This window comes from Dromiciops gliroides, chromosome 3, assembly GCF_019393635.1.
Source record: "Dromiciops gliroides isolate mDroGli1 chromosome 3, mDroGli1.pri, whole genome shotgun sequence".
In the NCBI taxonomy this organism is placed as follows: Eukaryota; Metazoa; Chordata; class Mammalia; order Microbiotheria; family Microbiotheriidae; genus Dromiciops; species Dromiciops gliroides.
This window is the reverse complement of record NC_057863.1, coordinates 316,122,904-316,194,992: the sequence shown is the minus strand read 5'-3', so window position 1 is coordinate 316,194,992 and position 72,089 is coordinate 316,122,904.

Here is a 72,089-nt window from a genome sequence, read left to right as displayed (position 1 = left end):
CTGAGGCTGGATTTGAATTCACAAAAATGAGTCTTCCTGACTCCAGGTCCAGCACTCTGTCCACTACACCACCTAGCTTCCCCCTTCCCCAAATCATTACTTTTAGTCACCTCTTAAATACAATGACAGTTAAAGCTCATCCATCGAATAGAAGGGCAATTCACTTAAAACAAATTTGCCTAACATCCATTTTTTTGTCATGACTCAGAGTCATTATGGTGAACTTCAGTAATGTTATTATTCTGTAATACAGTGAAATTCTCAGGGTTAACAAGGGATTTGGGCCCTTCCCTAAAAGGATCCAGACTCTAGGCATTTTGAATTCTACTTTCTATAATTGTTCTGTCTCCTCCCTCACTGTCAGCTGTCACTTCTTGCTGCTGTCAGTGTGCCTACCTCTCCAATCCCCTATTTCTCTCTCCTCCCCATTTTCTAATTTGTTGCCTCAAATCTGCTGTGAGCTTAGAAACCAGGTAATCAAACTTGAAGAGCTGTGTCTAAAATGAATCTACAAGGCTTTGGCCAAGGTCCTGAAAGGGTCCCTCTGAATAAAGTACATGACCTTTGTGACATCTATTTTGGCTCATGTTTTTGCTTACTTTGTAGCTCTTGGCTCTGTTAAAGAGGAACTGACTTTAGGTGAATTAGTTTTAGGCAGATTGTTCTGCTCCATCCAGACAGATGAGCTTTAGCATAGCTCTCTACAGCTGACATTGCCAAATAAGTGGTCTTCAGGTTAGTAAGATATTACCGCATAGGAAATAATAATTACTTAGTATTCATTTCGGTGCGTGTTTTTTTAACCCTAACACATCATGGATCTATATGCAAGTTTATTTTCAAAGACTAAGAAAGGAGTTTTCTTTTTTTAAACTGTATATAATTAAAGGAGAACACATGTCATGGAGGTCTAAGAGCTTAGGAACTGTGAGTTCTAATTCTGGTTCTATATTGATTTAGGGTACGTCACTTAACTTCTCTTGGCAACATTTTCTTTAGCTGTAAAAATGAGGACCCAAAGAGCTAACTGACCTTTCACAGTTATGAGAACCAATAAACAATGCCACTATAATGTTCCCTGAGTATAAAACATGGTACAGGTTTCTCACTAAAAGAAAAAATGATTACTGTTGTGCCAGGCTCGAACGGTGGAGTTGGAAGAAGAACTGGAAACTGAAAAAACAGCCCAGGCCAGGGTGGAAAAGCAGAGGAGTGACCTGGCTCATGAGTTGGAAGAGATGAATGAGCAGCTGGAAGAGGCCAGGGGCACCGGTCTGGCCCAGTTGGAGATCAATAAGAGAGAGGCTGAGTTTATGAGGCTTCGAAGAGACCTGGATGAGGCTACCTTTCACTTTGGTACCACAGCTGCTGCTATCAGAAAGAAACATGAGGAGAGCCTGGAGGAGCTGAAGGGGCAGGTGGACAATCTACAGTGGGTCAAGAAGAACTTGGAGCAAGAGAAGAGCGAGTTGAAGCTAGAAGTGGATGGTCTGTTGACTAGTGTGGAGCAGATAACCAAAGCAAAGGTAGGGGTTCTCAAGCTGCACTGAGGAGGGGGGAGGGGTGCTAAAGGAAAGAAAGGTGGAGCTTGGCCACCTGTGGCTGTATGTCATTGGTTGCTGAAGCTCAGAATCAACTGACTGTGTTTGTGAAGTCATCCAGTGTCTAAAATCACTTTTCCACTGCTTAGATGGGACTTGACTGTGTTTGTCTTAAATAGGTGTTGGAACTGGGTGGTCTATGAAGTCCCTTCTAGCTCTAAATCTATGAATTTAATATAGCTTTATAGTTTTGTTAGAATTTTATAGGACATTTCCATGACATACACATCCTTGATCACATTACTAAAGGACCCACCTAAGAGTCTTTGTAAAGAGACTCAGGATTAAGCGAGTAAGGAACATTGTGCTATTTACCTCTGCTAGTGATAGAAGACTGCCAGGAAGACAACTTGGTACAGTGGGCAGCTACTCCAGCGGAACTCAGACAATGGCAGATATATCTAGATATGACTTGTCCAGTAGCCTTGCTGTCCAAGGAGAAATCCTTTCTCCACCACACTTTTATGGGCATTTTTCATCAAAAACTTTTAAGACACACACACACACACACACACACACATATTTAGGTAAGCCAGAATGTAACAAGTTTTTATTTTGTCCCCCTGCCACCTCCACACTTTCAAGTGAAAAAAAGAAAAAAATCATACCTTTGTAACATATGCATAGTCAAGCAAAACAAATGTCCTTATTGTCCAAGTCATGTATATATATATATATATATATATATATATATATATATATATATAAAACATTTAAGGGCATATATTTTGAACTAAAAGGTCTCCTGGAGGCCATTTTAAGAATGAGAAACTAAGGCAAAAATCAGGAATAGACCTCAGGATCTCTGACTCCAAGTCTAGTCCTTTCTCCATGACACCATTCTGTTTTTCCATTTTTCTTCATTAATCACATTAGCAACACACAGCTTAATCTCTTTGCTGTACCTGTACCCACTTCATAGGGTTAGTGATCAGATTATGAGTAAGAACAATTTTTTCTTTAGGAACTTTGTATGGGGAGGCTAGATTTAGGTAAGCCAGAATGAAGGGACATTTCTTTCTTTTTTTTTTGCTAAACAATTTTTTCAATTAACAAGTTTTTATTTTGTTCCCCTGCCACCTCCACACTCCCAAGTGAAAAAAAGAAAAAAATTATACCTTTGTAACATATGCATAGTCAAGCAAAGCAAATGTCCTTATTGTCCAAGTCCCAAAATGAATGTTCCATTCTGCATCTTGATTCCAACATCTTTTTATTGAGTAGGTAGCATGCTTCCTTTTCTGTTCTTTGGCATTGTGGTTGGTCATTTGATTGGAGGTCTTAAATCTTCCAAAGGTTTTTGTCTTTATAATGTTGTTATTGTTAATAAATTGTTCTCCTGGTTTTTCTTACTTCCTTCTGCATTAGTTCACTTAAGTGTTCCTAGGATTCTCTGCAACTATTGCTTTCACCATTTCATATGGCACAATAACATTCTATCACATTCATATCAAGTCTGATTTGTAGTATTTGCCCATTTTTGAGGTGTCAATGTTCACACCGATAATTGAACAATTGATACTCCCATGCTGGTTCAAGCTGCCTCCGGAACATCCCTGATAACAATCTCTAATCATATATATTTTATTTACTTTTTCCATTTCTTATGTTGGTGGTTGGAGAAACTCATGAAGACATCCTAACTAGGGACTCTATAAATTGATGTCTCAGGCCCCACTAAAGTTTAAAAAAAGTTTACTTCTTATAGATTTGTCATTTTCTCCTAGGAATTTAATTCACAATTCAATTCAAGAAACCTTGAGTGAGACAGCTCGATGGCATAGTGGATAGTATTCCGGATTTGGAATCATCAGTTAAAAATCCTGTCTTAGGTATCTCTTAGCTTGACCCTGTCTAAGTCACTTAACTTGTATGTGTCAGATTCCTCATTTGATAAATGAGAGGGTTGGTCTATGGTCTTATGATCTTGTAAGTGACTATTATGTACAAATACAACAGACAAGATATTTGGGTTGCAAAGATACACATGAAATAGTTCCTGCCCTCCAAGAGCAAATTTGGATTCTATCTTTTACCTTCTGACATACTCCCAACTGATGACTCTTATTCTTGGATCACTTTGCCTCCATCTGTGATCAGTGCCAGCCCCCCTCAACCTCCAAAAAAATTCCTCTAATTTTTCTCCTCTCTGCTTTAAGAATTTCCTTCTATCGGGGGCAGCTAGGTGACACAGTGGATAAATCACCGGCCCTGGATTCAGGAGTACCTGAGTTCAAATCCGGCCTCAGACACTTGACACTTACTAGCTGTGTGACCCTGGGCAGGTCACTTAACCCCCATTGCCCCGCAAAAAAAAAAAAAAGAATTTCCTTCTATCTTGTTTCTATCTCATCCCCGCTCTTCTGGCTTTCCTCATAGGGAGTATCCCTCCTCCTTTGCACATTTAATATTTTCTCCCATGCTCTTGAGCTCATACTCCCTTATCTCTCTCTCTTTTTTTTTTAGTGAGGCATTTGGGGTTAAGTGACTTGCCCAGGGTCACATAGCTAGTAAGTGTTAAGTGTCTGAGACTGCATTTGAACTCAGGTCCTCCTGACTCCAGGACTAGTACTCTATCCACTGCACCACCTAGCTGCCCCCTCCCTTATCTCTTTGGTTTTTTTTTGTGTGTGTGTGTTTTTTTTTTGGTGAGGCAATTGGGGTTAAGTGACTTGCCTAGGGTCACACAGCTAGTAATTGTTAAGTGTCTGAGTTCAGATTTGAACTCAGGTCCTCCTGAATCCAGGGCCAGTGCTCTATCCACTGTGCCACCCAGCTGCCCCACTCCCTTATCTCTTTTTTTTTTTAAATTTTTTTTAGTGAGGCAATTGGGGTTAAGTGACTTGCCCAGGGTCACACAGCTAGTAAGTGTTAAGTGTCTGAGGCTGGATTTGAACTCAGGTACTCCTGACTCCAGGGCCAGTGCTCTATCCACTGTGCCACCTAGCTGCCCCCCCCTTATCTCTTAATCCTTATCCATGAGTTAACCCCTCATTTGTTGCTTTAATCCTTCCCTGTCTGCCTGTTCCTTCTCTCTGACTTTGGTCAATCTCAGGCCTCCTCTGCCTTAAAACAAAACTAAACAAAAACCCCAACTCTTTCAGTCTTGCTATCCCATCAGATGACCACCCTATTTTCTTTACTTCCTTTCATATCAAATTTCTGCTCCCTAAATGCCATTGTTCCCAAAGGTTCTATTCTATCTTCTTTTTGAGATATTGTCTCTTTCCTTGATTTTACTCAATCCCATGGTTTCAACTATCACCTCTATGTGTATGATTTCCAGATCTTGTTTCTAACTCCTACCTCTTTCTCAAGTCCTAAAACTAACATTCATATTCTTCAGTGATCTGTCCTCATCCCATCTTCTGCTACCATTTTTACATATGATATTTGTTCTGGTCAAACCGAACTGTGCTCACTGTTCTCCAAACCTACTTCTTCACTTGCCTCTGGCCCTCTACTTATGCCACTCTTTCTTCTGGCATGCATCCCTCCCACAGCTTATTGAAATCTGACATCTTTGAAGGCCCAACTCAAATGCCATTGCCTCCGTGAAACCTTCACCAACATCCCTCACATAATTAACTAGAAGTTATTTCTTCTCTTTCTGAACTCTTTTAGAACTTTGATTCATTTGGTAGTGGTTTTCACTGCAGGCTTTTCACATTTTAATAATAAGATGTGACAGGTGTGTGGTGTAGTGGAAAGAAGGCCAGATTTGTAAACCGAGGAATCTCAGTTCCGGTCCTTACTCCTTGGAGAAGTCATTTGACCTTTCTAGCCTTAGTCACCTCATCTATAAAATGAGGTTGCACTAGATGACCCATAAAGTCTCTCCCAGCTCTAAATCTCTGGTCCTGTGATCACATCATCTTGAAATATATTTATGTGCTTACCTTATGGTCCCTGCCCTTAGAGTTCATAGTCTAGTATGAGAGATTTATTTCATATCTCTATTTCCCTTTATAGTGCCTTGCACATAGTAGGAACTTAATACATATTTAATGAGTGAATGAAGGAATAATTGAATTGATTATGATCACCCTGTCTGACCTGCATGTTCTACAAAACTTTTCTGAATTGTTTATTTCAGCCCTGGCTGCTGAAGTGTAACCAAGCAAGCCAACACATACTGGCACAAGGAAACTGCAGAATTTTAAAAGCAATGTATGTGCTGGCAGAGGGGCTTGGGATAATTCTGAGGTTACAGGCATGAGAACAATTATCCTGATGATTATTATAAAATCACATTGGTTTCAGTGACATTGCAGTTCATTTCTGGGAGGCATTGTTTTCCTATATATCTAAAAAAACTTGGGGGAAATGGTTTAAAAAAGGAGTGCATGTACTCTAGTCAGTTAGCCTCCCTTTCATTAGCTATGAGTGTGTGTCACTGTCCTTTAGAGTGGGAGATAGATACTTTCGATGGCTATTGTTGTATATGTGTGCAGGTGGGATTGAAGATTCTGATTGATGCATGTCCAGCTAGCTTTTCCATTCTGTGCACATGTAAAGGCTGTCATTTGATAGCAGCTGCGATCCCTATTTGTTGTACCCAATCACTACCAATGCTTTGGTCTCTTGGACTCTACATTGGCACAAAGCCTTGGCTCAAAAACAACTACCCCATGGGTGATTGCTAGATATGAGGCTGGTATCCAAAGAAACAGTGTTGAGTAGTAGTGTAGAGATCTGGCATTTAGGTCAGAAAGACCTCTGTTCAAGTCCTGCACCTGACACATACTGGTAGTGTGCCCCTGGGCAAGTCATGATTCCTCAGTGTCCAAGAGTCCTCTCTATGATGAGGTTCTTAACCTTTTTTGTATGTCCCAGACCACTTTGTCAGTGTTCCAAAACCTTTTTCAGCACAATATCTCAGAAATATTTCTCAGAATAATGATTTTAAATACTTAAAACAAAATACATAGTATTGCAAATGAAGAGGGTGCAATGGATAGAGTTCTGGGCCTGTAATGAGGAAGACTCATCTTCTGAGTTCAAATCTGGCCTCAGACACTTCCTAGCTATGTGGCCCTGGGCAAGTCACTTAACCCTGTTGACCTCAATTATTCATCTGTAAAATAAGCTGGACTTGGAAATGGCAAACCACTCCAGTGTCTTTGCCAAGAAAACCCCAGATAAGGTCACAGAGAGTTGGGCATGACTTAATGACTGAACAACATTACAAAAGAAACCAAATTCTATCAAAGTATAATTATCAAAGTTCTTTTAAGAACAAATCAATGATCCCAGGTTAAGAACCCCTGCTCTAAGTTGGAGAAGAGCTGTAGGGATACGCTAGTGGAGTGAGCTCCCTATATCTATGAAATAATGTCAATTCTACTTAACTCCTCTCCCCCACCAACATTGTTGTTTTTTTTTTTTTTTTGCTTTATGCAAGCTATCCATATGCTACATCATTTGAGTCTGTGGTTAATCATTTCATGCCTAGATCCTTCTTTTGCCATCCCTGTTCATCATGGCCTCACTTAGAGGATCCTAGATCTATATTTGAGAGGTCATTCAGTCCAACCCCCCTCATTTGACAGAAGGAGAAAGGGGATTATAGGAGTAAAGTGACTGGCATAAAGTCAAACAGGTAGTGACAGGTTCAGGATTAGAACTCTGCATTCCTTCCAAGGCACCATGTTCAACTTTATTTCTTAAGCTTACTAACTGCCATTGGGGTGAATGGATGGCAACTAGGGGTCTTTCTTGACAGATGTACAGCCTGGCAGAATTAGGTCTCTTCAAAGGTGGTGTGACTGTCTAGATTCCAGTTCAGGCTAATAAACATCTGTTGGGTACCTTTTTGGGGCAAAGACTTTGACATAAGGCTCACTTGGATTAGTAGGCCTTCATTGTGGCATTGAGATGACTTTGGGCTTTGGAAGGCCATGACAGGAAAGCACATCCATACTCTACCAGGCTCAGTGGTATGGACAGTCTCATAGTTACCTACTAAAATGGCCACTTTATAGATCTATTTTATTCTAGGGCAAGGGTTCTTACCTGGAGTCTGTGAAACTGATTTTTTTGTTTTTTTGTTTGTTTGTTTTGTTTCGTTTTGTTTTGTTTTGCAGGGCAATGGGGTTTAAGTGACTTGCCCAGGGTCACACAGCTAGTAAGTGTCAAGTGTCTGAGGCTGGATTTGAACTCAGGTACTCCTGAATCCAGGGTCAGTGCTTTAACCACTGCGCCATCTAGCTGCTCCGTGAAACTGATTTTTAAAAATACTTTGATAACAATGACTTATTACCATTGGTTTCCTTTGTAATTCTGTACATATTTATGCATTTAAATACATCATTCTGAGAAGGGGCCCACAGGCTTCAGCATATCTCCAAAGGGGGCCCATGACATAAACAAAGGTTAAGGGCCTCTACTCTGGAGTCTGGTAGTATGTCAGTTATATACTTTGTTAGTCTTCTAAAGGTAATGCACCAGCTTTCTTGGCTCAAGTGTTTGCCTCTTGGTCAAGTCAGTATGTTAATTGAAAGGATGCTTCCTAGGTAAGAAAATCCAATGGCAGCTTTTAGATTTCTATTTGATTCAATTAAACAGATATTTTCTAAGAGCCTATTATGTGCAGACCACACTACAAGGTATTGGGGGAGATGGATCTTGGTGTAATGGGAAAGATTATACCATACCTATAGACTAATATAAGATGAAAGGTACAGAAAAGTTGCTTTGTTGAGCTTGGGGGGGTGGGTGGGGAGAATTGGGAGATAAAATGGTTACCCATTGGGAGAATAATGGAAGGCTACAAGGAGGAGTTGGTATTTGAGTTGCACTTTAAAGATTACATAGGAATGTAGCAGGCAAAGAGAGAGAGAGAGAGAGGAGAGAGAGAGAGAGAGAGAGAGAGAGAAGGTAGACATACTCTAGACCAGTCATATAGCATAAGTAGGTAAGTCAGAAAGTAGAAGGCATGCACCTTACATTTATAGAGCTCTCATCCGGTGATCCATATGAGGCAAGTTGGGCTTGCACTTATCCCTATTTACAGATTTAGAAACTGAAGTTCAGGGAGGGTTAAATGGCTTGTTCCAGGTGTTAGAGCCAAGAGGCAAAGCCAGGTCTTCAATGTCCAGAGCTTTTTCTTTCTAGCTAATAAATTTCATAAAAACAGAGTTATATAGCAACTATACTCTTCAGCATAGAATCTGCAACCCAGATAATTCACCCAAATACTTTTTATTACCTTTTTGCCTTGCTTAATAACAACCACCAAAATGCAAGTTCACTATGGTTGGATACCTAGACCATTTCAGCTCCTTTAATACTTACAGACTTTGGCAAAAGAGAGAGACCAGTCAGTAATGCTAAAATCCAAGAGACCTTTATTATGGCCACATTTTATAAATCAAACAGAGTTAGGTATACGATCTAAAATGAGAACCCATGGGTGGAGCAGGGACAGTCAAAGAAAAAGTCAAGGAGGAAGGGAACAAGCATTTATTAATTAAGTGCCTACTATGTACCAGGCACTTTGCTAAGCACTTTACAAATAACTCATTCAAAACTCACAACACCCCTTGGAGGTAGATGCTATCATTCCCCCAAATAATAAACATTTTAATTTGAAGTTTTGAGTTCCAAATTTTATCCCTCAATCTATCCCTTCCCTATCCCCTCCTGAGGTAGTAAGCAATCAGCTATAGGTTATACATGTGGCAATTATGTAAAACAGTACCATATTAGTCATTTTGCATAAGAAAACTTGAATAAAATAAAAAAACCCAAAAGAGTGAAAAATAGCATGCTTCAGTCTGTGTTCCTTCAATATCAGTTCTTTCTTTGGAGATGGATAATATGCTTCATCATTAGTCCCTGGAATTGTCTTGGATCATTGTATTGTTGAGAATAGTTAAGTCATTCACAGTTCTTCATCAAACAATATTGCTGTCTCTGTGCACAATGTTCTCTTGGTTCTGCCCACTTCACTATATATCAGTTCATACACAAGACTCTCCAGGCCTTTCTCAAATCATCCTCTTGTCATTTCTTATAGCACAATAATATTCCATCACCATCATATACCACAGCTTGTTTAGCAATTCCCCATTGGTGGACATTCCTTTGATTTCCAATTCTTAGCCACCACAAAAAGAGCTGCCATAAATATTTTTGTACAAATAGGTCTTGTTCTCTTTTTTGTAATGTCTTTGGGAGTGGGTGTTTTTATTATCCCCCGTTGCAATTGAGGAAATTGAAGCTAACAGAGGGTAAGTGACTTGTCCGGGGTCACATAGCTAGTAAGAGTCTGAGGCTAGATTTAAATTTAGGTTTTCCTGATTTCAGGCCCAGAGCTCTAACCACTGTACCACTTAGCCACCTCAGAAACTCATGTATGAGGATCTTCAGGGCACAGCAAAAGAAAGAAGGAGATCAGAGATGGTTCTGTAAGAGGCTACAATTTGGATTTGTCACATGCCAAGCTCACGTTATTCTTTCCTTTTGATGGGTAGGACACCTAGGGCCCTTCATCATTTCACTCAGCTTATTGTGGATATGGATCATAGGTTTTATATAAATCGGAGGGTTCTTGCTCAGGAAAATGATTGGTCATCCATTGCTGTTGTTATAGGCAGGGAAACACTTGGGATTGGTCAGTGAGGACCAGATGAGTATAGCTTGGAGCATGGACGTTTTTTAGGACAGAAGATTATAAGCATGGAAGATTTCAACCAAAAGAAAGCTAAGAGTGCCAAAGTGACAACATTTTTCAGGCAAAGACAGGCTAATGATCCTTATGAATCTGAGAGAGGCTCCCAAATTAGAAGTCTTTGTGAACAATATCAACAGGTGAAAACAATACCTCTTCTTCTCCAATGCAGCTGACATTTAGGAGCTACATCTAGTCAGGCAGACAATTGTACTGGATGAGGTTACTGGTCTGGGTCTTAGAGAATCAAGCCTAAAAAAATAAAAACAAAAACACAAACAAAAGAAGGAGTTAAGCCTGATGGGGAAGATTGTTCTATCAACCTGATCAAAGGGCTTTACATACTTGATCTCATTCATTTCTCACAACGTCCTATGACATAGATAATATTATACCCCTATTTTATAGACAGGGAAACTGAGGCTTAGTTAGGTTCAGTAACAAGCTGGTATCACATAGCTAGTAAGTTCTGAGGTCAGATTCAAATCCAAGTTTTCCTGCCTTCAAGACTAATGGTCTTATCCTCTGCTGGATAGTTTTGAGGACTCTTGGACAGCATTAGAGACTGGGATCAATTTCTGTCAATGCAAGAGCACTCTCTGAAGCAACCATAGCAATTGCTCCAAAAGCTGTCTGTTAAGCTGAAGGAATCAGGCTTACCTATTGAGCCCTTCCTAACTTAAAGGGCTTCACAGAATCTTCTCTTTTTTTTTTCCAGCAATGGGGGTTAAGTGACTTGCCCAGGGTCACACAGCTAGTAAGTTGTCAAGTGTCCTGAGGCCGGATTTGAACTCAGGTACTCCTGAATTCAGGGCCGGTGCTTTAACCACTGCACCATCTAGCTGCCAGTCTTCTTATTTTTAATACCTGGTTGTACTTCAGTACCTTCTTTTGGATGGATTTATAGTTGTTTTGGAGCAGGATCTCAGAACTAAGACTCCTGACCTCTTCCTCATCACAATTCCAAGGCCTGGGCAAGGGACTTGATAATACTTGCTTATATTTAGGAACAGTGTCTTTATGCTGTCAGTGCTCTTAAGTGTAGCAGAGAAAGCAGCAATGATACTCAGTCTATCCTTGCCTTGCTTCAGTCTATAGGCCAGCCAAGGCAAATCACTTGCTCTGCTCAACCCTAGACTGAAATCACTGATAGGAATGATTTTGAAATTCAAATCCAGGTTCTGCATACTTAGTATCTTGTGACTACCAACTCACTTTGCATAGCTGGGCCTCAGTTTCTTCATTCCTTTAAAATGAGGGAATTTAACTAGGTCTCATAAGTCCCTAAAATCTATGCTTCTGCCAATAAGCAGAACCTTAAAGGTTGGCACCTTCTGTGAACTCCACACACATACCAGTGTGGCAGGCAACTATCATTTATCCTGGCCTCTGACAGCTCCCAGAATAAGAGCTCATGCCTTAAAGTCTCTCCTAACCTTAATACCCCTTGAATTGCTTCACACAAGGCTGTCATAGGAAGTAAGGGGGAAAAAAGAAAAGCCTCTCAGATTTAGTTAGATCAGGAGGGCACTGCTGATACGTAACCATCCAAGTCTCCCTGAAGCTATAAAATGCCTCAGCACCAGAGAAGGATGGATTGCTCAGGGCGTGATAGGCATATTTTTACTAGTGGTTTCCATTCTCAAGTCCATGAAACAAGGACCTAGGTTAAGAGGGTATCTGACTAGGGATTCTTTCCCAATCTGTGAAGAAATGAATTCTTCCATTACCTTTTATTGCTTCAATCATGAGAGAAACAGTGTCAGAGCCAAGAAGACCTGAGTTCAAGTCCTTCTCTCACACCATGCATCCTGTGTGACTCTGGGCAAGACAATTAAAGACTCAGGGCTATAGTCAATGCTCTAAGACCATGACATGCTGACATGCATTGGTAGAGGGAGTTTTCTCCCTTGGGAGTTCCCTATACTGGTAAAATCACAAGTCCAGTCCCTATCCCTATTCTATGCTTCTATAAATCAATCCTACTAGTGAGTCATCTGTGTTCTTTCCTCCCAGAAAACCCTGAAATGCACTCCTATCTACCAGCTAATCTGAGGACTAACTCAAGACAAAGATAGATTGCTTTGTTCTAAATATAGATCACTCTTCTATAATCAATTTCCTGTCTGTCCTTCATAACGCCTTAGTCAAAGGCCGAGAAGCTCTGCAAACTGTTTGAAAAGCAACTTAATGAAACAAATGCTAGACTTGAAGAGATGGCCAGATTGGTAAATGATGTTACCATCCAGAAGTCAAAGCTTGAGAGTGAGAAAGGTAGGTCAATATATTTACTAGGTGAGGAAAGCAAGGATGTGGCGCACAAGAAAAGTCTCAAATGGACTCAGTTTGGTGAATTTTTTTCTTTAGATGATTTCACAAGGCAGCTGGTGGAGAAGGAGTCACTGATAAGCAAACTTTCTAGAGGAAAGAGTAACTTTACTCACAAATTGAAGAACTGAGAAGGCTGCTGGAACAAGAGACTGAAGTAATGACTTGCTTATTTCACACTAGGAGCTCATCTATGAGACCAAAACAGTAATAATCTTGACAACTTTTTTTTTTCTCAAATAGACCTGAGATGTTCTGAAAGGTTTTTCATTTCAAATGAATTGGGAAAGGTACTTTTTTTCAAATTACAGGAAAACAGAGGTCGGGCACTGCATGTGTCAGGACGATTTCAACACTCACAAATAAACTTTGATACTAAGCATTCTGCTTCAGGAATTCAAATTTTCTCCATATTCTATCAGATTAAGGACCGGTGAGGCATATTTATCCATTCTAGTTTTATCATTATAGAAGGAGGTAGAACAGGGAAAAGTTTTAGGCATTTATAAAAGTGAATCTCTGAAGAGTGAAGTATTTATATGTAACTGTCTTGATCTGAATGATGTGGAGAGATAGACTGATACCTGTGTGCAGCTGTATTTGATCAGCAATGTTTGTGGTTTGTAGTTAAAGATATAAGGGAAAATCATACATAATAATAGAAGACTTCCTCTGAAAGAACGATGAAAATTACTAATAAACAATACCAGTGGCAACAGGATCTCAATATCATGGAGGATTGAGAACTTGGAATCATGGAATTCTATGAATCATGAAGGACCTTAGAAATCATCCTATCCCGGGGGCAGCAGTGGGGTGGCGCAATGGATTAAGGCACTAGCCTTTGGATTCAGGACGGACCTTGAGTTTCAAACCCAGTCTCAAGACACATTACTAGCTGTGTGTACCCTGGGCAAGTCACTTAAACCCCATTGCCCCTGCAAAAACAAAAAAAAGAAATCATCCTATCCAACCTTTTTATTTTAGTGATGGAGAAACTGAGACCCAGAGAGGTCATGTCATTTGCCCAGAATTACAAAGGGAGGCAATATCAGAGTCAGGATAAGAGAAATCTAGTTTCTTGAGAACCCTCATCAACATTTCTCTCATGATATGATTATAGAATGAACTTCAGTGGAAGATTCAACTAATAACCCATTTAAGGAGATTTAGTTACTAAAAGACAAAAATAGCCCCGGTATAATGTGGTCCCACCAATAAGTCATGGGTTTCAAGAATAGAGTTATGGCAAATTTCTGTAAAGTATCCTTGGATATTTTTAGAAACTCCTTCAGTCAGCTTGCTGTAAAATGTTATCATTTTGCTTTCCAGATGAGGTTGTTATGGAAAATACACTGCTGGGTTGACTGGATTACCAAGCTAGAGAGCACCCAGAAAAAGGCAGATGGATGGTAGGGGTACTGGTGACCAGGTCATACAAAAAGAGAGGGCTGAAGAGAAGATTTAAGGGGATATGATAGCTTATGAGAAAGCACTGTACCAGTGGAAAATGACTGGATCTGGAATCCAAAGGCCTGGGTTTCAATCCTATTTCTGTTGCTTACTACCTGAATGACCTTAGGCAAGCAGCTTTATCCTACCCAGCCTCAGTTTCCTCATCTGGAAAAAGACAGGTTTGATTATATGGTCCAGAGGTTTTGTTCAGGCTCTAAATCAAAGTGATGGAAATGGAAAAGTAAGTAAGTCAACAAGCATTTGTTAAGTCCCTACCTGTGTACCAGACACAATGCCAGCACTAGAGATACAAAGGAATGACACAATTTCTATAGGCCTGAGTTCGTCAGATATAAAATGAGGGGGTTGGACTAAATGCCCTCTAAAGTCTCTTCAAGCTTTAAGTTGATTATCCCATGACCAAGTTTTGAAAAACTTTTACATGGAAGGAAGTTTTGATTTGTTCATTGCTGAAAGTCTTTTTTTTTTTAGCAATAGGGTCTTCAAATAAGGCTGGATGATCTTGGTTAAGGATGTTTTGAAAGGCATTCTTGGTCAATATAGCTTGGATGAGGGTGTCTGATTTCCTTCTAATGCTGGGATTCTCTAAAGGGAAGAGGAGACATTATTTATTTTTTTGGGGGGCAATGAGGGTTAAGTGACTTGCCCAGGGTCACACAGCTAGTACGTGTCAAATGCCTGAGGCCAGATTTGAATTCAGGTCCTCCTGAATCCAGGGGCCAGTGTCTTTATCTACTGTGCCACCTAGCTTCCCAAGAGTTGACATTATGAAGGAAAACTCTGTGGCCTTTATGGACTCATGCATATTATAAGATTTATTTCCTGTTGCCTAAAGGGTGATGGATATTTCACTTTTAAAGTTCTGTTCCCCTTCTTTTGGAATTATCTTGTCTACATGCCCAAGATATCCAAATAGCCTAGAGAGACGAGCTTGAACAAATTAATCTCCCTATATAATTATGAAATTGAAATGAAATCAGCATTAAAAAACACTTTAATCTTTCTTTTCTTGGTCCCCTGTTCTATAGTCTCAACTTTCTTCTATTCAGAATAGTTTGTATTGGGAATAGAATATATTGTTGGACTTTTTTTTTTATGTGGGTGGGTTGGCTCACTCCCAAGGTGTAATTAACAAAAGTACCTTTGTTGCTTATAGTCCAAGAAAGTCCTTGCACATGCCCTGCAGTCAGCAAAACATGATTATGACCTCCTGAAGGGGCAATTATAGGGGAAGAACAAGAGGCCAAGGTTAAGCTGCAGTTGGCTTTGACCAAGGGGCAGGCGGAAGTGGCACACTGGAGAATTCCCTGTGAGACAAATTCTCTCCAGAAGAATGAAGACTTTGAGGAAGCAAGTAAGTGGTACAACCCTCCAACTCTTCTCAGATGAACTTAGTAGCCCAGCTAATTCTGTTGATGAGTGATGTGTGTGTTTGTGTGTGTGTGTGTGTGTGTGTGTGTGTGTGTATACATAGCCATCATGTCTCTGCACTTTAGCCTCATATATGTGGTTTATAAGAGGTCAATGAAAAGTGGGTCATAGACTTCTGATAAAACCTTTGTAACCTACTACTTTTGTTTCATGGTACTGAAAAGATTTGATTGTTATCAAAAATCTAGAGATCATAGATTTCAAGCTGGGGGAAACTTTGTTGTTGTTGTTGTTGTTGTGGAGTAATGTCTCTTTCTGATCCCATGAGCCATAGCGCATCAGGCCCTTGTCCATGGGGTTTTCTTGGCAAAGATCCTAGAGTCATTTGCCATTTCCTTCTCCAGTGGATTAAAGCAAACAGAGGTTAAGTGACTTGCCCAGTGTTAAACAGCTAGTAAGTGTCTGAGGCTGGCTTTGAAAACTCAGTCTTCCTGATTCCAGGGCCCAGAGTTCTATCCACTGAACTACCGAGGTCATCTAATCCAATGTTCTCATTTTACAGATGAAGAAAATGAGGACCAGAGAAGTTAGGTGATTGCCTAACATCACATATGTAGTTAATGATAGACACAGGCTTTGTTCTTCAGTTTCCATGAGGTCATAGATTTAGAGTTGAAAGGGACAATAAACATCACAGAGCCCCACCACCCTGTTTTTACAGGAAGCTGAGGCATAGAGGTTGTAAATATGTCCAAGGTCACACAGGCAGTAAATGACAAAGGCAGAGTTTAACCCAGATCTACTGATATCAAGGCCAGTGATCTTTCCACCATATGGCCTACTTAAATAAACAAGCAGACAACAACAACAACCCTAAAGCATATTCAGGGTCCCCTGAGCTAAATGCTACCGTTAGAAAATGAATTTTACTGACAACTTGATGCAAAGATTTTACTGTTTTCCATAGAAACTCCAGAAATGTAGGGTCCCAGCTGGCTCAGAGGTATCACTAGTAAAGCATCAACAGAGCCACTGAAGCATTTTGTTCTGAGATCCCCCAGAGAACTGGGTATATTTCAGAAAAGACGTCAGACGGTTGCCATGAGGGCCTATGATCACGACAGAGCTTTGCTCAAAAGAACAAGTCCTTCGCTTGCTATCTTGGCCCAAATCCAGAGCGGACAACTAAACTCCTCTTCTGGCTTCAACCGATGACATTCTCTCTTTTCAATCCCTCCCATAAAGCAGTCCCCAAGCAGCAGCTGTATTCTGTCCCAGAGGTGAACAAAGTGATCTGTCTCTGTATCCACATTCCCTTTAAAAGGGCTTTGGGATGACAGACACTAAAAATACCTGCATTAGATGTTATTGAAAACTGTGGGCAATAGAGAAGTGGGACTTTGAAATGAAATGCCTCCTCAACTCTAAATATAGCATTTGCTTCTGAAGTGAGATTCATCCTCCTCTAATGATGGAAGATGGATGGGAAAGGCAGCTATCTCTCATTTTACTTTGATGAGTTTTTTATTTTATTTTTTAAGGAGAGCAGAGGAGCAAATGAGAGGGAGTCTGGTTTGATGATCACATCGTTCTGTTGGAGCTGGTCTTGGAGTGAATAGACTTTAATTAGGTCAGAGATATCAATCCATCCATTATTTGTCATTAGATGGCTTGTGGGGAATTTATTTTCTCTCTTCTTAAATAGTAGCAGAAATAAATAAATCAAGCTCTGTCTAGATGATGCTTTTCATCTCAGAATCTTAAGGGGAAGCTCACTGTTTCACAAACACGTCAGGAGGTAGATGACACACATTTCAGCATACCACCCTTAAATTTGGGAAACTGAGGATCTATCTGTTTAGCCAGTTTCTTGAAGTTCACATGAGTGTTTTTTCTAAGCAGAAAGTAGGCTACTTATTCCCATTCTAGTTTCTCCTTTTGACTTCTTTCCATATTATAATTTCCTTGAGGGTTTGAACTATTTATATATGGCTTTTATGCTTCCCTACAACCACAGCACCCCCTCAAATACTATGCACAGAATCAGTACTTAAATATTTAGCACTGATTCAATGAGAAAGAATTTTTAATCATTTACTCTATGTCAGACACTGTGCTAAGTTCTGGATGACAAAGGCAAGAAACAACCTTTATCGTGAAAGAGGTCCCATTCTAATGGGAGAGATGACATGTGAATAATTAGGTACATACAAGATGTATACCAAATAGGTGGCAGAAAATATTAGTACTAGTATTGGCACTAGGAAGGATTTTGGGAGACTGAAGAAAGTTGCATTGGAGCTCAGCCTTGAAGTCATTGGAATGTAAGTTCCTTGAGGGCAGTGACTGTTTTTTGCCCTTATCTCCAGCACTTAGCACAGAGCCAGTCACATAGTAGGTGATCAATAAATGCTTAATGACTGACTGATTGAAGGGAGCCATGAAGACCAAGAAATAGAAGTGAGGAGGAAAATCATTCCAGGTATCAGTGATAGCCTATGCAAAGGCACGGATGGGAGATGGAGTGCTGTGTGCGAGGAGTAGAAAGTAGGTTATTGAATTTAGATCACAGAGTATGTAGAGAAGGTCAAAGTGTAAGGACACTGGAAAGGTCAGGTTATGAAGAGGTTAAATGCCAGAGAAATAGAGGGCCACTGGAATTTATTTCATTGGGTAGATAACAGGGTCATACTTCAGCTTTTGGAAAATCACTGCAGCTGAATGAGGATAGAATGGATTTGGAAGAGACTTAGAGGAAACTAATTATAAAGTTTTTGTAGTAATTCAGGAGAAGAGGTGATGAGGACTTAAACTAGGGTAATGGCTGTGTAACTGGAGAGAAGGAGATGTTATACAGGAGACATGGAGGAAAGAGTAACAAGATTTGGTAATAGATTGTATGTCTAGGTGAATGAGAGCAAGGGTGTTGAGAATGACAAACTCAATTGGTGAGCTTGTATGACTTAAGAAGGGTACTTAGACATTTTAGACATGCTGAGTTTGAGATATCCAAAAAAGGCTATTAGTGATGCAGGAGTGGAGCTCAGGAGAGAAAACTGGGGCTGTGTGTATATATACAAACATATACCCATGTATATATGTGTATGTATACACACATATATGTCTATAAATCTAGCCCGTTACATATTCATACTATATATATGTACACACACACACACACACACACAGATATATATATATTATATATATGTAAAATCTACATAACATAATATCTGAACCCGCAGGAGCTAATGATATTACAATGAGATATTATGAAACAAAAAAAAGAGAAGAGGACCCAGGACAGGAATTTTCTCCCTATGTATATCAGTATTCTTATCAAATGAAGATATTAGACTATATAACTATGGAGATCCCTTCCAGAATGAAATCTGTGAGCCTATCTTTCAACTATAGTATTGGACTTCAAATTGTTTACAGTCTGTTATAAATAGGGCACTCAATTTAGACCAGAAGATATGGCTCAAATCCAAATTTATTAGCTATGTAACTCTAGGACAAATCATTTAATATGCTGAATCTCAGTTTCCTCATATGTAAAAATGGGAATAACATGCCTTTGTAACTCTTACAAGGTTGTATGAAAAGCCCTTTGTAAACCTAAAAGTGGCTGAACAGATTTTAAAGGAGCTATGAGCTCATAACAATGAGAAATAGTTCATATTTATTTAACATTCTAAGGTTTACAAAATGCTTACATAGTTTCATTTGATCTTTATAACACTCTAAGGTCCAATGCTATCATTATCCTCATTTTACAAATGAGGAAGCTAAGGCTCTAAGAGGCTATGTGACTTCCCCAGGGTCACATAGCTAATGAGGGTCTGAGGCTGAATTGAATTCAGCTTTTCTTGATTCCAAGACTCAACACTATTAACTATGTCCCCTGTTACCTCATTACAGCTCATTACAGTAGTAATGGTCTCTTCATGGGTAGAGACCATCATTCATCCGTGTCTTCTTCATCTGAGCAGAAGTTTGTACAGGGGTCCATTTTATTTGCCTATAGAGGGGAAATATCCTCTTATCAAAATATCTTTATAGAGGTCAAATATCTCTCTATAGAGGATAAATAACTATCACTCACATAGTGCTTTAAGGTTGAAAAATGCTATTTATACTTTATCTCATTTGATCCATACAACAACATTGTGACATAGCTGTTATATTCTCATCTGCCCAGCGTCTTAGAGGTCTTCCCTGGGGTCTTTGAGTATTTTATGGGTAGCCATTGTAATCCTCAGAATGTCCCTCTGTCATCCCTCACTCTGATGGCATAACTGACCCATTCCTTTTTTCAGTCAAAAGTATGTCATGGATGATGTTTTCTGTACACGAGAAAGTGGCATGTCCCCCTATGTAATATGCTCAGCCTATTTATATCTACCATGCATCTTGCTATTGTTTTGGACCATTTGTGATTTTGAGTCTTTTGGGGTCATCTTGTTTCATGATTTGCAGCCATACAGCGTCATCAGAGAATATTCATGTTAAAAAGAGTGTACTTTGGCAGCAGGAGCAGTTTGAGATCATTGAAAAGCCATGCAATTTCCCAAATGCGATGCAGCCCAATCTCTTCATCCCTATTCAATTCTGAGGCCCAGTTCATTGCCAATATTCAGTGTCTGCCTAAAATATATGAACTGATCGAATAACTCAATGTACTGTCCATCCAAATGCATTTCATAATCTGAAAAATATTCATTCTTCATCTACTTGATTTTTCCCTGCTTGTCAGTCTGTGTCAGCCTGTTTCTCCTGCAAGTCTCTTGAGTGGTTATAGAACTCACTAGGGTATCACTGTAGTGTTCAATTCAATTAAATTCAGTGGGCATTATTAAGTGCCTACTATGCGCCATTAACTGTGTTAGAGCTGGAGATACAAAGACAAAAACAAAAATTGTCCTTCAGGAGGTTTTGATACTGGTGAGGAAAAGAAAATGTACAGAGAAAATTAAATAGAGATTTCTAGGTGAAGGGCAGAGATCTAATATGAAGGGAGGTTTGTTAACAATAGAATGGGATTCCAGAAGGTACACTGGAAGGGTCAGGATAGAATGTGATTAGCATGAGAGGGATTAATAAGGCCACGGAAAGGAGATTCAACATAGGTAGCCTGCAAACTCAGAATTCTAGGACTTCTGAGTGGAGTTCCAGGCTAGTAGATTGTCACAGGTGTTCACAGTAGCAAAAGGTAATGGTTGATTTGATTTAGAATCTCTGAACAAAGGCGAAGAGCAGGAGGAGTGGGCAGGGAAGGTCTATATGCATATAGTGTGAGGAGTTGCAGATATAAGTTCATGGTTTCTATGTGATAGTCAAGATAGGTAGGAGTTGGTGGAATCCTGGTGGCCTCATTGGATCTAGAGGGGATATTCCAAGACATGTTACAATCTATACAATACTGTATTATCTGCAGCCAGGAACATTTGGAGAATGTCATCATCTATAGGAAATTCTTCTCTCCTCTGGACTCTGAGCAGGACCTTTTCTTTTTTTTCTTTTTTTTAGTGAGGCAATTGGGGTTAAGTGACTTGCCCAGGGTCACACAGCTAGTAAGTATTAAGTGTCTGAGGCCAGATTTGAACTCAGGTACTCCTGACTCCAGGGCCGGTGCTCTATCCACTGCACCACCTAGCTGCCCCTCTGGACTCTGAGCAGGACACTTTTCTTAATAATGTTAACTCCTTTGATGAGGATGTTATAAAACATTGCCTTAATTAATATTGCTAGCCTAAGGAATCTAGAAACTAGACTCTCTTAATAGTTGAATTTATCAAGTAATTTTATGTGACTAACATGCATAGGAAACATTTTATTGGAGAATTACTTTTCAGGCTGCATTTATTCTTATGAGTAATAAACAAAAAAGCATTTGACTCATTGGCTTGTACATGTAGGCATTTAGTGAAAACTCTGCACATTTCAATCAATTTTGTGGCTGCAAAATTGTGGTATGCTATAGACTATTATCTATGAAATTCTACTTTCCTTTCATAGCATAACAATCATATTATACCATAACAATAAAGGGTTATTGTTGTTCAGTTGTTTTCCATCACTTTTTGTGACCACATTCAGGATTTTCTTGGCAAAGATACTGGAGTGGTTTGCCATTGCCTTCTCTAACTCATTGTAGAGATGAGGAAACTGAGGCAAATAGGGTCACACAACTAGTTAAATGTCTGAGGCCAGATTTGAACTCACAAAGATGAGTGTTCTTTACTCCAGGCCTGGTGCTCTATCCACTGCACTATTTAGCTCCCCTGTGGGGGCATCATCAAGGATTACCTGAATATATGTTAAGGATATTTTCATCATGATTTTACAACAATGATATACTGACCTGTGGGTCAGTAATTGACTGTTCTTCTTAATCATCTGTCTGTCTGTCTCCTCTTTCTCTGTCTCTCTCTAGTATTAATACTGCCTGTGGATTTTTCTAATGTTTTATAACCCTTCTCTCTTTAAGGACTTGAAAAATCAATCTTTAAGTGGCTTTAAAATTCTGTCACTTTCAACATGGATTTCCTTTGTATTTGTTCAGGTATTTGCCACTGGAGAATTGCTTAAAGGAACGTAGGGCTGTTTAGCTTGGAGAAGATATGACAACTGTCTTTAAGTATTTAGAAGGCTCTAACTTGGAAGGAACTAGAATTAGATTTATTCTGCTTGACCCCAGAAAGAATTACTAGGAGCAGTGTATAGAAGTTGTAAAGCTGCCAATTGATATAAGGAAAAACTTCCTAATAATGAGAGGTATCTAAAAGTTGCATGGCCACTTTGGGAGGTGGTTGGTTCCCTTCCCACTTCAATGATGTGCTTTAAATAAGGTTAGATGTCCTCTTGCCAAATATGGTCCAATCATTCTTTTCCAACTTAATTTTCATGAATGTCAGTTCCATTCTCCTCATATGGTGCAACAAGTACTGAATTGTTCAAGTCCATATATGGTGGTTCTATTCTAATCAGTGATATTGGGTCTATCAATCAACTAGCATTTATTAAACATCTATTATCTTCCAGGTATTACTCTAGGAGATATAAAGACAAAAGTGAAATAGTCTTTGATTTAAGGAGCTGAGAGTGTAGGCAGGGGAGACAACATGCACATATAGAGATATGTACAGAATATCTACAATGTTGATCAAAGGTAATTTGGAAGAGATAGCACTAGCAGCTGGTCAAGTTGGTGGTAGGGAAATCAGGAAAGGCTTCAGATAGAAGACTTTATTGGAAACTGAGCTTTGAAGGAAACCAAAGATTTTTAGGTGAGGAGAGAGTGATTGTAGGTATGGGCGAGGCCAACACAAAGGCATAGACAGGAGAAAGGCTCATGTAACAATAAGGAGGACAGTTTATCCAGACCATAGTGGGGGTGGAGGAAATAAAATATAATAAGGATGGAAAGACAGGTCACGGCTAGGTTGTGAAAGACTTTAGTCAATGCAGACATCTTGGTGGGTCTATCGATTTCATTTCTATTTGTTGTCCTTTTTCTAATTTGTTAATAAATGCTCTTTAGCCATATTTCCTTGAATCTCAAGCTAAGTTGTCTACATACCCTTTCCTTCTTCTCAGTTCCCTTTGCTGTTTTTTGAGACATTATTTCCTGCAATCATAGGGTAATATATTATTATCATATCACATAGTATCACAGCAAATAACATACTTATAGAATAGTACATTGTATAATATGCATTAACAAGAAATATTATCTATTTTATATAATTTTATCATGTAATACATAATATATTATATAAGCTATTATATAGTGTATAAATATATTATAATCATATATATTATTGTCATATATCCAGTGGATAGAGAACTTGTCCTTGGAGTCAGGAAAATTTGAGTTCAATTCTAGTCTCAGAGACTTACTAGCTATAAGTTGCTTATCCTCTTTTTACCTTGGTTTCCTCAACTGTTAAGTGGGCATAATAATAGTACCTATCTTCCAGGGTTGTGAAGATCAAATGAAATCATATTTGTAAAGGCACTTAGTGCAGTTCCTGGAACATAGTAGGTGCTATATAAATGTTTATTCCCCCATAACCTTTTTCATATATTTAGATCTGGAAGGGAGTTTAGATGTCATCAGATCTAACCCTCTAATTTTAAAGATGAGGCTAAGAGGTTGAATGACTTCCCCAGGATCATAAGAATTAGTGTCTGAAGTGAGGTCTTTAGGAGAAGATAGGATTTAAGTTGAGTCTTAAAAGAAGAAAAGGAAAATGGGAGGCAGAAATTAGGGGGCAAATAATTCCAGTAGTGGGGGGGGGACAACTAGTACAAAGGAGGACAGGAGATTGTGTATCATATTGAGGAATTATAAGCCAGCCAATGAGTAGAGAGGAGTAAAATATAAAAAAGACTGGAAAAGTAAGAAGACGCCAGTTTATGAAAAGTTTAAATATCAAACAGAGGACTTTTCATTTGATCCTGAAGGCAATAGAGAGCACTAAAGTTCATTGAGCAGTGGAGTTACACGGTTAGATCTAAGCTTTAGACAAGAATCTTGGCAGCTTAGTGGAGGATGGATTGGAGTTGGAAGCAACAAGGCAGAGGACAATAGTCCAGACCAGAGGTGAAAAGAGATGTAACTAGGGTTGTTGGCTGTGTGTGAGGAGGAAAGAAGGGATGTATTCAAGAGATATTTCAGAGAAAGAAGCAACAAGATTTGGCAATAGATTAAATATGGACGATGAGTAAGAATAAGAAGTTGAGGATGACACTGAGGTATGAGCTTAGGTGACTGAGAATGTGGTATTCTCACCAGTAATATGGAAATTTGGAATAGGATGGATTTGGAGAGAAAGATAAGTTCTCTCTTGGGCATGTTCTTTGAATGCCTACTCTACATCTAGTTTAGAAGTCCTAAAAGCATGCCCTGTCCCCTAAGTCCTGGGGGAAGCTAGGTAGCATAGTGGACAGAGTACTGGTCCTGGACTCCATCTTCCTGATTTCAGCTTGTGTTACCCTGGACAAGTTACTTAACCCTGTTTGCCTCAGTTTCCTCATCTATAAGATGAACTGGAGAAGGAAATGGCAAACCACTTCAGTGTCTTTGCCAAAAAAAACCCCAAATGGGTTCATGAATAGTCAGATCCAACTGAAAATGACTATACAACAACAACATACATACCTAAAATATACACACATATATCTGTGTGTATATTACACATATTATTCTGGTAATAATATGAAATATAAATGAAATATATGTATATACATCTATATACATATGTATATTTATACAGATTTAATTTATAAGTACAGATAAATTTATATGTATAATATACATATAAATATATTTTATTTATAGACACACGTGTATATGCACACACAACATACATGTGTACACGTACATACATACATGGTCCCCAAAACTAACAAAACATTCCAGATTGTGTCTGGATGACATCAGAGTAGTGTAGGACTATAACCTTCCATACTAACTCTCTCTCTTCTCCTCTTTCTCCCTCTCTCTCTCTCTGTCTATTTATCAATCTATATATGTCTATTACATATATTAATATATATGTGTGTGTTATATAAAATCAAACATCTGGTCCCTCTTGTTAAGTATTTTACTATATTGGTTCAAAGATAAAGTTAAACGGGTTCTCTTAATATGGATTCTTTTATCCTCCCTTTCTTCTCCTCAGGAAGAGCTAGCTTTTCGCCTTCAGGAGGCTGGAGAGGCCATCCAGGAAGCTAATGCCAAAAGCACCTCCTTGGAGAAGACAAAGCACCGACTTCAGTTGGAGCTGGAAGATGTTGCATCCGACCTGGAGAGGGTCCACTGTACAGCGGCCCTCATGGATAAGAAGCACAGGAACTTTAACAAAGTCCCTTACTGACTGGAAGCAGAAATACAACAACTCTCAAGCAAAGCTTGAAGTCTCTCAGATGGAGGCACAAAACATTAGCAAAGAGCTTTTCAAGCTCAAGCAAGCTTATGACGAGATTACAGTGAACCAGGAGGCTCTGAAAAGAGAGAATGCAAATCTCCATGGTATGTTGGGCAGACCACAGACCTGGAGAAAACAAGAGAAAAAAAGAGAAAGAAAAGAAAAAAAGGGGGGGCATATTTTAGGAGACCACATGGACAAGCTAGGGAGGCATCTGGAGGAGGGCAACCTGCATGGTGAGGGGGTCCTTAAGCTCATGCTATAGGAAAATCAGAAGGAACTAGAGAAGAAGGGACTTAACAGGGCACATTGACACTTACCTGTAGTCGCTGATGCTGGGGAGTCTGAGGCTGGTGGATGGCTTAGGTTCAGGAGTTCTGAGTCCTAGTAAGCCTAAAGCCAATCAGGTTTCCACACTAACTTTGGCACCAATATAGTGACTCCCCCAGGAGTGGAGGGTGGACCTTTAGGCTCCATAAGGAAGGGTGAGACATCCCAGGTCAGAAAAAAATGAAGCTGGTTAAAGCTTTGAATTGATCAGTATTAGAGTTGGTCCTATGAATGGCCACTGTACTTCCAGCCTGGGAAGTATAGGGAGACCCAATATTCCCCACCAATACAACAACAACAACAACAACAGTAAAAAAGACTAAGCAGAATTATGATAGCTGTCTTCAAACATTTAAAAAGTTATCACTTTTAAAATGGGGATTAGATTTTTTCTGTTTTAACTGAGGGCAAAACTCAGAGCAATGAGTAAAAGCTGTAAAGAGGCAAACTTATATTTGAAGTGAGACAAGAAATTATTTTATTTTTTTTTGTGGGGTATGAGGGTTAAATGACTTGCCCAGGGTCACACAGCTAGTAAGTGTCAAGTGTCTGAGACCGAATTTGAACTCAGGTCCTCCTGAATCTAGGGCTGCTAGAAGAACGGTTTGGGCATTGGAGGAGACTTATGAGATCATCCTATTGTATCCACTGTGCCACCTAGCTTCCCCCTATAAAGACTTTTTTTGTTAGGGCAATGAGGGTTAAGTAACTTGCCCAGGGTCACACAGTGTCTGAGGTTGGATTTGAATTCCTGTCCTCCTGAATCCAGGGCTGGTGCTTTATCCACTGTGCCACCTAGCTGCTCCCAGCCTATAAGCTTTTTTGGTTTTGGGTTTTTTTTTTTGGTGAGGTAATTGGGGTTAAGTGACTTGCCCAGGGTCACACAGCTAGTAAGTATTAAGTGTCTGAGGCCAGATTTGAACTCAGGTACCCCTGAATCCAGGGCCGGTGCTTTATCCACTGCACCACCTAGCTGCCCCCCTTATAACCTTTTTAAAAGAAGTATTTTAAGATTTTTTTTAATGAAAATATGAGAAGGGAATAGACAAGCCTTTTCATATGACTTTAATAGCAGAAGTAGCCACACAATTGTAGAGACTGTAGGGTCCTGCTCTATCTATAGTTTGTTGATGACAAAAAAAAATGTACCTTTTGACTTTGTAGAACAAAATTTAGTCTTCAAGGTTCTCTTCAAAGCGTTTTCTGCCAAGGTGTTAAGATCATTGACACAGGTGAAGGCAGAGGATTGTTAAATGATTACCTCTTATCAATATCAGGAGAGACATAAAACAGGGTTGATGTATATATATATATATATATATATATATATATATATATATATATATATATATATATATAAGCTCAACAATGGTATTCACAAGAGAAATGGTAGATGCCTTGTGGGAGGTCCAAATTGAAGAGGAATTCTCTAACCATGGCAAGGTTCCTCACATATTCCTGATAGTAGATGATGCTGCACTGATTTCAATGAGCTGTTGAATACTACAAGACTCCTTTAATGAGATCCATGGTCATTTGAGAGCAACCTAGCCACTCACACTGAAAAATAGAGTGGAATAAAAAAATCCTAATACCTAAATATGCAAATGTATGGACAACCCATTGAGTTAGCACACCAGCATATACACTTTGGACAGGCACTGCAGATGACCTCGGCCCTTGTGTGATTGGACCCTTGAAGCCATGAGCTAGTTAAGTTGTGAGGGTAAGGGATGGATAGACAGGCCAGGTGTTGCACTGGGATCTATGTAATATTTAAAAGAACTGGAGAAAGGCCTCTAGTATGCTGGATCAATTCTCTGTGGAGGACTAAATAATGATAAGAGTTAGCTTTTATGTAGTGCTTTAAAGTTTTTCAAAGCCCTTTACATATACTCTCTCATTTGATCCTTACAAAAACCCTTTGAGGTAGGTTATTATGTCCATTTTGCAGATCAGGAAACAGACTGGGGCGGGGCAGGTGCTAAGTCAGTTGCCCAGAGTCACATAGTTAATAAATGCCTAAGGAAAGATCTGAACTCAGTTCTTTCTGACTCCCAAGTCCAACTCTCTGCTGCCCAGCTACCCAACAGAAAAATGTGCACAAGATACAGGATGACAAAGAAGGCTTGGATGAGTTCTGCTCTCTTCTAGTTAAGAGAGTTCATGCTAATGAGATCATAGCTTCCTCACAGGGTAGGGTACAGTTGGTTTAGGAGCAGAAGCTGTGAATTGTCCAGGTCAAAGTCTGTCCCCAATCTGTCAATCATGGTCAACCCTGTTCTAGAGAAAACACATATCAGAGTATGTGACCCCAGTAAAGGCTGCTAATTACAGGACATTTAAATTGCACTTATAAAGTCTTTTGCAACCCCTTTAAGATTATAGACTCTTCTTTGCCAATAGCCCTTATGAGGAAATTCGGCATTTCATCATTCCTATTTTACAAAAGGATGAAACTTGGGCACAAACAATCTAAGTGATGTACACAGAGTCACCAAGCACAGGTCACTAGGGCACAGCTGGCATTAGACCTTGGAGCTCCACAGCCTGTGGCTAATTATCTACTTCCAAAGTCACATTATCTTTCTGATGCCCCCTGGCTCACAATATATCTTTTATGTACTTGAGATTTCACAATGAGACAAGATGACAGTAATGCTATCAGGCAGCTGAATTTCAGACAGTGCTGGCTGCATCACCATCCTGAAGGCTGATTCTTTCTCTTTACATTCAGGAAGAACACTAGCAACACAAGCTCACACACTTAAAATTTAGAGGGACTGTTGCCTACTCTAGTCCTGTCTTGAGCATCTCTAGCTTATCCAGGTTTATGCCTGGATGCAGGCAAAGAACAAATCTGCCTCTATCCAACCTCCTCATGCTCTTGCAGTAGCTGACAATCTGCATTCGGTTGCTGTTGAATCTCCTTAATGGGAGAGCAAAGCAGCTGATGAGAGCATCTTAGAAGATTCATATTCTCTGGCCTTAGTCCAGCCTCCCTGGGTAAGCAGCACTAAGAGAGATAGGGGAGAGGAGGGAGGATGAAAAGGGAAGGCAAATTAGTGTTACAGAGTGTCGCTATACATTAGTTCTGTGTCTGTCTTAATGAAACGGAAGCTGGTGCCCATCACTAAAATGGTTTTTTCTTTTTTCTATTTCTTTAGAAGAAATTTCTGATCTGACAGACCAGATTAGAGAAGGAAACAAGAACCTGTGTGAGATGGAAAAGGTCAAGAGACTGGCTGAACGGGAAAAATCAGAGGCCCAGGTGGCCCTGGAAAAAGCCGAGGTATTATCCCTGGAAAGAGCTGAAGGTTTGCATTTCCCTAGTATCCACAACCAAGCAGGTCTCCTGCTGGCACCAAGAGCAATGGTGCTGAGTAAGACAGCTACAGTTACGTGTTTTGACATCTTTCAGTTCAAGATCTAATGTAATGTCCCCTCAAATGCAGTCATTAGTTATTTATATGCATTTCTCAATTATTATCATCAATTTTATCTAGCATTTTGGAAACTGTAAAATGCTATATAAACACTGGTGATCTTTATTCTTAATTATTAATATTAATTTAAAATAGCTCATGTATTGTATTTTGTAGTTTCCAAGGGCTGTTTTATACATTATGACATTTGACTTTCTTGTCAATCCTCTAAGGTAGACAGGACTCATTGGGAAAGACCCTGATGATTGGAAAAGATTGAAGGCAAAATGAGAAGGGGATGGCAGAAGATGAGATGGATAGATAGTGTCATGGAAGCAATGAATGTGCACTTAGATTTTGGGAGATAGTGGTAGATAGAAGGCCTGGCATGCTATGGTCCATGGAGTCACAGAGTCAGGTACAACTGAACAAACAACAACAAAGCAAGAAAGGAGAATGTAAAACCCTTTGTAAGATGGAAAATGTCAGTAATTACTATGAAAATAAAATATTAGTTAATAACTGACATATAATTGACAAGGAATTTTATGTAATATATGTTTACTTTATAGTATACAAAGGGCTTTATTATCTCATTTGTACTTTATAACAACCCTCTGAGGCAGGTAACAAAGGCAGCATGTTACTCATTTTGAAAAGGAGATTTGAACCCAGGTCTTCTAGAGCCAGTACAGCACTTCACCCACCATACTATGATTTTAGGCTTCAGTTTCAGGCCTTCTGAATACTAAGGATATTTTCTTCCACTGATCCATATCACCTTCTTCATTATTTCTTGACTTAGGTTTCATGAAAAAGAAAATCTCTTCCTTCCCTCCCCACTCTCTTTTACCCCTTGGATATTAGCCAGGAATTAAAATGCTCTTCTTGGTATGCATAAGAAAGATGGAGTAACTATTTATTAGATATACTCATTGAATTGTTAATAAGTTTCTTTTCCATTAAATTGTTCATTCTATCTTGCCCTTAGAAAAAAGTACGTAGACAATTTAAAATATGTGTACCTGAGAAGTAAATGCATTTTAAATGGTGCCATACACACCATCTGAAAGTATGACAAAAGAAAACAATACATCGAAGAGCATATCCTAAACTGAGGATAATTGTTCCAGAATTTCTCATCCTTAAAGTTGTTTAAGATTCATGCCTGAGAAAGAAATTTCACATATTATGTCAATGGATAGAGAATTCATTCAAGAAACATCTATTTAGTGTTGTCCACGTGCAATGTAATTACTGTGGTAAGCACTGGCAGAGATACAGAAATGAAGAAATTATGGTTCCTTCCTTAAAAGAGGTTGAAATCCAGTAGACTGCTTTACAAATGAGCAGAACTGTTAGTTAATCAGCTTTGTTTTGCTTTCATCCACAAACATTTCTTCAGGTCCTTTAGATTAAAGGTAGAATACATCTGATAATAGGAAGGACTGTCCTAGATAAAATGTTAGGCTGAAGGAAATAAGAAGACAATGAAGAGGTAGTCCCTTCTTTCAAGGTTATAATCTAATTAAAAGAGTTTGAATCTAGAGGAGGGGGAACCATGAAGGTAATGCTATTTATTCCAAGGTAACACATTTGCATTGGGAAAGAAGCTTCCTGGAGAAAATACTTTGATCCAAAGGAATACATGGAAAATGGTGGAAATTTTGGACACAATGATTGGCTTCAAGGGGAGATATTTTGGATCAGATTATCAGATCTCCCTATATAAACTGTTCTGTTTATTAGCCTAATAAGCTATCCAGCCCTTGCCTCTTGCTAAAGTTGTATTCCTTGAATCATTTGTTACCACTAGATGGCATTATTCTCTGCCCACATGTGTTGGATATCGACATCAGGACTTCAGCCATATTCATGAAAACTTAATCAACGTGGGCTCCATCAATTTGTACAACTGGCTTATTTCTTTTTCTGGGCAAACCTTTATGAGAACCTTATCAGAAGCATTCTGAAAAACCTAAACGAAATTGTTATCCTAGGTCACCTTCTCCAGCTCTTTTATTAAAGTTTTTTTTTCAGTGAATTCTACAGGGTTAGAGGTTATACAGTTTCCCCTGCAGGAGTTACATGGGCTCAGTCTGAGGAAATAGTCATCTAATGTTGGGTGGGTTTTTTTTAGCTTGTTTCCCTTTGATTGAGGGGAGAGATTAGAAATCAGGGCGGTAGGAGGTGAGCATGACTAAAATTCCCAATATCTTCCCTATGTCTATTTTTAAACTATCCACCAGTGCTTACCACATAGCAAAATCAACATTACTATTTTCAGAAGTGTTAAGAAGAACGGTTTGGGCATTGGAGGAGACTTATGAGATCATCCTATTGTATCTAATGAAAAAACCGAGGCATATGGAAGTTCAGGGTCTTGGCCAAGGTCATACCACTGGTTAGTAGTGGAGCAGAGAAGAGAATTTAAAACCTCCTGACTCCCTAATTTAGAACTCTTTCTACTACATTATACCATCTCCCTCCCCCAGTCAAGCAATACATTAATGACTTCATCATCTTGCTTCTGATATTTCTCAGAATCTACTGAATAGCTTCATGAACTTCTCAATGATTTTATGTTTGGGTTTACCTTTCATGTATCTATCACCTAGTCCTAGGAATTTCCTAATGTTGGATTTCTCAAAGGAATATAAGCTTTTAGTCTCTACTACAGTTTCCCCCTATATCCCATTTTTAAAGACCTTAGAAAGTTTAATTGTTCAATAGCAGCTAAAACAACATACTGAGGATGGATGACAAAGCTTATAGTGTCAACTAGAGTAATAGATTCCCTCTGATCTTGCTTTGATCTTTGAAAAAGGTTAGTTAAAATCCCATATTTTTTTCCCTAGGAACTCCAAGAGTCCTTTGTCCTCAAACTAGTATACTCTGAGTAAAATGTAAGCTTTATGAGAGCTGGGCCTGTCCCTTTTCTGTACTTGTATTCTTAGCACCTATCACAGTTTTGGGGATACAGTAGGTGTTTAATAAATGCTGGTTAATTGACTGAACAATGATGTGGCTCCTTTCACCAAAGTAAAAAAATGTCTAAGTTTGGATGTCTAAAATTTCAGTTTAGTGTATTTGATTTCAGGGAGTCCTGGAACGTGAAGAGAACAAAATCCTTTATTTTCAATTTGAGGTCTTGGAGGCTAAAGTAGAACTTGAAAGGAAACTTGTAGAGAAAGAAGAAGAAATTGAAAACTTGAGGTATTTAAGACTGATTAATGAGTAGCTTTAACCAACACTAGCTTTAACCAAACTGAATTCATTATGTCTTTATAGTCACACTGCTCTTCTTACTCTAATTTAGCAGATCATTGAACGTTCTAACCCAGCATCTCTGACTGGCTAAAGAATCATTTCAATATCCTTCCTTTCATGGAATGACTATGTGTGTGTGTGTGTGTGTGTGTGTGTGTGTGTGTGTGTGTATGTGTGTATGAGATAAACTGAGGAAGAGTGGGGAGGAGGAGGAAGAGGAGGGGAGAGGAGGGAGAGAAGGAAAGAGAGAGGGAGAGGGAAAGAGCGAGAGCGAGAATGAGAGTGAGTTGGCTCTGAGTCACTGGTACTACCTTGAATATATTTTGTATGTAGTCTTCCATATAGTCTTCTTCTTCATTGGTGGTGGTGGTGGTGGGAGGACACACTTCTCTCTGGGCTGTCCTCTTTTCACCCTGAGATTGTAGAGGAGTAATCATATCTATAATTTCCTTGATAATTATTCAACAAGTCACACTACATTCCCTTACCTATTGTAGATATTTAATAATCAATGATTCTTAAAGGGGGTGCTACAGCACCATGAGTGTGCCATGAGTTCAATTAGATATTAATTAGATTGGATGATATCGATATTAATTAGATTTAATAGATTGGATGAGATACTGGTCCAGATTTTAAAAATTATAAACAATTAGGCTTACTATAAAATTTACTTATCTAACATATATAATATGGAACATAGAGAATTCATGGAATAGACAGAAAGTATAGCACATGTTACAGGTGTGTTATTATTATCATCATCATATTATGTAGTATAGGTATAATACATTATACAAGTTTAATGCTTGCTACATTGATCTTGAACTTATAAAGAACTCAAGAAAATGGCTTAAAATTTGAAGAGAATTTGCATTCCTTCTCTGGGCTCTGGGGCATTTCCTCTGGCTGGTCCACCATCCCTGAATTTTTTCCTTCCTCATTTTTTGTTTTTGTTTTTGTTTTTTGTGGGGCAATGAGGGTTAAGTGACTTGCCCAGGGTCACACAACTAGTAAGTGTCAAGTGTCTGAGGCCGGATTTGAACTCAGGTCCTCCTGAATCCAGCGCCGGTGCTTCATCCACTGCACCACCTAGCCGCCCCCCTCCTCATTTTTGAGTCCTGGATTCCTTAGTTTCTTTCAAGTCCCAGAGAAAACCTGCCTTTCCAATCCCTCTTAATTCTGTTGTCTTCCCTCCAATCATTTCCTATTTATTCTGCATATAGCTTGTTTGTACAGAGTTGTTTGCATATTGTCTCTCTCATTAGATTATAAGCTCAGTAAGAACAGGTACTGTCATTTGCTTCTTTTTGTATCCCCAGTGCTTGGCACATACAAGATGCTTAATACATGCTTATTAACTAATAGACTAATGCATATGTTTCCCAATTCTTCCATGGTGATACTCACTTAACCATTTCAATTGTTATGATATTCATGGGATTCAAACATTTGCCCTCTTTATTATTTATTTGCTTTTTAAAAAATCACTGCAATAAATTCTAGCTGACTGACACTAACTTTAAAGTAAGAAAGAAGAATCTTGGGGGACAGTTAGGTGGTGCAGTGGATAAAGCACCAACCCCGGATTCAGGAGAACCTGAGCTCAAATCTGGCCTCACACACTTGACACTTACAAGCTGTGTGACCCTGGGCAAGTCACTTAACCCTCATTGCCCTGCCCCCCCCCCCCAAAAAAAGAGGAATCCTTTTCCCCCTTCCAGGATTCAGTTGTGTTACTGTTGTTACAGTTGTGATGTTGTTCCCCAGGGACCCATTGCCTATGTTACAGCATCTGCTTGCATTGGTGTGAAGGCAGATATTTAAGTGGCTTCTTGAATCTGTGTTCAAGTAGCATCAACTAAATAGTCAGGACAATGAATTTAAAAAACTGAATCAAGGGAAGAATCCACACCCTCTCATGCCAACCCATCACATGCTGAAGATGTCCAATATGCCATTTCTCAGTTCCTCAGTTAAATGAAGAAGCTAAAAGGAGCCCTTGACCTATCTGTGAAAGATGTAACAAAGAGCAGTGAATCTGTTTGCAAAGCCCTTCAGACTGTATGGATGAAAGGTACTATGAGAAACACAAGGAATTTGTGATTATCTTTTCTATCTGATTTGTAGGAATGAATCAAAGGGTATCTATTAAATGTTTATGATGTGCAGAGCACTAGGCTAAGGGCCAGAGATGTAAACAGAAAAGCAAGTTAGGCCCTATTCTTAAGGAACTTAAGATCAAGTCAAGCCATTCTTTTTTTTTTTTGGATGGGGCAATAAGGGTTAAGTGACTTGCCCAGGGTCACACAGCTAGTAAGTGTCAAGTGTCTGAGGCTGGATTTGAACTCAGGTCCTCCTGAATCCAGGGCTGGTGCTTTATCCACTGTACCACCTAGCTGCCCCCAGGTAAAGTCATTCTTAAGGTCAAGTCATTGAACCTCTGTTGGCCTCAGTTTCCTCATCTGAAAAATGGGGATAATAATAGCACCAGGGCTGTGGTGAGGATCCATTGAAGTGGTAATTATAAAGCACATAGCAGAATGTACTTAAATTAATCATAATTATGGTAATTAATAATTATAAAGCACAGCACATAATAAGTAGTATACAAATGTTAGCTATTGTTGCTATTGTTGTTGTTGTTGTTACATGTAGGTAGTTTCAGTCCCAAGGCAGACGAAAAGGGCCCTTTGGTCCTTATGATGTAGTGGCAAAGCATATGGTAATGTATCTTCTTTAATGGTATTTCCACTAATAAAAACTAGATTGGTTTCTGCTATTGAATCATTTGACGATCCCAAGGACTTTGGCAGTAATAACTTTCTTTTCTGTGTCTTCAGTAGTTTGGGCTGCAGCACCTGCAGACACAGTCACCAGGTTGCATTTTCACAAGCATCACCTCTGAGGACCGTGGTTGTGAGAGCAGGGTGGGAAGTAGGGGCTGGTGGTCAAAGGGGCACTGCTGTCCCCTAGACTTTTGACCTTGCATGCCAGTCTGTAGCAGCTGATCTCCAGTAGTAGTTGTTGTTGTTGTTGGTAGACACAGCAAGCCCCTTTTTCACAATGCAGGGTAGATGTTCTGGGTGGGTGGGGGGGCACATTCCTCTTCCTCAGGCTCTCGGGTCTGAAAGGAGATGGTGGTTGAGAAGGTTTGACCCTCCTGGCACATGCCAGCTCCTGTTTTTCCCTCATGGTATTTTGTATCTCCAGCTAGACTGTCTTGACTACTCCATTGCTGGTAGTTGGTCAGCAGCTGGCTTTGGTGGTAAGAATGTTGAACCTCTTCTCCATACGGGTTACTCCCTTGGATGCTGGCTTTCAGGGGATGAGCTGGAAGTAGTGCAGGCCATATAAGAATAGGGATGCTGATATTCCAGGCTTACCTGGGCTCATGGTATACATATAGAAATAAGGAATACATATGTATGCCCTGCTCATATGCAGGGTCACACAGCTAGTAAGTGTCTGAGGCCGGATTTGAACTCAGGTACTCCTGAATCCAGGGCCGGCGCTTTATCCACTGCGCCACCTAGCTGCCCCCACAAATGGACTTTTTTGATGAGAGGCAGAAACACTAGGACTCAAGTTGCCCTACTTTGAGGAGGAGGAAAATAAATGCCTCCTTGCACAGTTAAATAAAATGATTTCAGGTAGTGTCAAATGACTACCTATAAATAAACTCAGCCAAGGAAAAATGAATCCTCAGAGAGTCTGTATCTCATCAGGCACATGTGAGTGGTATGGAACAATTTGCCAGTTATTATAATCTTAGTGCAAAGGAAGCAGTAGATCTAAACAGCCATCTAACACTTCGGAGAAGAAAGTACCAAAGGCTAGGCATGAGGAATGAAGAACTGAACAAAGGGGAAGCAGAATAGTGGTGGCTGATTTGTTCAAGGGTTTTAGTCCGTGATTCATAGCAACTATAATCATAGCTACATTCAGAGGCAGGCATTGGAATATCTCCATAGCCCGTCCTTACTCTGTGTGGTTGTGGGCAGTGGCCAGATGGCCCTGTGTCTGGAAGGCCAGAATGACAAAGGTTATGCTATTGTGTATGAGTATGTGATAGCTCTGAAGTCATGGTAGGTCATGAATAGAAGGGACCTGGCAGAATTGGGCCAAATTCCAGGAGCAGATATTAAAGGTATCCCCAAAACAGGAGGAGCTAAGAAGCATTAAAGTCAAAGAAACCAATACCCAAGGGCAAAATAAGATAGGATGTCTAAAACTGGTTAGTCGTAAATAGATCCATAGAAATTCAGTTCAATCCACATTTTTTTTTTCATGTGTAGAGCATTGTTCTGGTGGGAGAGATGCAAAAATAAGTCTCTGTCCTCATGGGGCTTATTGTCATTTGGACATCTATCCTTTTCCTCTACTATCATACAAAATTATGTATAAGTGCATGAGAGAATAAAGAAAGACTATGAAAGTTCTGGGAAAGGGGTAAGATCATTGACTAGAGGAGTCAGGATAGAGCGCTGACATTTGTGCCAGGCCTTAGAACAATAGTATCAATTCAAACAGAAACAGGGGCCACCAATCTGTCCATAAGGGTTCCTGTAAGATGAATATTGACTTAGTTTTAAAATGTAATGGTATGGGGCAGCTAGGTGGCACAGTGGATAGAGCACTAGCCCTGGAGTCAGGAGGACCTGAGTTCAAATCTGGCCTCAGACACTTAACACTTACTAGCTATGTGACCCTGGGCAAGTCACTTAACCCAATTGACTCACCAAAAACACTCCACAAAAACCAACCAAACAAAAGTAATGTTACTCATGCTGTCTTGTATTTTTACTTATTTTGTTAAATATTTCCCAATTATGCTTTAACATCTCTGATTTAGACAGCACTTGGGAGTGTTGCAGGTAGCCTGTGGTCTGTGGGACATGTGTTTGACACCTCTGATTTAGGGGATTGGTTGGCTATAAAGATATACAGGGCATAGGGAACAGCATGAGCAAAGGTAGAGAAGAGGGAAAGGGTGGATATGTGTATAGAAGATGATAAATAATCCAGTTAAGCTGAAGTGTGGCTTATATGGAGTAAAAGAGTTTGAGTTAAGGCTGAAAAGTAGGTTGCCACATATAAAGGACCTCAAATACCAAGCCAAGAGTTTGAGCTTCTCTCAGTAGGCCACAATGAGCTCTTTCTTAGAGGTTCTTTTAGAAGTGAGATGTGACTAATTCTATACCCAAGGATGCCTAGATTCTTAAGGTTGAAAGTGCCTTTCTTCACCCAGATCTTTTTCTTTATGTACATCTCAACATAGTTTAATTTCTTCTAATTCAGTTATTTCTACAAATATGTCTATAAACTTTTGAACTTTCAAAATCTTATTTATTTATTCCATTTCTATAGAAAATGGTGGTGGTTAAAAAAAAAGAGAATATGACAGTAATTTTTTTCATGTCCCAAATTGGTTGTTTAAAAATAAAATCAAATCAGAAAAAAAGGGATTTCAGATGTCATCTATCCAACCTGAAATCAAATAGTAAATCCCTCAACATCATCTCTGACAAGTGGTCATTCAGCCTTTGCTTGAAACCATCCAGTGATAAGGAACCCACTACTACTACTACTACTACTTCTTCTTTCTTCTTCTTCTTCTTCTTCTTCTTCTTCTTCTTCTTCTTCTTCTCTTCTTCTTCTTCTTCTTCTTCTTCTTCTTCTTCTTCTTCTTCTTCTCTTTTGCAGGGCAATGAAGGTTAAGTGACTTGCCCAGGGTCACACAGCTAATTAAGTGACCAGTGTCTGAGGCCAGATTTGAACTCAGGTACTCCTGAATCCAGGGCTGGTGCTTTATCCACTGTGCTACCTAGCTGCCCCCAAACCCAGTACTTCTTAAGGCAACCCATTCCACTTTGGAACTATTCTGATGACTATGGGTATGATTTCCTTACATCCAACTAAATCTGTTTCTCCACAACTTCCACCATTTACTCCTAATTTCAGGCCAAATAAGACAAGCCTAATATTTCTTCCAGAAAATAGATTTTCAAATATTTGAATATAGCTATTATGCCCTTGATTGACCTGCTCCAAAACTTTTCTTATCCAGGGGCAGCTAGGTGGCACAGTGGATAAAGCACCCACTCTAGATTCAGGAGGACCTGAGTTCAAATCCAGCCTCAAACACTTGATACTTACTAGCTGTGTGTGACCCTGGGCAAGTCACTTCACCCTCATTGCCCCACAAAACAACAACAACAACAATAACAACAACAACAACAACAACAAACCTTATCTTGTCCATACGAAATATCCCCAGTTCTTAGAATTGTAAGATCTTGGGGCAAGAAGCAACCTTTGGGGTTATTGAGCCCATCATTTTACAGGTGGAGAAATTGATATTTGGAGCAGTAAAATGACTGTCTCGTGGGATTCAAGCTCAATGTGTGACTATTCAAAATGTTACATTCTTTCCATTTGGACACAGTTCTTTCAACTAATCCTCAGCACCTCTAGCCTTTCAGTGTCCTGAAAACATGTGTCCTAGCTTGCCAGGCAGGGTTTATCCCGAAACAGAACCCATAATACAATCTTCTGTATGTGTTCAGCACTTCCCTTGACACACTCTAAAGTTGTGTGAGCTTTCTTACCTGCTAGCTCATACATTTGTCTCATGCTGAGCTTACAGCCTACCAAGACCCGAGATTCTTTTTGCACAGAGTGAAATAAATTCATATAATTTAGGTTTTGAAAAAAGAGATGTAACTAGACATTTATCTTACTAAATTTTGCCTTATTAGCCAACTTGGTCAAACTTGGATCTTGAGTCTTTCATCTAACATGTTAATTCTCCTTGTAACAGCTATAAATCTGATCATAATGATAGCTAATGTCTGTATGCAAGCTAATGCTAAAGCAAAGTGCTTTACCTATATTGTCTCATATGATCATCACAACCCTGATATTATCTCCATTTTAAGGATGAGGAAACTGAGGCTGAGAGGTTAAATGACTTTATATGCATGTCACCTATTTCTTCTTCCAAGTTATTGGAGAAAGTGCTACAAAACCTCAAGGACATAGCTCTGGGTTACTCCTCTTAGAGCACCTCCTTCAGCTTGACATCTACCAATTATTAGTATTTGACTTTTTGGGTTTAATCCAATAAAAGCAACATTATTAAATACATACTAGGTAGTACTCTTACTACTACCTAATACTATATCTACTGCTAGCTGCTAGATTCTAGGATACAATAATTAAAAGAAATACAGTTCTTACTCCAAAGAAGCTTAGGTTCTACAGGGGTGACTCAACATATAAATATAACTATTTACACGATAATTTAAGGGATAATTTTCTCTGGCCATTCAACGGAGTCCACTTAACTATTACTCTAGAACACTTGTTTTAGTAAGGTCTAAGAGAATATCATGGGGGGCAGCTAGGTGGCGCAGTGGATAGAGCACCGGCCCTGGAGTCAAGAGTACCTGAGTTCAAATCTGGCCTCAGACACTTAACACTTACTAGCTGTGTGACCCTGGGCAAGTCACTTAACCTCAATTGCCTCACTAAAGAGAGAGAGAGAGAGAGAGAGAGAGAGAGAGAGAGAGAGAGAGAGAATATCATGGGAGACAAACATATTTTAGTAAGGCATGTGACAATGTCTGTGGCATTTCCCAGATCTACTAGTGCAATAGTCCAGTCCATAAAGGGGGATGTGTTGTGTGACATGACCTGTTCTTCATGAAGCCATGCTGTTTCTGAGCTACTGTTGCTTTTTCACATAAGTAGTCATGAACTGTGCCTTCAACATTATATTCTCTCATTTTCTCAGAAACCAGTCAAGTTCTATAGCTTATAGTTTGCAAACTTTACCCTCTTTCCTCTTTTGAAAAAATTGGAATGACCCTTGCCCATCTCCAATTTTATATCACTTTTCCTGTTCATTACAATTTTTCAGAAATGAAAGGTAGTGGTTAAATAATCACACGTGTCCTTTCTTTCTGTTCCCTGGGGTATAGTTTGTCCAAGCCTAGTGATTTGAGAACCATGATCCTGAGGGAATTTTCTATACCCATTTTAGCTGCCTCTATACTTATCTCATCTGGAGACCTAATGGTGATGGTAGTTTTGGCTAGCTGGTTGGGTAGTAAGTATATAGTTAGAGACACTTCTCTGACATCCTAAGCCAAGGGATTCCAACCTTTTCTTAATGGGGAACTACACATGATTTCCTGAAGTTTTACAATCACCGTCATTGATGTAGTTACTTCTTCTTTTTTGTTTTTTTTAGGCAATGGGGGTTAAGTGACTTGCCCACGGTCACACAGCTATTAAGTGTCAAGTGTCTGAGGCCGGATTTGAACTCAGGTACTCCTGAATCCAGGGCCGGTGCTTTAACCACTGCGCCATCTAGCTGCCCCCCCGATGTAGTTACTTCTAATAGTGGGGAATTTAGTTGCTGGCTGAATTCTCCTTTCTCCTTGGAATCTCTGCTAGTCATAGAGAAGGGGACTACAGTCTTCATAGTCTACTTGGAGATCAATCAATGAAATCCTAGACATCCACCAGAAGACAGAGAAATACTTTATTTGTTAGGAAACCCCAGCTACTAAGACCTGAATGTAGTTGACTTAACTTGTTAATTAGGTGAATGCTGGGCCTTCTGCAAACACCAGTCACAAACTCCAAATCCCAACTAAACCAAACAAAACCAAACTAAATCAAAGGAAAATAGAAATTGCATTTCTGATTGAGATCTACACTCCTTGTATGGTACATTAATAACAGAGGCCCAAAAGGATAGTATTTAGTATGGCTGGTTGGTTAAAAAGATAGTTCTTAGCCGTGTGTAACGATTGGAATGACGCCACCTGATGGAGACTTACTGTAGAAGAGTTCTGCCCATGAAGTGAAGGTCTTTGAGGGCAAGACCAGGAGTCTTTTCTTTGGCATCAGGAAGTGACGCCAGCTAGTGGGAGGAGGAAGGAAGAGACTGGCGCTCGCTCTCGCTGTCTTTCCTTTGGACTCTGGTGGAGAGTGGAGCCAGAAATGTGCTCTCGCTTTAATAGATAGGAATCTAGGGCCTTTTTCTCTCTCTTAACCAAATTCTTATTCTCTTTAATAAATGCTTAAAAGTCTAACTCTTGCTAAAGCTTATAATTTATTGGTGACCACTCATTAGATATTTTAGACAGACTAGCTAGAATTTTAGCCCTTAACACGTGTGACCCTGGGCAAGTCACTTAACTGACTCTCATTGCCTCTCAAAAAAAGATGAGTTCTGACAGCTTTAAATCCATGTTTGATCTATTAAATAATCATGTTCATTTTGATATGATGGATACTTCAATTTTTTTCATTTGATGCTGGATTTGACCACATCTTCATTTATTTGCCCCACTCTAGTTCTGAGGACACTTTAGGTAAAGGAATTTTCTAGATTTCTACAAGTTACTAGAACTTTTACAGTTCTTACTATGCGTATCATGTGGTGAAGCATAGATGAGGTAAAAAAATTAAGTCTCTTTGTTCTATGATGATTTTAGATATGCTCTTAAAAACAAACACCATAATAATAGCTAGTATTTATATAAGACTTTAAGGTTTGCAAAGTGCTTGGTACACCTCATCAGAGCCCTCTTCTCCCTGCCCCCTCTGAATGGAGGGTGGAGCAGAAATTTCCCAGCCAAACTCTCTCTGACTTAAGGAGGATCTACAGGCTAGCTAGGCATCTCTTCTTTTTCTTTCTTTCTTCCTTCCTTCCTTCCTTCCTTCCTTCCTTCCTTCCTTCCTTCCTTCCTTCCTTCCTTCCTTCCTTCCTTCCTTCCTCCTTCCTTCTTCTTTCCTTTCTTTTCTTTCTTTCTTTCTCTTTCTTTCTTTCTTTCTTCTTTCTTTCTTTCTTTCTTTCTTTCTTTCTTTCTTCTTTCTTGCTGGGCAATTGGTTTAAGTGACTTGCCCAGGTTCACACAGCTAGTAAGTGTTAAGTGTCTGAGACCGGATTTGAACTCAGGTCCTCCTGAATCCAGGGTTGGTGTTCTATCCACTGAGCCACCTAGCTGCCCTGGCATCTCTTCTTTTCATCATGTCCTTGAGCTGGGTACCTCACCCAGCCCCTTCCACTTTTCAGCTTTCTTCATTTTTTGTCTTACCCCAGTGGATTATAAGCTCCGTGAGGGGAGGCACTGTCTTTCTTTTTTTTTTTCTGTCTCTTTATTCTAGCACATTTTAAGTGCCTCATAAATGTTTATTTGACTGACTTATTTGACAAATATGATTTCATTTTATCTTCACAACAACCCTGAGAGATAGATGCTAACAAACACCAAGATGCTTATTATAGCCCAAAGAACCCAATGATGACTCCATGATTGATAACCATCCCATCACTTCTTTTCTTTGTAACCCTTCTCCAGGAAGTGCTTTTTCTACTTCTCTAAAGTTAAAAACATGACAGAAACATTGTGAGCCCACATGAAGATGCCCAGTTCTGATGGGGAATCCTTCTCTGTTGTTTCATACTTTTTTGGGCAGAGAATGGCTTAATTCATCCTATTGCTAAGCAACAAGAGTTGAGCTCATCTTTAACATCTTTAACTGCCACTTTGGTTCCTACCAGACTTTATTAGTTAATTAATTCACAAAGGTTTCTTAAAATGAAATCAGACAAATTACAGAGAATAAGACCAACATTCTTCAGATCTAGAGACGTGACATTGCAAGGAGGAATTAGCTTTAAATTAATGTTTGATCAGTTAAATAATTGTGTTCATTTTGATAAAATGGAGATTTCCTTTTATTTTTTTGATTTGATGCTATATTTGACTACATGTTCATTTATCTTTTCCCCCTGCTCTGCTTGTAGGTATACTTCACTTAGAGGGACTTTTCAGCACTGTCCTTGGCCATGAAATGTGTCATTTGCCTATGGAATGAAAACTTCCTCAAGGCCATCTCTTAAGATTTTTTGAATCTGTATGTATGGTGTTGATTGGCATGGGTATATACACACTGATGAAGACTGGGCTCTGAACACTTGTCTGCTGGTAGATTTTTGTGAAACTTAAAAAAATTCAATCTCACCACTTTCAACTTAGAAGTTGAGTGTGATTGCAAAACTACAGCATGACTAGTTGTCTTAACAATGGAAAGTTTCAGCAGAATATATTCCCATATAGAAGATTCTGACTCAAGGCTCTTAAATGAATGACTCTTAAAAGAAGTAGCTTTGAGAGAAATGTTCTGGTGCTGTAAAAACACCACTTAGTTTCTCCAACGTAAGAGCTTTAGAATTCATGTTAAGTTCACCCACCTGTATCTGTCTGTATCACAGTCCTCCCACCCCTATTCCTTATCCCTGCCTGACACTTAGAAGAAAAGGAATTGGAGGTGGGGGAGAATTGCGGAAAGAAATATTGAAATATTTGAAAGAAAAGAAGTGCCAATGAAAGAGAAATATTCACCCAGTGCCATGGATCAAGAAAGTAGTAATGCATCTATACAAACAGTGGTGTTACCACTTTCTGCTTCTAACCTCTGCTTATCACAATAGCTGGCATGTCTGTGTGAGGTTTGTAAAGTGCTTTTTAGTCTCTGCAACAACCCGTGGGGTAGATTCTATCATTTCCCCTTCATTTTACAGATGAGGAAACTGAGACTCAGAGAGGTTTAGTGTTTTGTCTAAGGACACACAGCTAAGAAATGTCTGATGGGAGATTTGAACTCAGCTAGTCCTGAATACAAACATTCTCTTCACAATGCCTCATTGCCTGTAATCAGAGACAGTGGGGCCCCCATCTCATTTGCCATCTATCTAATCACTACTTGGATGCATCAGGGGATAAGCTATAACCACTCACTCTCCATCCCTCAGTTCCTACTGTGTTTATGATAGAGGCCTTTGGTCTTAATGAGCTTCCTTTATTAAACACAATTAAGCAGTCCTAATTCAAATTCATGGTGACCTTTTTTCTGACCCAGCACCTGATACTTTTTTTTTCTGTTTATGCTGCTGGAAAATAAAGGCTCCTTTTGCCCTTCTTAAGCTCTGTCCCCTTCAGAGACCTTGCTAATGAGCAGTGCACAGTGGAGAGCCTGCACCGCCCCAGCTTCACTGCTGGGCAGCTAACAGGATGCTTTCATCCTTTGCAAATGAAATTACTGCACAGACTGTGGGATTGCAAAGAAACCCTGCGGCCTCCCAGATATGATGCTTTTATGGATTGGCGATTTCATTCACGTAGATAACTCCCTCAACCCATTCACAAGAGCTCCCTCCATGCCTTCTCCTCCTGTACAATTTCTGTCAATGGTTTCCCATAGATGCTCCATGAAGGCTCTACTCAACATACTACAAGGCTTCCTCATGATCTTTTCATATCTTGGGATTCCCATTGTGTTGCTCAAGATACCTATCTAGTTGTTGACACTTGTACATGACCTGTCCATCTACTTTTCTTTTCTTTCTTTTCTTTTCTTTTCTTTTCTTTTCTTTTCTTTTCTTTTCTTTTCTTTTCTTTTCTTTTCTTTTCTTTCTTTTTTTTCTTTTCTTTTCTTTTCTTTCTTCTTTTCTTTTTTTTTTTCAGGGCAATGAGGGTTAAATGAATTGTGCAGGGTCATACAGCAAGTAAGTGTCAAGTGTCTGAGGCTGGATTTGAACTCAGGTCCTCCTAAATCCAAGGCCAGTGCTTTATCCACTGTGCCACCTAGTTGCCCCTGGTTCACTTACTTTTTAGACCACACATTGGAGTTTCCTAAAATTATCTCCCATTTTGGATTTCTTAACTATTCCTTTGTTGTGTTCTTTCTTTGCCTACTTTAATATTGTTAGTCAGTCAACAAGCATTTATCAAGCTCTTACTATTACCAAGCACTGGAGATACAATGCTAGGGATACACAAAGAAAGGCAAGAACACAGTCCCTTACCCTAAGAAGCTCCTATACCATCAAGTATGTTCCCCAAGAAAAGATAACAAAATTTGGACTATTTCTTCTCCATTCTCTTTCTCTCTGCAATTTGAATGGACTCTGGGGATTTTATTCTATTGTCTAATTGATGGAGCCTCCTGAGAATATTCCAAGACAAACATGCAGTCCAGAGCTCTTCTTGGATGACATTTCAAGATGGAGAACATATTGGTAATGACTGGATAGATGTTACATATCACCTTTTTGCAGAGAAGGGCAATAGATGTAGGAATTAACCTTTTGTCTATGAGTTGTCTTGAGCTTATAATGTCATACCCCATGTACAAAACTGTTTTTTCCCTACAAAAAAAGTTACTCCATTGTCTTCAGCTCAAAACTTCACAAAACCAATGGATGCCAAACATACTTCAAAGAGATGCTGGAGTATCTCTTCATTGTAGACCATGGGCAGATTTCTAGACAGTGAAGCAGCTTTGAATCTCATGAATGTATGAAAGGATGTCTCTTATGCAAAGCTGACCCCAGGGTATAAGAAATTGGATTGATTGTTTGCCCTGGGCCTCGTGTCAGGAAGCTAAAACTAAGAAGTACAGCAGGAGCTGTATGCAATTCAGTTCGATTCAACAAATATTAAGCACCTACCTTGGGCTGAGAAAATTGCCTTTTATGCTTTAACCATTCTAGTGTGTTATCATGGGAAATTAACTTTTTATTTAAGACTTGATTGTCAGCTCCTTAAGAGCAGAGGCCATGACTTATTTATCTTTAAATATCCTGTGTTCGGGGCTGGGAGAGATTCATAGAATGTCAGAACTGGGATGGACCTTAGAGTCCAACACCTTCATTTACAGAGGACAGCACTGATGTCCACAGAAGTTAAGTGACTTGGCCAAAGTATCATATCCAGTCAAGGGACAGGGTTGGGTTTCCAATCTAAGTCTTCTTATTCAGGGTCTGGTGCTTTTCCCATTACAATAAAGTCCCTTAAATGCTGGTTGAATAAACCAGGGAGGCGCATACACTCACTAGCCTAACATGTCAATCTCATTTTTTTTTTTTAAAGCAAAAAGATTCCAGACTCAATTTTGTTAGCTCAGAAAATAGGAAACCTGAATTCTTCTTGTTGCTTAAATCCCTGTGAACTCAGCAGGTCATCGTTCTTAAACACACACACACACACACACACACACACACACACACACACACACACACATTTATTTTCTGACTGTCATCTGAAAACTAGGAGAGACCAGCAGCGTACCATTGATTCTCTGCAGTCAACCTTGGATTGGAAGCCCAGAGCCAAGCTGAGGCCTCTCTGCTAAAGAAGAAGATGGAAGGGGACCTCAGTGAGATGGAGGTACAACTCAGCCATGCTAACCGAGAGACATCAGAGGCCTCCAAATCTCTATACACCCTCGAGATGCAAATCAAGGTATTTCCATATTCTCCCCCAGCAAATTTCTTTTCTTTATTTTTTTCTTTATTATTTTTTTTTTTAGTGAGGCAATTGGGTTAAGTGACTTGCCCAGGGTCACACAGCTAGTAAGTGTTAAGTGTCTGAGGTCGAATTTGAACTCAGGTCCTCCTGAATCCAGGGCTGATGCTCTATCCACTGTGCCACCTAGCTGCCCCTCCCCCAGCAAACGAAATACCTCTGTTTATAGAGGAACATCCTAAGGGATGGAAAATCCTCATTATCCTCATCATCCTATACCAAGATCCATTTCTGCCATTGTAGATATAGAGCTAGACAGGACTTCTGAGGCTATCCAGCCCAACATTTTACAGATGAGGAAAGTGAAGCTTGGAGAAATTAAGTGACTTGTCCCAAGGTCACATAAGTGGCTTGTTGTGGGGCAGCTACAACTCCAAGGTTCTTTCTATTGACCATCCTCCCTCCTCTCTTAAATAATTATTAGCCAGTATCAGGCTTTTAAATGCTTGCTCTCTGTCTCTCCTTCTCTCTCTCTGTCCATCTGTCTGGCCTTTTCCCTCTCCCTCCCCCCTCACTCCCTCTCTGTCTCTGTCTCTCTCCCTTCTTCCTTTCACCCCTATCTCCACAATAAGATGTTTATTTTTCCTTTGTTACAGAACTTACAAATACAGGTAGATGAAACTACACATCAGAATGAAAGTCTGAAGGAGAAGGTGATGGTGGATGAAAGGCAACATGCTATCCTGCAATCTGAACTGGATGAGTTACGGTCTTTGCAGGAACAGACAGAACGTGGTCGGAGATTGGCTGAACAAGAGCTTCTGGAAGCCACTGAGAAACTGAATGTGCTCCACACCCAGGTGAGGACAATGAGGAGTCTTTCACTTTCTGGCTATAACCTTGTCAGAGAAACATCAAGAAACAGGAGAATGTCCAGAGGAAATTAAAGGGTGTGGAAACCATGTCATACATAGGATCATTGGAGGATTTGGAAATTTCTAACCTGAAAATGAGAAAATTAAAAAGAGACACCATCATAATCTTTAATATTCAAAAAGCTATTATATTGAATAGAAATTAGATTTATTCTGCATGGATCCAGAAGGGAGAACAAGAACAAATGGTTAGAAGTTATAAGGAGACGGGTTTCAATTTAATATAAGAAGGATTTTTTCTCAAAATGTGAACCATCTCAAAAAGCAATAAGTTTCTTGTCACTGGAAGTAGTCAAGCAGAAGCTGGATAAACATCTACCAGCGATATAAGAAGATTTCTTCATTGTGTGGGAGGTGAGACTAGATGCAGTGAGGATACAAGGCATTTGCATACTCTAGGCAAATTCTAAAATTATTCTCTCCTGTGTTACTGGCTGGAGGACCTTTCTTCACCATGATACATATAATGATTCCTCACATCTAACTTGTAAAATGCCACATCCTGTTGTATGTTGTTCTTTGGCAGCTACTACCTTGCCTAATCTTAGTCCTAACTCAGTCTGGTTGATTTTGAAAGTCCCTTCTAACTATTATTTCCAAAGGATGGTTTATGGTTTCAGAGTTTACAACAAAGGATATTTCAATTTTGGAAAACTTGGTGTGAAATGAAGGTGGTCATGGTAGTTCACTACTTTCTAATAAAGAAGAAGAGGTGATTCTCCCACGATGCTCGGTAATAAAGTAGCATGGCCAATAAATTCCAGTTAAAGAAAACTACTTCTATCCAGGGTAATTTTAGAAGACTTCCAACTTAGAGGGAAGCATAGTTTAATAATAATTTTAAAAAGCCCTGGGCTAGGAGGGGGGGCGGCTAGGTGGTGCAGTGGATGAAGCACCAGCCCTGGATTCAGGAGTACCTGAGTTCAAATCCGGCCTCAGACACTTGACACTTACTAGCTATGTGACCCTGGGCAAGTCACTTAACCTCCATTGCCCCGCAGGAAAAAACAAAAAACAAAAAAAAGCCCTGGGCTAGGAGTAACAGAGTATGAGTTCAAATCTTGACTCCTCTAATTACTTATTGTATGACCTTGTCCAAGTGACTTAATCCATAGGGCCTTAGGTTCTTCATTCTTTATTATTATTATTATTATTTTGTGGGTCAATGGGAGTTAAGTGACTTGCCCAGGGTCACACAGCTAGTAAGTGTCAAGTGCCTGAGGCAGGATTTGAACTCAGGTCCTCCTGAATCCAGGGCTGGTGCTTTATCATCACCTAGCTGCCCCCCTTTTTTTATTTGTTTGTTGTTGTTGTTTTGGTGAGGCAATTGGGGTTAAGTGACTTGCCCAATGTCACACAGCTAGTTAAGTGTCAAATGTCTGAGGCCAGATTTGAACTCAGGTCCTCCTGAATCCAGGGCCGGTGCTTTATCCACTGTGCCACCTAGCCGCCCCCAGGTTCTTCATTCTTAAAGGGTGGAGAAGGTGGTCTAGATGATATCTATAGTCCCTGTTGGTTCTAAATCCTGTGATCTGGGTTAAAAGGTGAATAAGCTAAGGGTAAAATCTACCAAGAAGATAAACAAGGATGAATTATAGAATACAAGGTTTTTGCTTTATAGTACAATATTTTTTGTCTAGCCCCAGAATAGCTCTATTGCATGAGGGGACCTCCCCACTAGTTTTGTGAATGCAGAGTTCTCATCACTTCAGAACTGTGTCTTGCTGAAGCAACAGATCCCTTCATGTTAACCTACACAGAAAGGTACCTTTTCATCATATGGGGTCTTTTGTAGCTCACCTTTCATTCTAGGATTTCCCCAGCCATCCATATCCTGTTTGGTTCCAATCGGTCCATATACATGAGGTTATTATTAGTGGACTTACTAGATGGGTACATGCATTTCTCCTGATATAATAAATTCAAGGTATGAGCAGTTACAGGCAGCTTGACATGGTTGAGGGAAGGCAGATCTTGGAGACTATGGCACCTAAGCTCAACTCCTAGTTTTTTTTTTGTTTGTGGGGTTTTTGCTGGGCAATGAGGGTTAAGTGACTTGTCCAGGGTCACACAGCTATTAAGTGTCAAGTGTCTGGGGCTGGATTTGAACTCAGGTCCTCCTGAATTCAGAGCTGGTGCTTTATCCACTGTGCTACCTAGCTGCCCCTCAACTCCTAGTTCTGATGCAGTACTAGCTGTGTGACCATGGATAAGTCACAACTCTTTTTTTGTTTTAAATTAATTCTTTTTTTTATTCTGAACTTAGCAAATACCATGTGAAATGAACATTTGAATACGCATAGCAGAATAGAAAAAGAAGACTGCACAGGCCACTGTAGGTTCCCCCAGACTATTCTCTACGAATGTAGATTATAGAACATTTGCTAATCTATATTGGTAGAATGTTTCCATAATGGGAATACTCTAACATGAATAAAATCTCAGATAAAAACCAAAAAATGCAAAAGAAAATTTAGATTTGCAAAAAAAAGGTGTATGACATTTTCTCTTAAAAAATGATTTTTTCATTGAAAACTTTCCCATAGTTATTTGTTTTGCAAAGTAAACTTCTCTAGTGAACCTGAATCTCAGTATCTTTATCCATAAAAGGAAGAGGTTAAAGTATGTTTCTATAAAATTCCTTCCAGCTCTGATGTTTCCTGGTTCTATGAAAATGTCTTTCACTTTGTACAACTTTTCAGAAACATGCCTGTCATATAAAATGACATACCTGTCATTTGGTCTGGATCTGTGATTACATTGGTGTAGAGAACACTCTGGTTAAGAAATCCCTACTACCAGTACAGATCTGCAATTATTCTACAATTCAAAGTTGGAGATCCGCCCTGGGCACTGAGCGGTTAAGTTAAACAATCAGTCAAAATTTATTAAGCACCTTAAGTATCTTAAGTAAGTTACCCCATGTCACGGGAGTGGTAGGGATCAGAGGTGGGTCTTGAACCTAGGCCATCTTAACTCCAAGGCTGGCTTTCTATCCATTAAGCTATGCTGACTCTTAAATTGAGGTATCACCTATATAACCAGCATCTTGAAAATACATACCCCTAACTAGAGTTCACCTTCTACTGGATATGCCTACAGAAATGAGAACCAAGGAGGGGACATGGCCTTGGAAAGAATGAGGCTAGGACTATATTATGAAAAAGAATCAAGGAAAACAAACTTGTTGTCAATGCATCCTTCTGTGGAAGAAACAGGAGACTAGCCACAAGGCTAGAATATATCCTTTTCTAATTCTGAGCTTTAATCCTGACAGCAAGAAGGTGTTAAGTTAGAGGGGAATTAATCAACTGATAATGGGTGAGCAATAGTCATATGAAGCCTTTATGTACAAGGAACTCTCTTTCGTCTAGGCATCATCACAGCCTTAGTAAAGCTGTGCTCATAAATGGGGCCTAAAAATTAGCAGCCACAAGACCTTTGATCTACCGTGCTGGAACCATTAAAAGAAAGGCAGAATCCAGCACTGTAATGGAGATTCCCAGGAGGGAGACAGCTAGAGGCAAGAACAAGATTGGAGTGTTTGTGTACCACTTTGTAGGGGGAAGAGGCAGGGAGAAATTGGGGTGGGGGGATGGGAGTGGGAAGGGAGAAAGAAGCCAAAGGAAAAACAGGAAGCTCTTTTTTCTTTCCTAAGTAGCCCAGCTGGTGACCGAAGTTTTTTTTTTTACCCAGGCTCTGTGAGGTGTCTCCACTTGACCCTAACTTCTGATCCAAGGGCAGTGACTCCTTACCACATCAAGGAGCAGTGGGCATGCAACCAAATTCCCAAGCATGGAGAAGTCAAAATACATTTTCTAGGGTGTTTACACTTTCTGGAAGTGATGGAAAACATCACTTTGCAGTGATTCAGCCAGATCTTTTGCTACTTCACAGCAGAGATGAGACATATACATGAGAATAATGTGTACTTTGTGGGGAGGGGAGGTTCTCTAATGTGAACTCTTTGAGTTAATGTCTATTTAGAAAAAATAACTTAGGAAATGAAAATAGGGGCCCCTGGCCCCTGTGTACACCACCTGCCTGCCCAAAGATATATAGTAGGAATTCTGGTGCCTGGGGCAAATTCAGTTGGTAGAGTACAGCTCCTTTTTTCTCCAAGTCAGGAGCAATTCTCTTGGGGAGAGGGGTGACCTTCACACACACACACGAACTGACCTTAACCCCTAAAGCTAAGCTGGTATGGAGGGGCAGCATGGTACAATGGAAAGAGCACAGGCTCAAGAGTCAGAAGCCTCAGGTTCACATCTTACTTCTGATGCTTACTACATGGCATTTTCCTGACAAAAGATTGCAAAGTGTTGGAGTGATAGGCCATGTATCCATGGTGGGGAGGAGGCATATAGTTGAATGGTATTGCCCTGGTGACAAAGCCACAGTTGCCCTTTACTAGTTATGCCTTTTCATTTACCTTCCCCACTGTTGATTGAATTTTGCCACCTAAATGAATTAACCAATTGTGGTTAATGTAGTTATTTTTCAGGCAATTCTAAGGTGATTATCTGCTCTCTCTCACTCACTTGTTCCCCCCCTCCTCTCCTGTTTAGAATACCAGCCTACTCAGCCTGAAGAAAAAATGGGAGACTGACAGTGTTCGTATGAAGAAAGAATTAGAAGATGCGACAGAAGAACGTCAGAGTGCTGAAGAAAAAGCTAAGAAGGCAGTAACTGATGTAAGGAGATGGCTGGCTCCACTATTTTCTAGAGGCAGTCTTGGGCTATGGTTGAGGGGCAGTATCAAATGAAGGACAACAAACAAGAGCAGTGTCTCTGTCATTCCCCTGCCACATGATTAGGAATAATTTGGCTGGTCTCTGTATCTAAGTCTATTCAAAAAATTGGGCTAATTCCATCTTTCTTCTAAGTTTTTCATTAAATAATGACGATAATTGATTTGATCCATGTAAAACCCATTTTGAAAAGGAAGCAAAAAAGGAATGCAAACCATTTTTAACATGAGGGACAATATGTCCCATGTTCTAGAAATGTCATCAACTTCCTGCCATTCCGTGCAAATAGCTTTTTTTTTTTTTTTTTTGGTGGGGCAATGAGAATTAAGTGACTTGCCCAGGGTCACACAGCTATTAAGTGTCAAGTGTCTGAGGCCAGATTTGAACTCAGGTCCTCCTGAATTCAGGGTTGATGCTTTATCTACTGTACCACCACCTAGCTGCCCCACAAATAGCTTTCAAAAAGCTATTTGCCTCAAGTCAGTAATGGTTTGTGTCAGTGAGAGAATCCTGCTTTCATTTTTTTATAACTTGCATACCTCCTGGGAGGCAAGAGCAGACTAGTAATGAAGGATTTGGGGATTTGGGAAACTTTTAGTATTTCTCTTTAGTCACATTGTAGGTGTCTCTCTTCCTCTGACAATTCTACTATCTTGAATCCATGCAAAAACCTGGCACTTTGGATGCAAAAGGAGAAAAAGGGATTCACAGAAGTTATTATTTAATGAGGGTTTCCTTCAGGGATGGTTAGGGTCCAACAGAGAAGATTGTGTATTCATAGTTCAAGCAGTGGTCTGAGTCAGAGTCATAACTAGCGCAAAGCAACTGGGATTTTTGCTTAGGGTGCCAACATCCAAAGTGAGCTTTCTTCTTCACTCCTTTGTCTGGGCTTCCCCTGATAAGGTCCTATAATCATGATACCTCTCTCCCCCAATTCACCTTTTTTTTTGTGGGGCAATGGGGGTTAAGTGACTTGCCTGGGGTCACACAGCTAGTGTCAAGTGTCTGAGGCTGGATTTGAACTCAGGTCTTCCTGAATCCCAGGCTGGTGCTTTATCTACTGTACCACCTAGCTGCACCCCCTCCAACTCACCTTCTTCTACACCTATCATCCACATCTTTCCCAAAGGTTGGGTGGTCAGGAAGTATTGACCATGTCACAGATGTATGGCACAGACTCTCTGGGAGATGAAATGGAATGTCCTCTCTGATACCCAGTCACTTCCCTTTGGCCTCTCCAGATGTCACAAGAATTCCAAGTTCTTCCTTGCCCTGTGCAATAAACCTCAAAACACTTTCCTCAAAACACTAAACTCCCAGTAGGTATGCCAGTGCTGAGTCTGGAACTCTCCGCAGAAAGCATGGGACAGGGACAAGGATTCAGCAATTCTGAATCAAAGCAGACGCTGGTAGGAGGGAGATGGGTGCTGGCTTGCAAAAGCTTGGAAATATGTTTGCTATCGAAGAACAAACAATTATCTGAATGTTTATGAACTCTCATCCCCAGAGAGTATCTTATCTCTGCTGTATTCTCTCTCCTCTTTTCTGTCTCTTTTTGACAAGTTTATGCAGCAGCAGCTTATAAAAAACTGAAACTCCTTCTAACACTGGTGTCTTATTATGCTGTCCTTGACAATTTCGAGAAGTGAAAACTCCTCCACAGCCTCACCACACATCCATTCAGTTTTCAACCAGCTCCGCACAGGGCCCCGTCTGGATATGTCTTAGGAAATCATCGCTACAGATCCTCCCTCCTGTCTTTCTTGAGTTCATCTCACACACCAGTACTGGGAAGATGGCTGGGAAACTGAACTAAAACAGAAAAAGCTTTAATTCTGAAGGGTAGTGCTCTCAGTGATTGTTACATGCAACAAGGACAATCTCCTTTTTTTTTTTTGGTGAGGCAATTGGGGTTTTAATTGACTTGCTTGGGGTCATACAGCTAGTGTCCAAGGGTACCTGAGGCCGATCTTGAACTCAGGTCCCTCCTGAATCCAGGGCCGGTGCTCTATCCCACTGCAACCACCACCTAGCTGGTCCCTGAAGGCACCGGTCTAAATGAAGTAAGACCCCAATGTGAATTGGACATCAGGCTAAAGCCAGGGTTATGCTTCACAAAACAGAGTAAACCTCAACTATAGCCTGCTTATAGGCACTGGGAAATAGTGGCCTGATGCAAGGGTCTTAAAAGCTATGATTCATAGCTCGAATTCTGTGATCTATGGCATAAAAAAAGACTTTAGGATGAACGGTTAAATTGTGGTACATTAATGTAATGGAATAGAGAGACAATATAGCATAGTGGAGAGAGTTCTGGCCTCAGAATCAGGAAGACTTGGGTTCAAGCCTCTGATATAAATGTTGGAATACAAGGACAAGCCACTTTCCCTCTTAGTATTCTTGGGAAGAATCTAAGATTCTAGGTTACAGAGAACATGCTGACCTGTATTGGGAGAGGAAGCTTCCTCATTTAGGAATTTCCTATACTACTGAAATAATAGCTCTAATATGCATGCACATATATATGCATGTATAGGCATGCATGCACACATGGATGTATAGGTACTGTACATGTATATGTTACATGCATGTACACATGCACATATAGGTACATACATATACATGCGTATTTTCTGTTTGTCCTTTTTTTGTGTGTGTGGGGCAATGAGGGTTAAGTGACTTGTCCAGGGTCACAAGCTAGTAAATGTCAAGTGTCTGAGGCTGAATTTTAACTCAGGTCCTCCTGAATTCAGGGCTGGTGCTTTATCTACTGCACCACCTAGCTGCCCCTCACATATGTATTTTCTAATGCATCATTAACCAAAAAAAAGAAATCCTTTTTTATCTAGACTTTCCACTCTTTTCCCAGAGTCCACTGCAAAGATTTCCATGTTTTCTTTGGCTTAATCTACATAGTAGAGTTTGCCATCTTTTATGTGACACACATCCATGGTCTCCTGTGATGGTGCCAATCTGGGCTGCAGTGCAGCCTTGAGCTTGTTCTTCCTCTGGATTTTCCCAAGACCTAAACTATATATAATTCGGGGAGAGTGAAATGTGGCAGAGCCAACAATATGTATAGAGGCTAAAGAGAAAGAGAATAAAGAAGTAGGGAGGCCTAATACTCCACCAAACTTCTAAAGTGCAACAATAGGGTTATAGATTTACTAGAAGGGTTCTTAGAGGCCATTGAGTGAAACTCCCTCATTTTTATTAATATTTAAAAATAGTTTTATATACATTTTTAAAGTCTCTCTCATTATTCCCTCCATTGAGCAAACCAACCAACTAACCAACCAACTCAAAAAGCAAAAGCAAAATCTGCATTGTAAGCAACAAAACAAATTTCCACATTGGCCATGCATGAAATGTATACCTCTGTGTTTTAAGTTATCACCTCTCTGCAGGAGATGAGTCAAATGCTTCATTTTATATCAAAGATAAACTGAGACAGAGAGAGGTTCATTAACTTCCCCAGATCATACCAATAGTAAGAGTCTAGGATAGAATTTGAACCCGGATCTTCCTAACTCCTCATCTAGTACCTTATCTACTATACCACATTGTAAGAACAGTTGACTGTTTGGCATACTGTCATCTTTTTCTCTTTCCAGGCAGCGTTGTTGTCAGAGAATTTGAAAAAAGAAAGTACACTTGTACTCCACTTGGAAAGGATAAGAAATAACATGGAACAGAGCCATTACAGACTTACAGAAAAGGCTAGAAGATGCTGAGCAGAGTCCTCTGAAGGGAGGCAGTAAGCAGATCCAGAAACTGGAATCCAAGGGTATGGGTTTTAGCTTTGAATTGGGATGCATTAGGACCCATTATTAGGCAGCTGGAGATAGGCTGGCAACACAAAACAGAGGGCAGACATCACCATAAAAAGATGGAAAGAGTTGAATCTTAGCCCATATTTGCCTCCTTTGGACATTTGGACATCTCTAATCCTTGTTGGGGAGGAGGAGAAGCAATAGGAGCAACAATGTCAGATTCCCCATATGATGCTGATATGAGCATTATGTTTTATTTCCCATGGAAACTCCACCTTTCCAGACCTGGCCATGAAGGTTACGGGCTTAACTCCATAGTCCCACCCAGTAGCTGAAATCATGTCCCAAACACGCAAGGAATTTTCTTTTTGTTCTGAGATTCCATACTGCCTAGACCCTACTAACCTGACCACTATGCTATTTCCTTGAGAAATGTTCAAGACTTCCAAGCTTCCTGGTCTTGAGTTAATCTTTCCTTGTTTTCTGCAGGCCAACAGATAAGGCATTCCTAGAGTAGACACTATATTAAATGGTTCGAAATGGTCTTGGGATGGGCAGTCAGAGGGCAAGGTGGCCGATCTCTATTATATCTGCCCTTTTATTTTGGACACTTTGTGACAGAAATTAACATACCATATGTGTGAGCATATATATACACACATAAAGTCACATATATGTACGTGTGTGTACACATACACACACATAGGACCATTATATATAATTGTATAAAAATATAATGGTCCTGTATACTCTCTTCCTCCTCTCTCTCTCTCTCTCCTCTCCTCTCATCTCTCTCTCTCTCTCTCTCTATATATATATATATATACACACTATATATATGTATATGTGTATTGCCTACCCATCAAATATATGTATATTGCCAGACTATTAATATGTATTATATATAAATTGTCCTGTACTACTATAACACCAACATATATCAAATATATGTATATTCTGTACATATACAATACATACATGTGTGTATATCTCTCCATCCATCATCTATCTATCTATCTATCTATCTATCTATCTATCTATCTATCTATCTAATCTATCTATCTATCTATCTACATCCATCCATCCATCCATCCATCCATCCATCCATCCATCCATCCATCCATCTATCTATCTATCCATCCATCCATCCATCCATCTATCCACACCACCCACCCACCCATCCCTTCCATCCATCCATCCATCACCATCCATCCATCCATCTATCATATCTATCTATCACCTGTATTACAATAGAATTACAGCACACATAGCATTTAGAGTGCTGGATTTGGAGTGAAGATGATCTGGATTCAAATCCAGTGTCTAATACTTAATATCTGTATGCTCATGCAAAAGTCACTTAATTTCCCTGAGGTCTCAATGAACTCATCTGTAAAACAGTGACAATAATTATCTACTTCACGGGGTTTGTAAGGATTGAATGAGATGATGTCTAGGTAGCATTTTGCTTACCTTTAAGTGATGTCTAAAAATCATCAGTTGTTATGTTAAGTTGTAACATCTGCTTTATTTGAATCATACTATAAGACAACATGGCAATCATTCTATTACAGAGCCCTTCAAGGCTTACAAAGTGCTTTCCTTACAACAGCCTTGTGAAGTAAACAGTACAGGTATCCATCTTCCTTAAGGCCTCAGTTTCTTCTTCTGTAAAATGTGGATAATAAGCAAATTGTCCTAGAATCAAAAGGCTAAAAATGTAGGAATCCCAGGTCTTGTAGCTCCCACTACATGCTGCCTCTCAACATTGCAGTTATAACTATGCTCTATCTTGAATATGTTTATGTATACAGACCATAAACCCTTATTCCTGTGCCTATGTGATTCTGAGTTCCATCATTTGGGTCTTAGATGCCATGACTAAACATGAACAAAGCTTAGGCCTTTCTCACATATGAATTAGACTTTGAACCATGGAGGAGATAGGCTAGTTCATGCATGGTTGATAAATGAACCATTTAACATTTCAAAAGTCACTTTCAGTTCTGGTCCAGTTTTCAAGAAAGAGAATTTTTCCAAACAGATGACCATATTTTTAAAGGCCACAATACTGAGAGATTCCACAGCGTCCTTTAATTACCCTCCTCCAATGATTTTAGGGACTGGCCAATAAAATACTCATTTTCCACTAAGCAGTAGACTGAGGTGATGTTTGGGTTGCAGATCCGTGAACTGGAAAATAAACTAGAATGTGAAGTACGTCGGAGTTCTGAGACCCAGAATGGAGCCCGTAAATTTGAGAGGTCCATCACGGAACAGACCTATCAGGTATTGTGGGGGAAAGTATTTGAGGCAATGAGGTGATACCAGTAGATAGAGCCCTGGACTCAGAATCAGGAAGATCTGAATTTGAATCCTTCTTCAAGCACTTTATTACCTGTGAGACCTTGGGTGGAAAGTAGTCACTTAGCCTCTCATTGCCTCAGTTTCCTCACCTATAAAATGAGATAAATATTAGCCTTTATTTCAAAGAATTGTGAGAATTTAATGAGATAACATATGTAAAGTACATGGTGAATGAACCTTAAATTACTTAAAATAAATGTTAACTATTATTGGTTGTTTTTTTGTTGTTATGCTTTTCAGTTGTGAATCCTTCCCTTAGGAGGAAATGTAATTCTTTCAAATCTAAAATGTCTTTCTCTCTCCATCTTTGTGGGTCCTCAGTTGTAGATACTGACTCCCCTTCCTGGTCTCCCATGCTATTAGTGGTATGGCTGGGCCCCCTCCCCTTTCAGAGCTCTCAGGAAGCAAGAGCTGACTGGCAAGCTGCAATTAAAAGTGAAAGCTATTTATATACTTCAAGTCATTTTTCACAGTTGGTGTCTACAGCTCCCTCAGAAAGACGACATTCTCTGTGAAGCTGGGTGAGAACAGGGGTCTAAATGAAGAGAATGGCAGGCAGTGGGATGCTTAAGAGGAAACTGGCCAGTTCTGCTCCGATTTTGAGGTTCCACAATTCAGAGATACCTGATGATTTGTGTTACTAGCAGGCTATTTATCAGCTAGGTTTTTATCACCTCCCAGTTCTTAAATATTCTTTACTCAATAAACTCTCATGAGACTTTATTAATATTGTAGATTTCTTCCAAAGTTAGTGTGCTGGTCACTGTCCTTTTTTTTCTCTGTATACAGAAAGATTATAACCTCTAAAGAGCCTCACAACTTGACTTCAGCACCTCTAAAATAACAATGAAAGCCTACAACTGCAATGCATTTAAGAGAAAGAAAAAATAGGCCAGAGAAAATGAAAATCAATCAGGGGGAAAAAAGTACACCCATACAAAAGTCCCCATCTTGCTCTAGTCACGTTATACAATACAGTTCACTTGCTAATTTCAAAGTAGAACAGCAAAAAAAAGTATAAAAGCAGTATTTTATAGACCTTACTCAGATAAAGGATGCTTGATATGGATCTAGTTGCTACAGGCTGGAACCAGCCCATCTGAAAGTCAGGAGACCAAGATTCTATTCTGGTCCCTGCTTCTGATTCTTTGTCTGACCTCCATGCCAACATTTCTCCACCTCTATAACAGGGAGGATGGTGTTAGTAATTGGCAGTAGATAATGTTTCTGAAGGGCTGTGATATTTTCAGAGGGAATATGCTCAGGGAATACAAAGTATAGCCATTACTTGTACAGTTTTTCCTTCAGTCCTTGTCAAGAATGTGCAACTCACCCTGGAACCAGATATTTCTTTAGACTAAGAGGAGAATGGAAGTCAGCAATGGAAACATTGGAAAGCATTTTGTTTAGATTTAGAGAATCTGGGTTTGAATCCCTGCACTGAGACTAACCACTGTTTGACCTTGGGCAAGTTGCTTAACATCTCTGGGCTTTATTTCCCTTAGCTATAAAAAGAGGTGTTTGGGTTTAGATGACCCCTAAGGGTCCCTTTCAGTTCTAACTCTTTGATCTCTTCTGGTTCTTCAAGGTCCCAGGAAAATTCCTAGTGGTGCCTGTGGCCAGCTAAGCCCTTCAAAAACCAAAAAGAGGAGTTAGTTGTCTGCTTTTTGTGCTAGTCTGCTTCTGGGGACAGTGAAGCAGCAGTTTCTTAACTCATGTGTATGCCACTGAGGAAGAATTGTGTTCCTTATTAATGAAATGTTTATACTTTCCTATTCATTTTTCTTGCTTCTTTCTATAAGCAACTCTACTACTGATCAAAATGCCAGACACACAAATTTCTCCATTTCTCAGTTTGTTAAGGAACGTTTTATATTTACTTTTGTACTAGCTTTGTTTCCATGGTCCAGGAGTGTGATGAGCCATTTTTTATTGGCTCACTAGAGCTGATTGTTAATTTTTTTAGTGTGATTATTAAAAATTTCACTTTTGAAATCAGCAAATGCTATAAACCTTGGCTTGATTTATTGGTTTTTTTTGTTTTGTTTTGGTTTTGTTTGTTTTGGTGAGGCAGTTGGGGTTAAGTGACTTGCCCAGGGTCACACAGCTAGTAAGTGTCAAGTGTCTGAGGCTGTATTTGAATTCAGGTCCTCCTGAATCGAGGGCCAGTGCTCTATCCACCGCGCCACCTAGCTGCCCCCAGATTTATTGTTTTGATCTAAGAAAGTGATGGAGAAAATGTGAATGATGCTAATTAAACTTAGAGGTCTTACATGTGTACTTTTTTCTGAAGAACTGGCACTAGCACACCCCTGGTAGTATCCCTTTACTATCAGTTCAACACAATTATTTTTGGGTAACAACTAGTCGATCCATAGCCCAAGTCCTCATCTGATGTGTTAGTCTCTTGTTAGACAATACCAGAAACACATAAATCCAATTAGCAAAAACATTTAATTAAGACATGTAACAACACAACAAAACAAGGAAAAGAATCAAGTAGCAGAACATTTTCTGCACCTATACACAAACATATACTCTTTTATACTTTATAGGTCCAGTAAAAAAAATGTGGTAAGTTATAAGTAAGTCAGCCTGACTAGATTGCAGGGGGTTCTACTTTAAGGGGTAATGAGAGGTAAAATTGCAAGGATTACAGTGGGAATAGATCACAGACTACCTTGAGAGACAAGCAGAGGGGTTTGAATTTGATGAAGTAGGCAATGGAGAGCCACTGTAGATTACAGAGCAGAGGACCGAGGTGATGAAGGCAGAGTTTCAGGAAAATGAGTCTAGCCCCATTAGAGAGAAGAGTAAGTAGAGGCAGGGAAAAACAGCAAACAGAATCTTGTGGTAGGGCCTGAATAATGTGATAGTAGTGGTAATGAGAGGAAAAAGTGAATCTGAAACACCTATCAAAGGAAGAATGATTTGAAGTCATACGTATTGGATAAAGGGAGGGCGAAGGAGAGGGAAGTCAAGAGATTACTAAGGTTTCTGGACTAAACATACTGGAATATTGGTGCTATCACTGAAAGTCAGGAAAGATGGGCAGGAGTGTTGGTCTGGGGAATGATGTAGATGGCTCTCAAATCAACATATCCAAAACTGAAATCAAAGTGCAGGTACTTGGAAACATGAACATAGAGTATGAGTAAGAAGTTGGGGCTGTTGATAAAGATTTGAGAGTCATAATATCATATTATTTAGAGATAGAGGGGACTATGAAGATCATCCACTCCAACCTTCCTCCCATTTAACAGATAAGGAAACTGAACCTCAGAAAGGTTAATGTCTTGCTGTCAGAGAGGCAGGATTTGAATCCCAGTCATTCGGTTCCCACCTAGAAAACTTCTCCTGAGTCATCTGCAAAGGGATGTCTAATTGAAGCCATGAGAAAGAGAGAGACAGAGAGAGACAAAGAGAAACAGAGACACAGTGGACAGAAGACAGAGAGAGAAAGATACCATGAGAGACAGACAGGGAGACAGAAAGATAGATAGATAGATAGATAGATAGATAGATAGATAGATAGATAGATAGATAGATAGATAGATAGATAGATAGAGATATATATAGAGAGAGGACAGAGAGACAGAGAGAGACAGAGAGACAGAGACAGAGAGGGACAGGGAGACAGAGAAAGCGAAAGAGAGAGATTATATATTGAATTTTTAAAGAGCCAAAAATGTTCAATTTGTACATCAGCACAAACAGAAATGATTCCATTGAATAAATGATTAACTCTCACTGACAAGAATGTTTAAAAGGAAGTAATTGCATCATTTACTCATGATGTGAGGCTTCTCTCAACCTCGTGGGTCTGCTTGTCCTTCCTAATTATCTTCAATTTATGTCCTCTATGCTTGCAGGCAGAAGAAGATAAGAGAAATCTCAATAGAATGCAGACTCTGATAGATAAGCTGCAGTTAAAAGGGAAAAGTTACAAACACCAAGTAGAGGCCATTGTAAGTACCAGGGCAATCACTTTTTTATAAAACTTACCTGTTCTGTAACTTTCACCATTCAGTTGTCACCTGGGAATATAATCTAATGCTCTATTATTTTTCTTTTTTTTTGTGGGGCAATGAGGGTTAAGTGACTTGCCCAGGGTCACAGAGCTAGTAAGTATCAAGTGTCCTGAGGCTGGATTTGAACTCAGGTCCTCTGAATCCAAGGCCAGTGCTTTATCCACTGCATCACCTAGCTGCCCCTAATGCTCTAATCTTTAATAAAGTGTTTATAGAATGATCACAGGTGCACAAACCTTTGAAGGGGGTGCTACATTAACCAAGGACCCTTAGAGATAGAAATGTCAAAAAAGCAAAAGTAATCAATATGGTAAATGTGCAGGCAAGCTAGCTAAAACATTTTTTTTGGGGGGGGCATGCAATGGGGTTAAGTGACTTGGCCCATGGTCACACAGCTAGTAAATGTCAAGTTTCTGAGGCCGGATTTGAACTCAGGTACTCCCTGAATCCAGGGCTTGTGCTTTAACCACTGCGCCATCCTAGCTGCCCCAAGCTAGAACATTTTTGAGGGGCAATTGGGGAGCTAGAACATTTAGGTGTGGGAGGGCCCTTACCTCTACTTATAAAGGGTTACAAGAAACATGCCATTTTCCTTACACAGACTCAAAGAATCTTACAATTGGAAGGAACTTCAGAGACCATGTAGTCCAACTTGTCCTTGATCCAAACAACCTTCGGTAAAATCTCCAAGTGCTCATGCAATCTTTCCTTAAAAAACTCCAGAGATTGAGGAAGCCCATCCCACTTGTTAGGAATTTTTCTTCTCTGTTAAACCCTAAACACGCCTATCTGCAGTTTATATTCATTGTTTCTAGTTTTTGTCTCATGTAGTTTCATTATGATTTCTTAAAATAGAGCTCGGGAAAACCAGGCTTTGATAAAATCCATTGAGATTCAAATAAAGCTACTTTGACTATGCCTTTAAAACCCCAATCAGTCTGGCTCTCACTGATTGGCCAATAGATCCCAGCCCAAGCCTCACTTGGACATTGCTTGGATTTTGATGGCTCAGCGTGAGCACAAATAGCCATTGGTACTGTTCTGGCCAGAAACTCTGAGGGCTTTCTCCTCCCAGGGTGATTCTTGTGTGGAGGCAAATTAGGGCATCTTTTGCCTCTGTTCTTACCTAACCTTTAATTACTGAATGGACCTTAGCTTAAAAAGGCCAAGGTTTCCCACTGCATCTGGGACCATCTCCAGTCATCTTACCTATCTATGTCTTGCCACTGACCCTGATGACTCCGAAGGTGAGAGTGAGGTGGGGTGACTTTGCACTTCCCTGTCTCACTTAAATCCAATTCACTTGCAAGTCAAGATATTACCCTCCTGATGTCATTGGTCCTCTTAAGAGAAAGAAGGACAAACAATAACCCCAGGTACCAACTAACAGAAGTCTAATCCAGATCACAGCCCTTTAGAAGACTGCAGTCATATTCTCTCTACATTTCCTCTTCCCACAGCTGTTTGTCCCCATTTTCTTCACCCTTGTGTCCTATGTCATGTTCTCTAGAGTTGGCACTATCCTGGTCACCGTCTTCTAGAATAATCTGACTTGTCATTCTCTTCCTAAAATAAGGCAACCAGAATTGAACATATCATGCCATACGTTCTAACCAAGGCAGAGAATAACAGAACTATTACTGTCCTCTTTGAGCCCTGTGCCTCTCAATGCAATCTATGATAGAATGAGATTTCTAGGCTTCCATGTCCCACTGTTGACCACATTTTGAGCTTGTAGTCCACTAAAAACCCCAGATCTTCTTATAACATGACTAATGTAGAAATATGTTTAATGTCATTATTTATGTGTATACATGTGTATATAGGTATGTACATATGTATGTATATACGCGTGTATGTGTATGTGTGTGTGTGTATATATATATATATATATATACACACACATATATATATATACATACATATATATATATATATATGGCCTATATCAGATTACCTGCTGTTTAGGGGAGGGGGGAGGGAGAAAAAATTTGAAATTGAAATCTTATATAAACAAATGTTGAAAACTATCTCTACATGTAACTGGAAAAATAATAAAATACTTTTATCAGGAAAAAAACAAACAGATCTTTGTCACAGGGACCTGTTTCTAGTCACAACTCCTCCATCCTTACTGATAAAGTTGATTTTTTTGAACAATGTATGGAACAATATGCTTGTACCTATTAAATTTTATTTTATTTAATCTAGCATATGGTTGCATCCATAAAGCTCTCTCTGGGCCCTGACTCTATTATTCAAAGTCTTGGCTATCTTTCTCAGTTTTAAGTCATGTGTAGATTTGATAAGTGTATCTCATATAAGTTACTGATGAAAATGTTAACAGTGTAGAGTCAAGGACAAGATCTGGGGCACTCCTTTAGAAACTTCCTTCAAGTTGTCATTAACCTATGACTATTTTTTAGATATGTCATTCACTCAAATCCACTTTCCTATAGCTAGAGCCCTGGGGCTTGAGTCAGGAAGACCTGAATTACAAAATCTACCCTCAGACAATTACTAGTTGGGTGACCCTGGCAAGTCATTTAAACCTCTTCCTGTCTCAGTTTTCTCAACTGTAAAATGGAGATAATAGACCCCAGGTGTCCTGGGAGCTCTACCTCCTAGGATTATTGGTAAGGATCAAATGAGATAATATTTGTAAACTAGTAGGCACTTAAAGTGCTTAGTTCCTTCTTTCCTATTCACAAGGAAATGCCTATGCACAAAGATAACTTCAGGGTTTGTCCATTGCTTTGAAATCTGTTTATTTATTAGCATTCTCCTGATTTACCCTGTCCAAAGGCCGGGGTTGGGGTGGGGTGGGGAATAGAAGAAATTAGGTTAGTTATAGGTTTTATATATATGTATACATATATACATATACACACACACATATATATATGTTATAAGGTGTTGCATAAATTATTCCCTAAATGATGTGTTCTAGTATTTTGCTAGGCATTGAAATCAAGATCCCTGGGCCTATAGTTTATGGATTCCATAATCTTTGTTTAAAAAAAGGGGGAGGATGGTATTTGCCCTTCTCCGGTTCCATAGCACTTCTCCCATTATTCAAGATCTTTTAAAAATTACTAATTACAGCTAATCAGTCATATCTGACAGTTCTTTCAGTGTCCTGGGAATAGAGTTCATTTAGGTCTGGTGATAGGAACTTATGGAGGATGACAGATCCCATCTCATCCCTTCTTTTGATTTCCATTCCTTGCTTAGGATTTTTGTTCTATTTTTCCTAGGCCAAGATCATCTTCCTACAAAGAGAAACCAGTGAGCTTTTGTGCCTTCTGCTCTCTATTATACCAAGCTTGTATGATCTATTGGGGGAATTTCTCTTTCTCCTTCTCTTTTCAGTTTGAATTGCCCTTGATTTGGGTTGCAAGGTTGGAGGCCCTTTAAGGGATATTCCAATCCTGGCCAGGAGCTCATCACTCCTGTATTTTACATAGTTCAGAAATTCAAATCCCAGTGTTAGACTCCGTCTTCTTAGCCAGCTGTTCATTTCTCAAATCTAGTTTTCTCTTCTGAATTCTGTACCTTCAATTAGTAGTAGTGATTGAAAACCTCCCAAGTGCAGCTGGTGTTTTGTTTGGTTTTCAGTGTTTTGCCTGGGACTTCATAATCTTTAGCAATGCTCTTTAGGTGCCTCCTTCTGGGGATATCATTTGTCCCCACATGGAATTTCAGGAGTCAGTATTTTAACAGTTCTGGATGTGTATTTTGAGAACCTGGAAAACCTCTCCATTATATAATAAAAATAGCTGTCATTTTATATAGGATTTAAGGTTTGCAAAGTGATTATAAATATTACCCACTTTTTATCCTCACAAACAACCCTGCGAGGTGGTTTTACTGTTCCCATTTTACAGATGATAAAGCTGAGGTAGGACAGAGGTCAAGTAACTTGCTCAGAGTCTCACACAGGTAATAAGTGTCTGAAGATGGATTTAAATTCAGGTCTTCCTCAGGTCTAGCATTGTGCCACCATTGTGCCACCTAACTGCCTCTATATGTCAGGACCATAATTAACTGCTTTAGTATTGATCACGAGACACCATTACTTATCTCTTTTTCTATTATTGGGTGACCTTTCACTTAATAGTATCTGATCCATAATACCATTCCTTGGAGCATAAGAAGCATTCCCCTCTCCAAGAAGAGCTTTATATCCATTACTTAGCTTAAAGTGTTTTAGTTCTCCCTTCTCTGGGTCCCCTTCTAACCTTTACCTTCCTGATACAGGTGAGATTTCTCTTCTGTCTCTTCGCTTGATTTTCTTTTTAATTTCCTCTATGGAGCACTTAATTATATTCTTTCAAAGAACACTTAATTCCTCCTGTTACACGAAGAGGAAAAATGTATTCCTGCAACCCTTTCACTTTTTCTGCTATATGGAGATTAATTTTTCTCAATCTTAATAGTATTTTATTTTTCTAGTTACATGAAAAGATAGTTTTCACATTTGTTTTTATAAGATTTCGAGTTTCCAAATTTTCCTTTACCCCCTTCCCTTCCTCCACCCCAAGACAGGAAAGCAATCTGATATAGATTATATATGGGACAATCACATTAAACATATTCCCACATTAGTAATGTTGTGAAAGAAGAATCAGAAAAAAGGGGAAAATGTCAAAAAAGAAGAAAAAAACAAAAAAAAAAAGGTAAAAATAGTGTGGTTCAATCTGAATTCAGATCCCACAGTTCTTTTTTTCTGGAAGTGGAGAGTATTTCCATAATGAGTCCTTTGGAATTGTCTTGGACCATTGTATCACTGAGAAGAGCTAAATCTATCACAACTGATCATCACACAATCTTTTTCTTACTGTGTACAATGTTCTCCTGGTTCTGCTTACTTCACTCAGCATCAGTCCACTTAACTCTTTCCAGGTTTTTCTGAAATCTACCTTCTCATCATTTCTTACAGCATAATAGTATTCCTATCTACCACAATTTATTCTGCCATTTCCAATTGATGGGCATTTCCTTGGTTTTCAGTTCTTTGCCACCACAAGAGAGCTGCTATAAATATTTTTGTACTTGTGGATCCTTTTCCTCTTTTTAGGATCTCTTTGGGATCTAGACCTCGTAGCAGGCATAGTTCCAAATTGCTTTCTAGAATGTTTGGATCAGTTCACAACTCACCAACAATGCATTAGTGTTCCAATTTTCCCACAACTTCTTCTGTTACCCAAGTCTTACTTGGCAGGGGTAGAAAGAGGCACAGCATACTTTCCATAGGTCGCCATAAAATTCCACTCACCTATCCTCCATAGTTGCTTGAACCATGAACATTAGTCTTCTTTTTTGTGGATTTCTTGGCTAACCACAGTGGCTAAATTCTAACTGAATACTTATAACTTTATGTAGTTGACATAGAGCCTAGCAGTCAGGGAAAGAGAAGAGCATATCTGGAGATCAATTACAAGGAGATACAGGAAAATGACCAAGAATATAGACATATAGAATATAGAGCAATCTCAAAAAGATATAGGAATATAGATCAATAGACTATGGATCAATCACACAATCATATAGTAAAATTGATTATTAGAATATAGCTCTATAGAATATAGATCAAATACAAGGTAATATAGGAATATAGATCAATCAAGGAGACATAGGAAAGTCGATCAATAGAATAAGATCTATAGCATATAGATCAAACACAAGGAGATATAGAAAATAGAACTATTGTTCAATTGATCAATCACAAGAAGATATAGGAAAATTGATCAATAGAATATAGATCTATAGAATATAGTCCAAATACAAGGAAACATTAGGAATATAGGAGACAAGAAATATGGATCACATTATATAGCCGGATTTGTCTATGTTTGTGTCTTCTAAATTAAACTTTCCCCCGTTTGTTTTCCCCGCTTTTTCCCATCCTGAAGGGTGGTTTCTGCTGCTGAGGGCTTTAAGCAAAGCCTTATTTGTTTAAGTCAGACTTTCCTTTTCTGGTCATATAGAACAACCCAGTCAGCTCTGCTGCTTTTATTGCTTGTCATCCCATTCCCTGCTGTACCCTAAAAGAGATAGAAGCAAATAGAAACCAAATCACAAATGGAAATCTAATCTTTTAATCAAATCCATCTTTGTTTCTCCTTGATGCTAAAGTTTCCTTTATCTGTCCACTAATCACCCTGTACCCACTGGGTTTAGGAATAGGAGGATAGGCCAGGCAAGGCTGTATTCAGCAAACGCAAGCTCAGATGCCACAAACATTCAAAACACACACCACACACACACACACACATATGAATGAGAATAGAGTTATTTAATGGGAGCTACTCTCTCTATTTCACTGATCTCTAGGTATCTCCCTCTACTTCCCTGGCTGCTATGCTTTCTGTCAATCCCATAAAATTGGATGTATTCAGTCTATCATTATGCACCAAGGTTTCTGGAAAGCTTTACTGGACCTGCTTTGGGCAAAGTTTATATTCTCTTGTAGTGATTCTCAAGCTTTTTGTCTCAGGACCCCTTTACACTCTTTTTTTTGGGCGGGGCAATGAGGGTTAGGTGACTTGCCCAAGGTCACAACAGCTAGTAAGTGTCAAGTGTCTGAGGCTTGAATTTGAACTCCGGTCCTCCTGAATCTAGGGCCAGTGCCTTATCCACTGTACCACCTAGCCGCCCCCCCCCATCCCTTTACACTCTTAAAAATTGAGGACCTCCCAAACAAGAGCTTTCGTTTATGTAGATTATGACTATTGATAGTTACCATTTTAGAGATTAAAGCATCTTAGAATTATCATAAAAATAGTTTTTGACCTCTGCAAGCCATGCTTTGACAACCATTGCTCTAGCAATAAGAGCAATAACATTAGAATCAGAGAATGAAGGACAAACAACAACATCCCTATGACTTAGGCAATCAGTGTACTCATCTTTAAAATGAAGGGGTTGGACTAGATATGCCTCTGTTGTGGTCAGTTAGGATGCTGAAGTGGTTGGCCATTTCCTTCTCCAGCTCAACTTCCAGATGAGAATCTGAGGCAAACTAGATCAAGTGATCTGCCCAGGGACACACAGCTAGTCGAGACTGGATTTGAATTTAGGTCTTCCTGACTCCAGGTCTAGCACTCCATCTGCTATACCACCTAGTTGCCCATTTGATCTCTTGGTTCTATCAGACCTCAATTTAGGAGAGCCTATTTTAAAGCCTGTTCTGTTTGTAAATTGAATTCCTGATGTGTTGAAAACTGAATTCCTGTATATACAACTAAAATGTCACAGGCTTAGCTCAGAACTCAGAAACTGTAATCTTGTTACACACTTCTCAAGTGTTTTACTATGTTAACTGTGGTCATAGCAGAAAAGTGTGAGATTGCCTGAGCCTTTGGGACTTCTTATTTATTGACAGGAAACACAAGCCAACCAATATCTGTACCAGTTTAAGACCCAGCAGCGTGAACTGGATGATGCAAAGGAAAGAGCAGAAGTGGCTGAATCTCAGGTCAACAAACTTAGGGCTAAAGCAAGAGAGATTGGAAAAAAGGTACGTCACATATGCAAGGGATGATATATTAACCATTTTACCACATGTACACTACACTCTATATAATTTTATGGACCTAGCTTATGAAAACTTAAAAAAAAAACCACACCCAAACTCTCCCTCTTTCCTTCCCCCTCTCCTTCCCCTCCCTTCTTTTCCTCTTCCTTCCTCTCTCCATCTGCCTCTTCTCTCTCTCTCTCCTCCCACCCTTCCTCCTTGTTTCCCTCATTCTCTCTCCCCTCTCCCTCTCCTTTCTCTCTCTCTCTCTCTGTCTCTGTCTCCCTCCCTCCCTCCCTCCCTCCCCCTCCCATGTACACACATATGGATAGATATGCATGCATATATGTATCTATGCAATATATATATATACACACATATATACATTGATATAATGCTTTAAGGTTTATAAAGTGCTATTTCTTACTACAGTCTTGTGAGGTAAGTTATCATTATCCAATTTTATGAAGAAAGTGAAAGCTGAGGTGACTTGTTCATGATTACATAACTAATGATGTCAGAGCTGGGTCCCAAACCCCAAGTCTACTAACCTCCAGTTCCAGTGTACTTTCTATCATTCTACCGTTGCTGCCTTTTCTGTAGGTGAAAAAGGTCTAAGACCAGTTCTACAGTCACACACTTTTTTTTTTTAATTAGATTCCTGACATGACTAATTTCTTTCAGGATCCTTTGCAGTGTTGTGGGCCTAAGCTAATCTGTGTCAGATGGCAATCAACAGACCTGCTAGAAAGGTTGATTGACAGGCATTAGAAGGGATCCACTCAGAATATCAAACAGATCTAATTGTACTTTTAAAGATATAACCCTGTTGGGGGGCGGCTAGATGGTGCAGTGGATAGAGCACCCGGCCCTGGATTCAGGAGGACCTGAGTTCAAATCCGACCTCAGACACTTAACACTACTAGCTGTGTGACCCTGGGCAAGTCACTTAACCCCAATTGCTCACTAAAAAAAATAAAAATAAAAAAAAATATAACCCTGTTGTCAAAGGGTCACGAAACTTGAAAGTCATCAGTGTAAAGAGTGTGTGTGTGTGTGTGTGTGTGTGTGTGCCGCATGCATGGGGATACACATGGGTGTGCATCTGGGTAGTGTTTCATTCCCTTGGCTCATACCCCCACACTGAGGAAACCTAGAAAATTGTTTCTCAATGGTCCCATTATGAAAGATGGATTCTCCACTTGCATGCATGTCATTCTAATAAAAAGACGATTTTAAAAAGCATAGAAAATAGGGACCCATTAGCTCCATGGATGTATTGTATTCCCTGGAGTTATTTGTAGTTCCAGATGGGAGGGTTCTGTGGACAGAGACTCCTCCTCCTTATAATTCCTCTCTTGGTTGAAGGCAAGAGTGGGGAAGGGAAGGTCATTTTTTTTTTTCTTTTTCTTTTCCTCTACATTTTCTACTGATCTTGGTGGTCCCCCGCTGTTTAATGTGACCACTTCATCTGCCAGTTTCTCAGGCAAGGAGAAGATGAGTCTCTAAAGCTCTGTCACCTCTTGATGTCATTTCCTCTGCAAGGTGAGGGCCAGACCTTGAGAGCTATCTTCTTCCTGGAGGTCGCCAACCAGCGGATCTTCTTCCTCTTTTCCATTGTCTTTTTTTTTCTTCTCACAGTCTCTTGCATTTACTGTCCTAGTATTTTGGCAGCCATAACCCTGTGGCCAGATGATCATTCAGAAAGGGAAAAAGAAAAGATTCTAACACTCAGTAATAATAGTAGCCCATACTCATATGGTGCTTCAAGGTTTGAAAAGTGTTTTACTAAGGAGTAACACATTTATTATTTTAATAAATTGGAAAATAGGTGAGAGAGGGCTTAAGGGGACTTTAAGATTAGAGCAGTAGAGGTTTTATCTCTAAACCTGTCCTTGAATTTTTGGGGGTGAAATTTTCCCTTCTCTGTGACATTAAACTCTATACCTGTAAAATGAGGTAATAATTTT